General features: G+C 41.1%; 1 protein-coding gene across 3 annotated transcripts; it reads right to left on the bottom strand.

Moving 5' to 3' along the window:
- Positions 1-16,423: 16,423 nt before the first annotated feature.
- klf4 (Kruppel like factor 4) lies at positions 16,424-28,756 on the bottom strand. 3 transcript variants are annotated; one of them, XM_060936020.1, is made up of 6 exons: positions 28,453-28,756; positions 28,201-28,284; positions 22,222-22,743; positions 20,923-21,013; positions 18,201-18,356; positions 16,424-18,099 (listed from the first exon to the last, which is right to left on the bottom strand). In XM_060936020.1, the coding sequence occupies exons 1-6, from the start codon at positions 28,585-28,587 to the stop codon at positions 17,924-17,926; spliced, it is 1,164 nt and encodes a 387-aa protein (XP_060792003.1). In that variant the 5' UTR covers positions 28,588-28,756; the 3' UTR covers positions 16,424-17,923. The 3 variants fall into 3 exon arrangements, with proteins under 3 accessions (XP_060792003.1, XP_060792005.1, XP_060792006.1); XM_060936022.1 differs by having other exon boundaries at positions 28,201-28,288; positions 28,453-28,543; XM_060936023.1 differs by adding an exon at positions 28,016-28,041 and having other exon boundaries at positions 16,425-18,099; positions 28,201-28,545.
- Between the last annotated feature and the right edge of the window lie 43,333 nt (positions 28,757-72,089).

Genomic DNA, 72,089 nt, shown 5'->3' on the forward strand with positions numbered 1-72,089 from the left:
GGAGGTTGTGAAAGGGCTGGAGAGTGCTGCAAAGAGGGCCAGTTCCAGAGCAGGTGATCCAGTCTGATAGCTAGGCCAATAAGGGAATCAAGGTTTAGTTGTTCATTGCGGCATACTAGCTCAATGAGAACATCGGGGCTCAGACTCTGGCAGAAGGTTGCCTTTAAAGCTGGTTCATTCCACCCACTGCCTGCTGCTAGCATGCAGAACTCCAAGGTGTATTTGGCCAGTCTCCTTTCTCCCTGCCAAATCATGAGTAGTCTCTCCCTCACTTTGACTCCCTCTGGCTGATGATCAAATACTCGTTTGAACAATTCAATGAAACGATCATAAGAAGTAGTGTGCTCACCACTACAATTCCAAACAGCGTTAGCCCACTTCACAGCCTTGCCAGTGAGGAGATTGACGAACTGTGCTATTTTCTGTTCCTCTGTAGCACCCGTGAGAGTTGTGAAGTATAGTGAACACTGGAGGAGAAAACCCTTACACTCAGAAACCTCCCCAGGGAACTTCTCAGGTCAAGGTGGCTGCACTTGTAGAGGATGCAGGGTGTGTCAGGAGGGCCTGTGAGACAACAGCTGTTGTGACATTCTGGTGTTTAATTCACTTTACATCTGTTTTTGTTCTTCTAACTATCGTCCCTATGCATTGAGAGCAGTCTGCTTCGCCTCCTCTGCTGCATCCATATTGAAGTATCCTGTCAGGGTGCAGGCACTTACGGAGGCAGGTGCAGGGGAGAGCAGGTACATCACAAACTGGTAACCAAATCCAATACGTGAGCCAAAAGACGAAGTCAGGGTCGAGCAAGAGTATGTTGATGTGTGAACAGATTATCAAAGATAAGAGGAGAGTTAGAAGTTGGAAAACAAGCATAAACAGGGTCAAAATCATGGGCAATCAAGAACTAAATAAATGGCTTGGTATGATCAAGTATGGAGACACAGAACGATACTTCGTAATGTGTGTGTGTGTTTGCTGTGCTTAAGTAGCAAGGCTAATTACTGGGAGGATGGGAAACAGGTGTGCCTTTAGTATTCTGTAGAGGATGGGCGCTGTGGCATTTGGGAAATGTAGTCCATAGCGGCCATGTTTGGATGCTGCTCCGAACCCAGGTTTTCGGTGTTGTTACTGACCATACATACATAAAGTGCCTTGAAAAAGTATTCATACCCCTTGAACTTTTTCACATTTTTCCACCTTACAACCATGAACTTAAAAGTTTTTTATTGAGATTTTATGTGATAGACCAACACAGAGTAGCACATAATTGTGAAGTGAAACGAAAATGATAAATGGTCTTCCAAATTTTAAACAAATAATCTGAAAAATGTGATGTGCATTAGTATTCAGCCCCCCCTGTGTCAATACTTTGTAGAGACACCTTTTGCTGCAATTACAGCTGCAAGTCTTTTGTGATATGTCTCTACTAGCTTTGCACATCTAGACGCTGAAATTTTTGCCCATTCTTCTTTGCAAAATAGCTCAAGCTCAGCCAGATTGGATGGAGAGCGTCTGTGAACAGCAATTTTCAAGTCTTGCCACAGATGCTCAATGGGATTTAGGTCTGGACTTTGACTGGGCCATTCTGACACATGAATATTCTTTGATCTAAACCATTCCATTGTAGCTCTGGCTGTATGTTTAGGGTCACTGTCTTGCTGGAAGGTGACTCTCCTTCCCAGTCTCAAGTCTTTTGCAGCCTCCAACAGGTTTTGTTCCAGGATTGCCAGGTATTTAGCTCCATCCATCTTCCCATCAACTCTGACCAGCTTCCCTGTCCCTGCTGAAGAAAAGCATCCCCATAGCATGATGCTGCCACCACCATGTTTCACAGTGGGGATGGTGTGTGCAGGGTGATGAGCAGTGTTAGTTTTCCGCCACACATAGCGCTTTGCATTTAGGCCAAAAAGTTCAACCTTGGTCTCATCTGACCAAAGCACCTTCTTCCACATGTTTGCTGTGTCCCTGTAGCAAGTGTTCTAGGTGGGTGGAGCACAGAAGCACGGCAGGCCAGAACTGAGTTCTCAAAACTCGTTTATTGTAGCTTTTCAGCTTTTAACTATACACTTACATGCACACAAGTATCCAGGATGGGAGAAGCTCCCTTCCTCCACTCTCCCTCTCCTCTTATAGGGCATGGTCACTGGGGAAGACACACAAACACAGGTTAATTCCCGTCAGGTGCAGTAATTCCGCCACTTACCTTCCCTGACTCTGCCCTCCATTCACAGACTGCCGCTTGACCACGCCCCCGCTGCCACATACCCCCACCGCCCGACTCAAGCCGGGCAGCCGTCCGGCCTGCAGCCGACCCCCCCCCCCCCCCCCAACGGGAGAGGAAGTCTGCCACAACTATCTGCGCCCCGGCCTGTGGACCACCTCGAACTTAAACGGCTGGAGTGCCAGATACCAACGGGTGATCCGCGCATTGGCATCCTTCATGCAGTGGAGCCACTGCAGGGGCGCGTGGTCCGACCAGAGGGTGAAAGGGCGCCCCAGCAGATAGTAGCGGAGGGCGAGAACCACCCACTTGATGGCAAGGCATTCCTTCTCTATGGTGCTGTACCTGCCCTCGCGTACCGACAGCTTGCAGCTGATGTACAGCACTGGACGGTCCTCCCCCTCCACCTCCTGGGACAGAACAGCCCCCAGCCCTCTGTTCGATGCATCTGTCTGTAAACCAAAGGGGAGAGAAAAGTCAGGGGAGTGTAACAGTGGCCCCCTATACAGTGCAGCCTTTACCTTAGAGAAAGCCCACTGGCATTGCCCCGTCCACTGGACCGGATCTGGTGCCCCCTTTTTAGTGAGATCAGTCAGCGGGCTGGTGACATCTGAATAATTGGGTATAAACCTACGATAATAGCCAGCCAGCCCCAGGAACTGCCTCACCCCCTTTTTGGTCTTGGGCCTCGGGCAGGCCGCAATTGCTGCTGTCTTATTGATTTGGGAAGCGCCTGCCCATTGCCCAAGTGGAAGCCCAGATACCGTACTTCCACCCACCCAATCACACACTTCTTCGGGTTGGCTGTGAGCCCCACTCGCCTCAGCGACCCCAGGATGGCCCTCAGGTGTTTTAGGTGCCGCGGCCAGTCATTACTATAAATGATAATGTAATCCAAGTATGCGGCCGCATAGGTGGCGTGGGGGCGGAGGACCCTATCCATAAGCCGCTGGAACATAGCGGGCACCCCAAACAGCCCAAACGGAAGTGTGACGAACTGGTGTAAGCCAAACGGTGTGGAAAAGGCCGTTTTCTCTCGGGATAGTAGAGTCAAGGGGATCTGCCAATATCCCTTTGTCAAATCCAGCGTCGAATAAAAACGAGCCATGCCTAATCGATTGAGCAACTCGTCAATACGAGACATTGGGTATGCGTCAAATTTAGACACCGCGTTGACTTTTTTCTATAGTCCACACAGAACCGGACCGACCTGTCGGCCTTGGGAACCAAGACCACCGGACTGCTCCAGTCACTGTGGGACTCCTCGACAATGCCCATTTCGAGCGTGGCCTCGAGTTCGCCTCAGCGACCCCAGGATGGCCCTCAAGGGGATCTGCCAATATCCCTTTGTCAAATCCAGCGTCGAATAAAAACGAGCCATGCCTAATCGATTGAGCAACTCGTCAATACGAGACATTGGGTATGCGTCAAATTTAGACACCGCGTTGACTTTTTTCTATAGTCCACACAGAACCGGACCGACCTGTCGGCCTTGGGAACCAAGACCACCGGACTGCTCCAGTCACTGTGGGACTCCTCGACAATGCCCATTTCGAGCGTGGCCTCGAGTTCTTCCCGAACCACCTTTTTCTTGTGTTCGGGCAGTCTGTAAGGGCGGCTGCGCACTACCACCCCTGGGGGTATCTCAATATGGTGTTCTATGAGGTGGGTGTGGCCGGGCAGGGGCGAGAACACGTCAGAAAATTCTGTTTGCAACTGGGCAACCTCCGTGAGCTGGGTCGGGGAGAGGTGGGCTCCACAGGGGACCGGAGCGGTGGGTGATGCTGATTTTCCCTTTTGAACCTCTGGCCCCAGCTCCGCCTTCTCTGGAACCACCGACACCAGCGCCACGGGGACCTCCTCGCTCCAACGTTTTAACAGATTGAGGCGGTATACCTGTAACGCCGCACCCCTGTCTGTTTGCCTCACCTCATAGTCGATGTCCCTGACTCTCCGTGTGACCTCAAAGGGTCCTTGCCACCTGGCGATTAATTTCGAGCTCGATGTGGGCAATAACACGAGTACTTTGTCTCCCGGTGTGAATTCCCTAAGGCGCGTGCCCCTGTTGTACAGGCGGACTTGACGTTCTTGAGTCTGCCGCAAATTCTCCTGGGTTAGGTGTGTAAGTGTGTGGAGTTTTGCACGCAGGTGAATAATGTATTGAATTTCATTTTTGCATGGGGAAGGTCCCTCCTCCCAATTTTCCCGCAGCACATCTAGGATGCCACGCGGCTTATGCCCATATAATAATTCAAACGGGGAGAACCCTGTGGAGGCTTGTGGGACCTCTCACACTGCGAAAAGCAGGGGTTCGAGCCATTTATCCCAGTTACATGCGTCCTCGCTTACAAATTTTTTAATTATGTTTTTGAGGGTGCGATTAAACCGTTCGACTAAGCCATCTGTTTGTGGGTGATAAACGCTGGTGCGGATTGGCTTGATTCCCAGTAACCCATACAGTTCGCGGTGTGTGTGACATGAACGTAGTGCCTTGATCAGTCAGAATCTCTTTGGGGATTCAGACTCGGGAGATAATGTGGAAGAGCGCTTCCGCAATACTACGTGCGGAGATATTGCGAAGCAGCACTGCTTCCGGATATCGCATTGCATAGTCCACCAGAACTAAAATAAAGCAATACCCTCGTGTTGACCGATCTAATGGCCCAACGAGATCCATCCCAATTCTTTCGAACGGGGTCTCGATTAATGGTAGAGGGCGCAAAGGCGCTTTTGGGATGGCCGCTGGATTTACTAATTGGCATTCGCGGCATGTCGTACACCACTTACGGACATCGCCGCGAATCCCTGGCCAATAGAACTGGGCCATTATTCGGGCTTGTGTCTTATCCTGCCCTAAGTGTCCAGCCATGGGATTAAAGTGAGCCGCTGGGAATACCAATTCCCGGCAGCTCTTTGGGATCAAAAGTTGGGTTATTTGTTCCTTAGTTTGAGTGTCCTGCATCACTCGGTATAACCTATCCTTAATAATGGAAAAATAGGGGAAGGACGGGGTGGCGTTTGGCTGGAGCGTTTGACCATCGATTACTCTCACTTGGTCAAACACATGCCGCAGAGACTCGTCTCGCGATTGATCTAACGGAAAATCCACAAGGGATTCCCCGAGAGAGGGAGGAGGAGCCTGCTGCTCCTCACACTGACATGGTGATGACGTAGATGGCTCTGTGATAGCTGCTCCCACCAATGCCACTCCAGGACCTCCCCCCACTAAACTACAGCAGGACCCACTCTTCACTAAGTGCATCATTAAATCCCGAAATCCTGGCCAATCAGTCCCCAAAATTATAGAGTGGGTGAGGTGAGGATTAACCGCCGCCTGAACTCTAAATTTCTCCCCTCGAAACAGAATGTGGACCGACACGAAAGGGTAGTTGTGAACATCCCTGTGCACACACACCTTCACCAGTTGTGCTCTCCCCAATGCCTCGTTGGTGGATTGAGGTCTGATTACAGCCGGAGTCCACCAAAGCCTGATACGTATCCCCTTGGATACTCACGGGTATGCGATACGCTCCGGCCAGATCCGAGGGTGGTTCCTGGCGTGTCGGGGATCCGGACCATAGCGCCTGCCTCCATCGCCGAGCACTGATGCTGGAGGTACCCCGGCTCCCTGCAGTGCCAGCACACCAGCCCAGGCTCTCTCTCTGCACTGGTGTTCCGGATATCACTCACCTGAGGGGGGGAAGACACAGACATGGAAGTAGGAAATGGTAGGACACCGCGGGTGCGGCGGGCTGGCTGGGGTGGAGCTGGCCCCTGCCTCCGCAGTGGGGGAATGGGGCAAGGGAGAGGAACAGAAGGAGAGGGGAGGGGAGAAGGGGAGACATGCTGTCCTGCCATTGGAACGGCTGCCATATGGTCCTCTGCCAGCTCAATGGCCTGATCCAGCGATGCTGGCCGATGGCACTGGACCCACTCCGCGGTTCCTCCTGGAAGTCGAGCGATGAACTGCTCCAGCGCCACCAGATCGATGATCTCCTCGGCGTATCCAGGTTGGGAGAAGCTCCCTTCCTCCGCTCTCCCTCTCCTCTTATAGGGCACGTTCACTGGGGAAGACACACAAACACAGGTTAATTCCCATCAGGTTCAGTGATTCCGCCACTTACCTTCCCTGACTCCGCCCTCCATTCACAGACCGACGCTTGACCACGCCCCCGCTGCCACAGTCCCCTACATGGCTTCTGGCAAACTGCAAATGGGACTTCTTATGTCTGTCTTTCAACAATGGCTTTCTTCTTGCCATTCTTCCAAAAAGGCCAGATTTGTGGAGTGTACGACTTATAGTTGTCCTGTGCACAGATTCTCCCACCTGAGCTGCGGATTTCTGCAGCTCCTCCAGAGTGATCATGGGCCTCTTGGCTGCTTCTCTGACCAGTGCTCTCCTTGCTCGCTCTGTCAGTTTAGGTGGACAGCCATGTCTTGGTAGGTTTGCAGTTGTGCCGTACTTTTTCCATTTTTGAATGATGGATTGAACAGTGCTTCTTGAGATGGTCAGAGCTTGAGATATTTTTTTATAACCTAACCCTGCTTTAAACTTCTCCAGAACTTTATCCCTGACCTGTCTGGTGAGTTCTTTGGTCTTCATGATGCTGTTTGTTCATCAGTGTTCTCTAACAAACTGTTGAGGCCTTCAGAGAACAAGTGTATTTATGCTGAGAGTAAATTACACACAGTAGGACTCTATTAACTAATTAGATGACTTCTGAAGGTAATTGATTGCACTGGATTGTATTTGGAGGTATCAAAGTACAGGGGGCTGAATACTAATGCACACCACATTTTTCAGATTTTTATTTGTTTAAATTTTTGAAGACCATTCATCATTTTCGTTTCACTTCACAATTATGTGCTACTCTGTGTTGGTCTATCACATAAAATCTCAATAAAAAACGTTTAAGTTCGTGGTTGTAAGGTGGAAAAATGTGAAAAAGTTCAAGGGGTATGAATACTTTTGCAAGGCACTGTACATAGTGCATACATTTATTTCTAATCTACATGTTCACCCTTATGTTCTATGCATTTTTCAGCTGCTGTCATTTTTTTTGGATATTTTGCTCAACATATTCTCTCTGTTTTTGTTATACTGTATACAATCACTGGCAAAAATTATGGCATCACCACACTTAAAGGATGTTCAGTGATCTTATTTTTTTCCTTTGAAGCAATTAAACAAATCACAGATAAAATAAAACAATTTTTGTTTAATAGCTGAACATTCTGGCCATGTGAAACATAAACAAATTAAATTATATAATTTTAATTAATGGCATATTTTTTCATGTGGCAAGTAGAGGAAAAATTATGGAAACCATCAGTAGTAGCAGCAACAACAACAAAATCATAATTACTTTGTTACTCCTCCTCAGGCTTTTAATGAAGGCCTGAATTCTTTGAGGCCTGGATTAATGAAAAACAATATTCTCCATCAGGCTGGTCCCAACTTTCCCAAATAGCAGTTGACAGGTCAACTTCGCAGGATGGAGCCTTGTCATGGGCCAGTTGTTTTAATTTCCACCATAAATTTTTAATCGGACTGTTTGCTGGCCATGTCATTGAGCTGATGTGCCTTTCCTGAAGAAAAGCTTTAACACTCTTGGCTCTGTGGCGAGCTACCTTATCATCCTGAAAAATGACTGCATCATCATCAAATTTTGATGAAATGAGAAACGTTCCCAAAGTTACAATGTACACCTGCGCATTGACTATTGCGGTAATGATTGCCATCTCCCATGGGCCTTGACATGCAACTTCATATCATCAATGAGTGGGGAATTTTGAATGTTTTCTTCAGGATAGGATTGTTTTTATTTTTTTAAATTAAAAAATATTATAAACAGCAGTAAGCCTTACTAACGAAACAAAGTCAATATTTGGTGTGAGATGACCCTTTGCTTAAAAAAAAAATAGTCTCGGGTACAATTCATGCAATTTTCTAAGGAAATGAGCTGTCAGCTTTACTGAGCATCTTGCAGAACCAGCCACAGTTCTTCTGGATACTTTGACTGCCAGACTTGCTTCTTAATTTTGCAGTAAAACCCAGAAGCCTTCATTATGTTTTCTTTTTTTAATCTGAAAAGTAGTCTCTTATGTAATATGTAGATATAATTTTTTTTCTGTAACATTTAATTTTGTGCTAGAAAATGAACATTTGGAACTCTAAAATGTTTTTGTTCTGACTCTATAATGTAGAAGTCATAACACAAATTTATAACAAAGCTTGTATAAAAAATAGGGTGAAAAAAGACTTTTGCACAGTATTGTTTGTTTGTTTATTATATATACACACACACACCACGGGCGATTGCTCTAAGACAACGAGGGAGGCTCAGCCTCCTCTAAAAATGACAAACATCGTGTAGGATGAATTGCGCTAGGCTTATGTTATAGCCGACCTTATATCATTGCTATTTCAGATCCAGAATCATAGAAATATATGTGCTCAACCCAACTACAGTGCGAAATCATTCCATTATAACTTTTTCCCCAGTTCGCCTAATGCAGGGGCCACCAAACTTTTTTCTCTGGGGGCCACATTGTCGTTCCTGACTGTGATGGGGGCCGGGGTCGGGTCAGCTATATCACATAGAATTGTATGACCCAGACAAATATGACCACCAGCAGGCCTCATTGTGTAGTAGAGATTACTAGCCTGGCACGGCCATCCCCACTACTATATCCATACTACTATATCAACACTTGATTCCTGGCACATATTTGTTTATCTTTACTAGTGGTTTGCAAAAGTAGTAATCAAGTCTTCACACTTTGTTTTAATTTGAAATATCACTGATATTCCATTTATTTATTTTCTAATAAAAATAATATCAAAGCTGTCAAGGTAAGAAACATCTGCCTATTTGAGATGATTGACACTGGCAAAGGTGAGTGGAAAATTATAAATTGTAGGTAGGCCTGTTGATATTATTAATAATATAAATAATAATTGTATGCAGCACTTAATAAAGGTCAAATAAATAGGCCTATAAAATAAATACATTTTAAAAAACAGTGAAATTATAATAATATGAGCAATAGATCAATAGATCACAGCAGTTGTGCTGTGTCCTGCACGTCATTGCTCTCATCCATGGCCAAAGCAAAAAACTCGAATTCTGACGCTTTCTCATTCAGCTGGTCATACACGTTGTCCCCCAAATCTTCGGTTCGCCTGGTCATAGTAGGTGCGGAGAGACTCACCGCATTGAGTGCATCCTTCTTGTCGGGACACACCTCCTCAGCCACAGCAAGCATGCATACTTTAACAAAGTCCCCATCAGTAAACGGCTTTCCATGGGTAGCTAGTAGGTGAGCTACCTTATAGCTAGCTCAGACAGCAGCCTGGTTGATCTGGGTTTGGTGAAGGAATACATTTTGTTGTGCAGCCAGTCCGCATTTCATCCTCCGAATCCTGTCTTCTCTTGTTTGCCCTCGCAAACTAGCATACTCTCTGTGGCGGGTTTCATAGTGATGACACAGATTATATTCTTTGAAAACCGGCACACTTTCTTTACATACAAGATAAACTGCACGGTCCTTACACTGAACGAAAAAATAATCGGTGGTCCACTGGTCTTTAAAAACTCTGCACTCTCTGTCAGCTTTTCGCTTACCGCTAGCCATTTTGCTGTCCTGAACACTGACAGTTCTCTGCGCATGTGCTGCCTGTCACTGCTTGATCACGAGCATATGACGAAAATTCTGAAAATATGAATAGTTAATTTTATAACTAAATATCAATTTTAATTGATAAAATCAACAAAATACAAGATGCAGACATGTTATTATTTGCCAAAAAGCAATTTAAAAAAATAGGCCATGACCACTTTTGGGGATTGCCTCATAGGGCCGGTTCAAGTGATGGGGGGCAGAGGGGCTGGGGGGCCGGTCAAAGGGGGGTGGCGGGCCGGATCTGGCCCGCGGGCCGTAGTTTAGTGACCCCTGCAGGGGTGATAGCGTTCCGGTGCCGCACCGGATTTCCGGCGCACCGGATTTCCGGCGTACCGTGGCCGGGGAAAAAAAAAAATCTAGTTCGCCCATTGTCCTGTGTCATTCTGAGATGCGCAGATAGACAGTAAAGGGAATTTGCATGATCTGGAACTAGTGGGAAAAAAGTGCCGTGACGGCACGAATTAGACCCTCGGAGGGTCTAATTCGTGCCGTCATGGCACTTTTTTCCCACTAGTTCCGTATCATGCGAATTCCCTTTACTGTCTATCTGCGCATCTCAGAATGACACAGGACAATGGGCGAACTAGATTTTTTTTTTTCCCCGGCCACGGTACGCCGGAAATCCGGCGCGGCGCCGGAACGCTATCACCCCTGTCCCTGGCCTAATGTGTGCGTGAGTTTTTTCCCCCTCGTGACAGCACGATGCAGCCCAGCCTCAGTGGATTGGGAGCTATGTGCTTGTCAATCTCAAAATGCAAGACGATTATTGGACAAATACTGCAAAAATGCCCGCCCACGGAGTCTCATGGACTCCCAGCCTCAGTGGACTTCAACGGCATTTGAGAGCTCTGCGCTTTTCAATCTCAAAATGCAAGACGGTTATTGGACAAATACTGCGAAAATGCCCGCCCACGGACTCCGAGCCTCACATGGGAGGGACATGGCAGTTTCCGCGAGGAGATTGGTGAAAGCGGCCGGATATTTTCTTTGATTGACAGCTCGTTTCAACTATAGACAGGCAGCGGTACAGTGTTGCCAGATTGGGCAGTTTTAAGTGCATTTTGGCGGGTTTTGAACATATTTTGGGCTGGATAACGTCAGCAGTATCTGGCAACATAAGTTCAGTCCCATGCGGATTCGCAAGTGCTGTGGTGTATTGTAAGAGATCAGCTTACATTTCGATTTCATTCATTACATACGGTTTCTACCAGCTTTTTTAGTTTGTATATATTTTCATTGTAAATAAAGTGTAAATATAGTGTTGTCAAGTTTGCTATCTTAGTTCCAGAAATTTCGTTTATTTGAGTGACTGAACTTGAACTTGAGGGGGCTAGTCAGCTAGCAAGAAAGCTGTGCACGGATGCCAAGCATTGCTGATTTAATTTTGGTGAAGCTATTTGCCAGTCTTCCTTTTGAGGAAAAAATTAAAATTAAAGAGCAGGGTAGACCAACGCCTCAAATTGACTTGGTGAAAAAGGTAGGGAATAATACTCGTTCCTTTCAGCTCTCCTGGTACGAGAAAGTGAATTGGCTAACAGCAAGTGACCCACATCAACAGTAAATAGGCTACTTTAGTTATATGTCATGGATGGACCAAAAATATAGAATCTATTTAAAATGTTTATGCTGAGTATATTATATTGGAATATGTTTTTCTGGATATGAATTAAAACACAGCTACAATTTGGAAAACATTTTTAAACAAAAACACAGCCGAGGTCAATTTTTAAACAACATGCCACAATTTTAAAATATAAAATGTTAAAATATAACACACACCCCCCCCAACACCACCATCATGTATATTGGACAGTAGGCTAATGGGCCAAAAGAACCTGTTATTTCACAGTTTGTGACGCTGCCAACAATCAGCCAGATCAGAGGCAAGAGTATGGGCAAAACTGATGTTTTTTTTTTCTTTTAAAATCTGGAAATATCGTAACCGACCAGCCTCCCGTTTGAAAGACTACCAGCCGCCACTGATATACACACACCTTTTCAGTTTTGATCAGTTTTGTTTTGCAACTTCAGTAACTTTAGTAGCTTATGGACTGTAAATGTATTAGATATGTGTATATAATGTCTAAATTGTATATAAATAAAGTGTCCAATTTCCCCGGCCCTCACTGTATCTATTATTATGGAAAACACTGTGAACTATAGAACTGTGTTGTTCATTGTTTGGTGTATTATACACCATGTACATAAAATCAATTGTTTTATTGAACACGTTTATCCAAACACGTATTCTCGGAAAATGATGTTACATCTAATAATTAATAATAAATTCTACATGTAAAGATACAGTGGTACTTGAAAGTTTGTGAACCCTTTAGAATTTTCTATATTTCTGCATAAATATGACCTAAAACATCAGATTTTCACACAAGTCCTAAAAGTAGATAAAGAGAACCCAGTTAAACAAATGAGAAAAATATTATAATTGGTCATTTATTTATTGAGGAAAATGATCCAATATTACATATCTGTGAGTGGCAAAAGTATATGAACCTTTGCTTTCAGTATCTGGTGTGATCCCCTTGTGCAGCAATAACTGCAACTAAACATTTGCGGTAACTGTTGATCAGTCCTGCACACCGGCTTGGAGGAATTTTAGCCCATTCCTCCGTACAGAACAGCTTCAGCTCTGGGATGTTGGTGAGTTTCCTCACATTAACTGCTCACTTCAGGTCCTTCCACAACATTTCAATTGGATTAAGGTCAGGACTTTGACTTGGCCATTCCAAAACATTAACTTTATTCTTCTTTAACCATTCTTTGGTAGAACGACTTGTGTGCTTAGGGTCGTTGTCTTGCTGCATGACCCACCTTCTCTTGAGATTCAGTTCATGAACAGATGTCCTGACATTTTCCTTTAGAATTTGTTGGTATAATTCAGAATTCATTGTTCCATCAATGGTGGCAAGCCGTCCTGGCCCAGATGCAGCAAAACAGGCCCAAACCATGATACTACCACCACCATGTTTCACAGATGGGATAAGGTTCTTATGCTGGAATGCAGTAATTTCCTTTCTCCAAACATAACATTTACAGTATTTCTCAATTTCTAAGACACACTTAATGAAACTGGGATCCACTTGTTCATCATCATTTCCTTAACACAGCAGAAGTATTTTTATTGCAAATGTGTTCACACTTCCTTTGATTTCAAACATTTTTTATACCCTTTTTAAAAATACACAGTAAAAATCATAGTGTCAATTTTACTCTTTAAGAGTTGAATTTAACTCTCTGTCAGATAACATTTGGTCCCACTCAAAATCAGTGTAAAATTTACTCTATAGCCAGTGTAAGATTTTTAGAGTTAATTTTACTCTATTTTGTGTCAAAATTAACAATGAGGTGTGTAAAAATATTTAACACTATAGATAGTGTAAGATTTTCAGAGTTAATCTGACTCTATATTGTATTTTCGCGGGGAATCATCACCCTGCAGAGTAGATTTTGTCGTTGTGTGCAAGTGGGAATTAACTCTCACTTTTGACACTACTATTTAGACGATTTTACTCTGCATAGTGTTATAACTACTCTATCCAGAGGAAAATAGGTTTACACTGCAATATTGACACTCCATTTTTTACTGTGTAGTTAAAACATCTCTCATCCAAAGAACAAACACTCTCTTGGATTAAAGGAAAGCCTTTACTGAAAGGTACTAGCAATTACTTACATATTTATGATTCTCCAATGCACCTGTGTGAAATTATTCAATCAGCAAGCGGTTATTGTCCGTCTGTAAAAGATGCCAGCTTTGAATTGCTATTTGCAAGCATGGCTCAAAGAGGCCAAAGGCACATATTTGCCACAGCAGAGGGATGTCAATATCATCATGTGTGCAGCCATCTCCAAGGATGGTGCCCTTTGCCATATATCAACTGTTGGCCAATACAGTACAGAGTGCCGCATCATATTTCTGCATGCACTGAATGAAAGATTAGTTCCACCTGAAGAAAGAGAGAGCTGTTGAGGCCTGACATGACTCTATGTTTTCATTTGGGACAATGTTGCCTTCCACCACTCTTGCTTTGTGAATGAATGGTTTGCAACACATCCCCATATGATCATACAACTTCTCCCTGCATACTCTCCTTTTCTGAACCCAATTGAAGAGTTCTTCTCTGCTTGAAGATGTAAGAACAACCATATGACCAGATATCCCTTCTGGAGGCAATGGATGCTGGTTGCTGGTAATTGTTCACATATTTGCCAATGGACTACATGTGTTACTGGAGTACTTGCGGATTTGCATGATGTAAACTATAAGTTGACAAGCGTGTTTGACACTCTACTTACAGTGGCAATGACACATTGTACACATTGTACAGATAACTGCAGACTTGGTCACACAGCTGGTATTCAAAAATTTCTGCCATTTTTGACACGCCTACCAACCCTGTCATGTCACATCCCCATATTGCCCGTACATTGCCCTATCATACATGTGCATAATGCATCTTGCAGAGGTGTAGCGTTAATTTCTGAGGATGTGCACAATCAGTGCACCAATCAGTAGATGGCATGTTGAACCACTTTCAACCCATGAAATACCATCCATCCATCCATCCATCCATCCATCCATTATCTGTAGCTGCTTATCCTGTGCAGGGTCGCGGGCAAGCTGGAGCCTATCTCAGGTACACCCTGGACAAGTCTCCAGGTCATCGCAGGGCTAACACATAGAGACAAACAACCATTCACACTCACATTCACACCTACGGTCAACTTCGAGCCACCAATTAGTCTAACCTGCATGTCTTTGGACTGTAGGGGAAACCGGAGCACCCGGAGGAAACCCATGCAGACACGGGGAGAACATGCAAACTCCACACAGAAAGGCCCTCATTGGCCGCTAAGCTCGAATCCAGGACCTTCTTGTTGTGAGGTGACAGTGCTAACCACTCCATCACCCCCCATGAAATAGCAATTTTTATAAATTTGCTAAAAAATTCAATATTAACACTGTCATTGATGTGTTTCTTCACAGCACAGTCATATCATTTAGTTTACAGTTTGGAAAAAAAGGACACATTTAAGCGTGCAGTGTTTTAATAAATAAATAAATAAATAATTTCTGACCCCACACACATTCATGGATGGTACAGTCTTGCAGCAGATAGCACTGCCTCCTCATAGTTCCAGGGTCCTTGGCTTGATCCTGAGCTCAGGTTACTATCTGTGTGGCGTTTCCTGTATGAGTTTCCTCTGGGGGCTCTGGTTTCCTCCCACCTCAAAATACACAGGTAGGTGGATTGGCACAATATGGGGTGTATTTATGCCGCATGGCCTGTATTCCCAGGATAAACAGGTAACTGATGAAGGAATGTAATATTGATTTCTGTTAGTAATCAATGCATCCTGCAGATGGCGCTGTTCACTGCATTTATTTACAAAGTTATATTATTCATCTCATCTCATTATCTCTAGCTGCTTTATCCTTCTACAGGGTCGCAGGCAAGCTGGAGCCTATCCCAGCTGACTACGGGCGAAAGGCGGGGTACACCCTGGACAAGTCGCCAGGTCATCACAGGGCTAACACATAGACACAGACAACCATTCACACTCACATTCACACCTACGGTCAATTTAGAGTCACCCGTTAACCTAACCTGCATGTCTTTGGACTGTGGGGGAAACCGGAGCACCCGGAGGAAACCCACGTGGACACGGGGAGAACATGCAAACTCCACACAGAAAGGCCCTCGCCGGCCCCGGGGCTCGAACCCAGGACCTTCTTGCTGTGAGGCGACAGCGCTAACCACTACACCACCGTGCCGCCCATAGTTATATTATTATTAGGAAATAAGTAGTTACAATTAGGTTTTATTGTTAAATACATTTTTCTTTGGGTTTTGTATTGAAAAAGAGATTATTGTTTGATCACTTATTTTGAGTACACACTACTGTAATGCACTAAATAGTAGGTGATATGAGATTGTGCAAAAAGCTACTTAAGCTACTTATTTGACATTGACATAAGGCAGTTTTTATGAGTGTGTGTATATATATATATATATATATATATAATTATTTTAGGGAAACTGCAGGTTTAAATAAACGAGTGCCTTTATTATGTAGATGTGGCAGAGATTCATTAGAAAACAGGTCACTACAGTTGAGATGTCTAAATTTAATTCATGTTCGTCAGATTAATATCTTGTAATATTTGTACTCAGTTCTCAGTGAATAAAACTAATGACAGAATTAAAGAATGTAAAAGACATAATGATCTATTAGATGTATAAGAAACAAGCTTTAAGGTTTATTCAATATAATTATAATTTATTATTAAAATATAAACAATGTGGATAAATGATCTAAAATATTATGTTTTATATACTGTGTGTATATATATATATATATATATATATATATATATATATATAAAGCATAAAAGTTGAAATTAAAATTTCACAACAAAAGTTGTAGAATAAAGAAATAATTTACTGATATAAATGTTAATTTGAAATGTTTTATATTTTATTTATACAGTAATGTATTCATACATAAAATACAAAAAAAACATATTTACAAGTTTTACAAAATGCAGGATTATATTACAATTATTTAATATAAAGAGGAAAAAAAAACTTTGTTCAGAGTTACAAAAATATCCAGAGTGTTACCAAAGTTTTTTTTTTATCAAAATGTTTATTGCACCAGTGCAGAGACACAATGCACCAAAGTAACCTGTACCAGAAATGAACACTAATATCACTATACAGTGTGTGTGTGTGTGTGTGTGTGTCTAGGTTAAAGATGTAATTTTTGAAGATTATAATCCCATAACATCCCTGATATTTTATACACATATATTTTCCTTACTTGTTCATGAAGTTTGGCACCTCAAGCTCCAAATTATATAAATATGTTTTTAAAAATCCAGTTCAGTTTCACTTTCTGGTATTTATCTGGTAACTTAAAAAACACCACTAAATATTTATAAACGTATATATTTCCAGTTCTATAGAAGAAAAAAAAACATTTATAAGTTCTATATTTCCAGTTTGGTTTTCTTATGTTTGCTACGTTCGGAAACGTATTCACATAAATATGATTGTATACAAAAATATTTTTTTAATTACAGTGACATCGTGATATAATTACAGTTATATATTTATATATTTTTAGAGCAATTTGTTTTCTTGGTCTGTTTTCAGCACCCCATGATTTTATTGTTGGGTTTTTTTCTTTTTTTTTATTGATCTTTAGGATTTTACAGATCAGTGGCTTCTGAGTCACTGATGTGCTGGAAGACAATTAGACTACATAAATTGTTTTCCTTTATCCTGTGCACTTCAGGTTCCTGGGCTGAGTTCCACATACCACCGAACTATCTACACTCTGATCCCTACAGTGCAGACTCATGGACACAATACTGCACTAACCCAGAGCATTAATGTACAGCTATGGGAAAAAAATAAGAGAATAACTTGAATGGTCTCAGTTTGTTCCATAGCTGTATATTCTCTGTGCATATTAATGCAGAGGGAGGTTTGTTCCGATCAACACAGTTCTCGGATGTAGTTTAGATTGTAGACTCTGGGGTTCTCCACCTGTCTCCATCAGACCATCATTAAGTAGTGCACACTACAGGAGAGCTATATTAGTGTTATCCTAATTTGATCTTGCTGGATGTTGATCATGTTGTAGTATTATGGGATGTTTGCTGTGAGAAGTAAAGCTCTTCATTAAACAGCTGTTTGTAGTGAAGACGTGAAATGACAATAAAGATAATGTACAATTATAATAAAGTCTAATAAATAAAACCATCAGTACAGTTTGCTGAATTGTGGTCCACTTCATGAGCCATCAGCGTTTCTATATAAAGTAAAAGAGATAATAGTGAACTTTGTTTTGCCGTGAACATCACAGCGTGTCTCAGGTCGTTTTCTTTTGTTGTCTTTTCTTTAAAAGGCAACTCGTGGAGTTTTGATGAACATCCTGTGTGTCTGTGTGTCTTTACAGACACATGCAGTTTAGGATTAGGGTTAAAGGTTATAGATGGCGTTTCATATGCAGTGCCAGATGATCAGAGCGGGAAAAAGCACGGTCACACTTCTGACACTGAAACGGCCGGTGACCTGTGTGTTTACGGTAATGACGAGTCAGTTCATCAGAGCGAGCAAATTTCCATCCACAGCCTTCCCAATCACAGTGATATGGCTTCTCTCCTGCACACACAAACACACACAGAGCCGTTTTTTAAATAACAGAATTAGCCCTGTAAGAAAGTGATGCTGCCGCTGTTGCTGAGGATGATGATGTCTCTTACCTGTGTGTGTTCTGTGATGTGCTTTCAGGTGAGAGCTCTTCGTGTAGGTTTTCCCACAGCCGGCATAATCACACGTGTGTGTGGCCATCCTCTTCCTTGGCCATGAGCGTCGTCCACGTTTGGGTTTTGGCTCCTCTGCTGCAGGAGGAACTATTTCTGATAGATGAGGAAGAAGAGGAAGAGGAGCAATTGAGAAGAGAATAAACTATTAAACACTCAGACAAACTGATCATCTGAAGACTAAAATCGTGTGACCAAAGTTCATCTTATCAGAGTTAATCTTATCAACGACAAACCAAAAAACAATCAACAAAGCAACAATAGATGCAATGAAGGAAAATTTATGTGAATTACAACGAGTGTGTTATTAAAACTGAACAGTTCATTAATGTTTAATGTGTGTGTTACCGATATCATAGAAATGTGATTTATGTCTGAAAGACACAATGTCTCTCATTACAGCAAAAACTGACAGTACAGTATTATCTGGTTCTTTTCTCTGAAGCCATATGTCAATAATGAAATGTACATGCCTAGAAACAAAGGGCTCTTCAAAGGTTCTTCGAGTAATTATTAGTAATTAGTTTTTAGTTTCTAAAAATTGAAGAAAGAGCTCTTTCAACAGCGATTTTATAGAACAAGTGAACAAAATATTTTGACTCAGTGTATAATGATAATTGCTCTTCCTGCAGTGAGTATTTTTTTTTTCAACAAAAGAACCCTAAAGGAACCCATCCAGGTACCGGTGTGGATCTCAGTTCTATATGTGATGTTTCTCAACTGCAGTGATGTCTCTCAGAGTAATATCTCCTAATTTATTGCATAATTATACTACAACTAGAGACAATTCTGCTCATATTAATCTTTTTTTCAGACTTTTTGATAAACTGTGGTAATATATTTCAAAAATCAAAAGAAAATATTATTTCACTATTTTATTTTCTTATAAAATTTTATTAGAAAATATTATTTTACTATATTATTAAATATTATTTTAGATTAGGGAAGCCGAATGGTTAGAGAAGCAGCTTTGGGATCGAAAGGTCGCCGGTTTGATTCTCTGAACCAGCAGGAATGGCTGACGTGCCCTTGAGCAAAGCACCTAACCCTCAACTGATCCCCAGACTGCTCTGGGTACATTGTATGTCACTCTGGATAAGAGCATCTGCTAAATGCCATTAATATAATGTAATGTAATGAATGTACTGTTGTTTGTTCACTTGCAACCATGGCATTATTTGAAACTTAGAATTCAAGCTCCGCCCACTGCACAATCACATCATGTCATATATCCCTGAAAAGGTTGTTTCCTGATATATCATGACACCTCATGTCTTAAAGTAATGATGGATGTCGTTTCTCTTTACATAGTTGAGCGGTTCTTGATATAATCTGGATTACTACAGTTGTGGAATAGGGCTATTTACTGTATTTTTATTATTTACTATTTACTGTTTGATCTCAAACGCATTAAGAAGGCAAGAAATTGCACTAATTAACTTTTGACTTTTGTTAATTGAAAAGCGTTCCAGGTGACTACCTCATGAAGCTGGTTAAGATAATGCCAATAGTGGGCAAAGCGTCATCAAGGTAAACGCTGGCTACTTTGAAGAATATAAAATCAACTTATGTGTCATTATGATTTACATGTCAAATTCCTTGACAGACCACACTAACTCGAGTGAAAACGCATTAAACCACATTGCATATTTTTTTTTAAATTCCTCAAAATATTTTTTTTTTGTATTCGGTACCAAAAATTTCACTTAGGTAGCTATTAACAGTTTTAACAGTTTTAATTCTGACAACTTAGACATTTTCAAGTTCTGAAAATACTTATAAGAATATTAGACATCCATTGGAAAACACTGACTGTTGTTTCCCTCGCACCATTTTCTCCCCAATTTGTTCATCTGCCAATCCCCTCCCGCCAGTCAGTTCTCCCCATCATATGACAGCAACCCACCCATGAGGGTGAAGACTAACACGTGCTTCCACCAAGGCACCTGAAGTCCGAAATGCTCAAGCTGCATGCTGCACAAGGCAGCTTAACCCCTTCAATGCCCTTGGACGAGTCACGTACGTCATGAAATCTTTTACCGCTGTGCCTTATGGCGTACGCTACTCGTCATAAACACCTCCTTTTATGTACCTTACATTAGATTAGATTAGATTCAACTTTGTCATTGCACATGTCACAGGTACAAGGCAACGAAATGCAGATTTCTTTTACTTCACAGTGGCACATATGAATTACAGTCAATGCCTAAAACATTCTTCTGTCATAAGGCACAGTGGTAAAAGATTTCATGGCGTATGTGACTCGTCCAAGGGCACTGAAGGGGTTAACACTCTCGGAGGAAAGAGCTATCTGCTCTCTTCTGCATGTATGACCTCACAGATGATAATGGTTGGCCAGTTTCGCTGTGACTGACAAGAGACAGAGAGTGTATGCCATCCCTACCACACTGAGAGCACAGACAATTCTGCTCTCCTGGCTGCCAGCCTTGATTTTTTTTCCTTCTGTTTTTTTCTTATTTATCCCATTCATCTGTAGTGTCTTGGATTAAAACTATTTTATCGACATATTTTATCTTTCAATCACAGAGTAAAATTAATCTACAATAATCATGAAAAAAAAACTGAGCAAACTGAATTAGAGAACATTTTGATTAAAGCCTACTAGTGAGACAGCTGGTGTGAGGCAGGTGATGCGACTGACCTGAGTACTGCACTGATGCTGCAGCAAACTGGGGATAACTGTGTGATGGATGAAATCCCTGTGGCACAGAGACCGAGGGATGAGCCAGCACCTGAGGGAAAGAAAGAGAGAGCCAGAGACAGAGAGTGAGACAAGTATTAACGCACATCCTGAATTTCACTCCGAAATTATGAATATTAAGTTATGAAGATTGTAATTTTATAAATGGCTCTAAAATCAGCTGTGTGGCATTCTGGGTAATATGCATAGAATATTAACTGGCAGTTCACAGCTTTTAGATTTCCTCAAATATAGAAATGCACTTGATGACAAATAGTGGAAAAACAACATCTATTAAAAAAAACAAACAAAACAAAAACACAATGTGTTTATCACACTCCTGACCAATCAGTGAGAAGCAAGCAGTCTGGCTGTGATTTACATGCAGACATTTTGACCAGGCTGTATGAATTCATTCCAAATGAACTGTTTATATGGATCCTGAACTGGACACTTTGTATAAAATCTGTTTATCTGAATGTTATGTGTAATCCGAAGTTGAACAAGGTTTAGTGTCAACCGTAACTAGAAGTGTGTGAGTCCTGTCAGCACACTGAGCTTTTTAATCACATTGCTTGAGATTTAATGAGTTTTAAATGATTTCCATCTCAGCAAAATATCAGCTAAGTGTGGAGAGTTTGAAGAACAGTTTGTGAGTGCAGTTAAGTTGCTCAGCCAGAGATTCAGGGGCAAAAGGTTCACGAGCTCTGGTTGTTGAAACATAAAATGCACACATTATCCATATAATGCCTTTACTTATCTAATATTCCCAACATTAAACACCAGTGTTTGGGAATAACCTTTATTTTAACCTTCTGAAGTTTACTGAGCTCAAAATGTCAGTTTAGTGCCAATTCCTTTAACCTAAAAATATTCTAAATAGGTTAAAATCTGTAACATGAACTGCCTTTTCTTACACAACACGTGTGATTCAGACACGTGCAATTTTGAGTGAAAGTAATCATACATTAAGGTGTACACATATATTGTTTTCCTATTTAGTGGCTTACTAAAGGGACATTAACCCACCTCATTCAATCTGGTATAAATTTCTTTTTGTTCGGCTTCAAATGGTTTAAATCAAATAAATGTGAAAATAGCCTTAACTTAATATAGTATCATTTCCGTTTCTTACTTTGTGTTCATCACAATGTCTTTATTCTTTTAGTTTCTGCTTTCTTCCTGTGAATACGAGCAAAAATGCAACTGGGGTGAGGGAGTGATAAAGAAGGGAGTGTGAGGTGAGAGCTGGGTGTTTACCTGTGCAGGTGTGTGATGCTCTTCTGGTGAAAGGGATGAAGAGGACGTGCAGGCCTGGACTTCCTGTTTAATTCTGCGGCACATAAACAAAGCTGGCGACGGTTCTGAAGTAGCCATGTTCCCACTCTCGCTGTACGCCGACATGTTGGTTTGAACATTTGTTGTTTTCACCACAAATTTTCCGTGTAGATTAATGTTAGTGTTAGTGTTTGCAGTAATGTCTGCACTAAGTGGCTGAAGGTAGGCAGGGTCCAGATCAGGTCTCATGAGCTCGGCGACAAATCCACCGCTCGGAGAAACGTCACTGATGTCCGGCACATACGACATGTGATAGGATGAATAGGCTGATGATGTCATTTCCTGTGGAGGCAGCCGACTCTGCTGCTGCTGCTGCTGTTGCTGCTGCTGCATGATGCTGTTGGAGAGGATGAAATCGTAGTCAAGCAGCTCAAATTCCTCTGGCTCTTTTTTAGTCATGATGTTGTCAAAGTGTTTCAGATGAGACATTTCTTCCTTCCATCTCTTAGCCCGAACACACACGCACACACACACACACACACACAGAGAAATAGAGGGAAATAAATAAACAAGGACAATATCATAATGAAATGTACATAATGCAACACACGTGTGTGTGTGTGTGTGTGTGTGTGTGTGTGTGTGTGTGTGTGTGTGTGTGTATACTGCATGTATATCTACAGTCATGTTTTGTAAAACATTTCTTAACTCCAAAGCCTGTTGAATTTTCTTTTTTTTTTTAAAGTTGAATATATTTAAATATTAGAGGTTGATATCTCATGTTTATACTGAAGATAAGCATGTTGAAATGCTTTTCACATATTTAGACTTGTTTCTGAAAAATTAAAAGCTTAACCTCTAATTAACTGACAGTTTTGACTTGCAAATTCCTCCATATTTGTGTGTGTGTGTTTTCTGCTTAGTCACACAGAGTGAGAAATGCATTTTTATGCAGTAACTTTGTTTCAATTTCATTTCAGTGTGTTATACACAGATCCATGATGTAATTAATTTTATTTCCTTCAGTTAACTGCACTTTGTTCCTGTGTGTTATTACACTGTTATTACATGTCTGTAAAGTAAGGGGTACTTTAGTGATCTGTGTAAAAATGTGGTGAAGCTGTGAAATAAACAGGTATCTCACAGAGGGACAGAGAGAGAGAGAGAGAGAGAGAGAAACGGACAGACAGACAGACTAAAATATAGACCAATTGGTGAGAGAGTGAGACAGAAACAGACTTTATTATAATAACAAATCAGTCAAAGAACAAAGTGAGATAATAACTGATCATTTACTGAACGTGACTTAAATCAGTATTAAACTCAAACCTCACAGAGCTAACGCATTTCACTCAGTCATATCATTTTGAAAAAATATAGAGATAGATAGATAGATAGATAGATAGATAGATAGATAGATAGATAGATATTTTTATTTATTTAATTAAAAATATCAGAATGAGATATCAGAATAAACAGGCAAAAATAATTAGTGCAGACAACAGTTAAATTTTTTTTTAATTATAACTCTTTAAACATGTCAGTGTGACTGCTGGCTATTAAACCAGGCTGTCTGCCAACAGACAATCAGAAACTGAGCCTTTCTCTCAGCTTCAGCTTCAGTTCTCGTCTTATTTTACTTTCATCGTGTGATGTTATGAGCTATTTGGGCTCATATCATGAGCACTTTCATAATTAAATACAGTTTATTATTACATACTACAGCATGCTGTTGCTGACTTCTGGATTCTGATTGGTCAGAAGGTGTAGAGTAAAATTCTATAGCAGCAGCTCTGACAGTAGTGCAGCTGCAAATCACATCTCATAATACATTATTACAGTAATAACTCGTACACAGAGACTCGTATGGTGGGGTGGACATGCTACATACATTGAATAAAAAGGCGTAATCATTGGTGGAAAGTGTCTCCTGTGTCACTGCTTGTTAACAGTCAGAAGGAAAGCTGTAACTTTAAGTTTTCTGACATGGGTATATCTATAGGACAGATAACTTTTGACTTTTTCTTGGTAACATGAGAAGCTGCATTTCGTGCCTTATTAATTTCAAAAGAGAAAAAGAGAAGCTTATTAACCTTTATCATTCCACAACAGACGACTCCTGATGTGTGTGGAGCTACAGGAGGACTGGTCCAAAGAAAATAATTGATATATGGGAAACTTACAATTTAACACAAAACTTTTTGGTGATTAATCCATCTGTTACTAACAAATTTAACATGCATGCTATATAACATTAATATAATAATTGGTTATCAAACACTAATCTTTTTCAATAAGAAAAAAACAAACACAGTATTTCAGTATAAAATCTAGTTTTAACTGTTTATTTCCAAATAATAATAATAATAATAATAATAATAATAATAATAATAATAATAATAATAATAATAATAATAGCTTACAACAGTCTTCTTGGCTTAATAATAAATCAGGTGGAATTAAATATTGTCCAGAAATAATATTAATTATTCAATTATTCATCTGAATTTCACTCTCAGTAGTGGGTTTGAATGAGTTTATAACAGTGTAATAACTGAGCCAGTATCAGTAGTGAATAACAGACGAGGGTAATTAGCTGGAGACTGGGATAAATAAGGGTGTACTGTGTTAATGTACACACACACAATGTGTTCAGGGTCATGGCTGACACCACAAAATGCATGTAAAGTGAGAATATTTTGCATATTAAATTATCAGCACATTTTAGTGTACTGTATCCTGAGCAACGATAACCTGCTTGTGTTTTAGATTCAAATTCCTTTCCTTAATATTAAGTGCTGTTTTATTTACTTTAACAACAAATCCACGCTGAATGATATTCATACTAATCTTCATAATCAACACGTGGTCTTCAATGGAGAGCAAGATTTATTTTGCAGTGAAATTCTTAGTTTTTAGTTTTAACTTCTTTCATGGACATGTTGTTCGATTTTCACTGTGGTTCACGCTTTCTGACGTTAGCCACAATGCCATTCATCTGCCTGCTGATTGTGGTGCAGTGGGATTTAGCCCTTGCTTCATCTCTACCTAAAGAGAGTGAAGCAGCAGTTATTTAGTCCTTTAGTCTGTGCATTCTGTGTTCTGTGCATTCTGGGAAGTTAGGTCCAGTGTTTGATGTCTTCACTACCTATATATTGGACTTCTCTGATGATGTGGAACATCACTGGAAAAAGGTGAAGGAGAAAAGACGCTCTTGTGCTTTTGTTTTTAGGAGCGAACAGTGAAAACTGACAGTTATCCCTAATGTTTGAGAGTGGTGAACATTTTTCTCTTATTAAATGACATTATAACTGCACCATTATAACACCAAACCTCTAATGGTTGGTGAGGAAACTACCTCTCCAACCAACAAATTAAAACCAGAATCACTAAACACACCAGAAATACTTCAATATGAACAGATTTAATGTGTTTCAAGGTGGAGGTTTCCTTTAAACTTCAGCAGTAATACACCATTCACACGGTCAGAAATAGGGATACAGCAGGAGTCCATTTCTGTCCCCCAAGGTACAATCTACACTAATGTACTCCCTAGGACTCATTATTGAACTTTAAGGTAACTATGTGTACCTTTTTGGGGTTGAAAAAGGGTACTGTCCCAGTGACAAATCGCTGTACCCTTAAAGGTACAATGATGTTTGTTTTCTGAGAGTGCATCAAGTTAAAATCAACCTGATATGCCAAGTCATGTTCATTTCCTCTATGAATCCCAAGACGTCCACAACAACCAATATGAATGCTGTCATTAAAATGTTTATGGGTGGTATTTGATGCTCAGCTGGTCTCAGGACAAACTCGTATGAATTTGAATGAAAGCGATCAAGTCATAATCATTCAGTTCTGAACAAATGAAGTTGAAGGAAAAGGCACATCCCTGAACCCTGTCCTAAACCTACCCTAACCCCACCCTGACTCCACCCTGCCCCTGCTATAACCCCACCTTGATTCCTGCCCTGAACTCTGCCTCTAAACCTTTTCAAACAATTCCAATCGTCCAAAGTGTTCGATTGTAAACGATTTGACTGTGAGAACGTACTGGTGCAACTAAATAGTGGGTGCCAATATTTACTCACACCGTCTTGAGTTCAGTTTATCATCAAGATTCAGTAACACACTGTTTTTAGTCATAAACAGAATGAAGATTGCACTCTTATAGGAAAAGTTTTAATCTAGAACTCTGAAGGGTTCCTCTGTTTGTCTCTCTGGGGAGCCCTGAGAACGTTACGTCAGAGGATTTCCCAAGCGAAAAAAGGGTTCAAAGTAGAAACCCTTTTGGAAACTGAAAACCTTGAATTGTCCAAAGACAGACAGACAGACAGACACACACACACACACACCGCTGCTCATTAGTGTTGCTTTATAATAAATAATAAATGATTAATAATGATCACACTCAGCAAAAAGGTACTAAACTGTACCTTTCCTAGTCACTATACTCTCAGAAAATAAAAGTACATAATTTTTTTCGTGGTCCGGTTTCCATCAAATTGTGCGCTCTGATTGGCTCGCGAGAGGTCCGGTATCCTACGATACAGACCCTGGTTATGGACCTTTGGCGACTCGCTCGCTCACAACAACAACAAACATAGTAGCAATTTTTTTGCCAACGTTTATTTTCGCATTTCTCAGTATAACAGCATTCATTTTACAGCATGGATAGCGATAACGACAGTGTTCACAACGAAAGTGAGTTTTACTACCCTGATGAAGACGAAATAAAAGAAAACATTTCAGGAGAAAGCCGAAAATGAGCTTGTAGCAGGTTTGTTCTAAATATGGTTTCCCGTTCGGGCGCTCTCATTTTCTGTTAGAATTTGGTAAGGAAAAATATATATATATTATTTACCAGCTTAAGGTCGGTCTGTATCGTAAAATACCATGACCTCGGCCTTGAAAATACTGACCTCGGCCCAGAGGCCTCGGTCACGGTATTTCTCAATATGGGCCTTCCAGCTGGTAAATAATATATATTTATTGTACCTTTAAGAGTACAATGGCTTGTCACTGGGGCATGACCCTCTAAGGTACCTATTATATACTGCTTGGGAACATATATATATATATATATATATATATATATATATATATACATATATATATATATATCCATCCATCCATTATCTGTAGCCACTTATCCTGTTCTACAGGGTCGCAGGCAAGCTGGAGCCTATCCCAGCTGACTATGGGTGAGAGGCGGGGTACACCCTGGACAAGTCACCAGGTTATCGCAGGACTGACACATAGACACAGATAACCATTCACACCTACAGTCAATTTAGAGCCACCAATTAACCTAACCTGCATGTCTTTGGACTGTCGGGGAAACCAGAGCACCCGGATGAAACCCATGCGGACACGAGGAGAGCATGCAAACTCCGCACAGAAAGGCCCTCGTCGGCCGCTGGGCTCGAACCCAGGACCTTCTTGCTGTGAGGCGACAGTGCTAACCACTACACCACCATTACCCTGAGGTCCAATAATAAACCCAAGGGGGTACCTTGTTAGTGTAAATTGTACCTTAGAGGACAGGAATGGACTCCTACTGTACCCCTATTTTTGACAGCACAGGGTGGTTTTAACGTCAGAATATTTTGCTTTTGCACCTGTTATCAAGAAAGCTGTACTCAAAAAACAAACAAACAAAAACTATTCATGTAAATCTCTTGAAAAGCTGACTATATACACATTTCCAGGTGAAATATATATATAAGGTACAAACATAAGTGACAAGGAAAGGTTCAGGTTAGTAGCCTACCTTTTTTTCTGAGAGTGTCATGATTACTGTGTGTAATAAATAAACAGAATTATTACTACATATGAGCAGGCAGCTAATATTATTACAGTATGTAATAAATAAAGACGTTAAGGAAAAACATGTAATGAAGCTGTAATAATGATTTCAGTGTATAATAAATGTTGAGTTGTTTCAAGTTTACTGACCGGTTCAGCGGCTCCGGTGGTGAAAGTGGAGATGGAGGGCAGAAGCGCGCGCCTCAGCGCCATACCGTCCACATCTGCCGGGGGCTGCCTGAAACACACAGGAGATACAAAAAAAAAACAAAAAAACGGGGAAAGAAACAAAAACCTGAGTGTAAATCCTCAGAAAAGTCTCTCTCTCTCTCTCGCTCTCTCTCTGTGTCCAAGTGAGGAAAAAGTGAAAGTGCTCAGTCCGTGAATAATTAGTATACGAACCTCATTAATGGAAAAGTCCAGGTGTTCACACACTAAACAAATCCCCAAAAAGATAATTCCTGGTTTATAAAATCCACACACAGAGTTGGGTTCAGTCCCAAACGCGTTTAAACTCCGGTACGCTTCATCCCGCATGCGCGCGAGCGTGTGTGTGTGTGTGTAAACTGTGTGTGCACTGTGTGTGCGTGTATACAGGGGGATTAACGGATCCCTGTCTGTACCGGTGGAGTGTTATTAAACTCTTCGGCTCGCTCACACACTCTCCTGACTCTCTTTATTCGGCTCTGAGGCTCTCCGGCTTCTCTTCCGCCTCTTAAAGCCCTGACACGCCCCTTGTCGCGCAGCAACGGCACCGAAAAAAAATAGAAAACAACACAGCATGAGAGCGCGTGCGAGCGTGAGCGTGTGTGTGACGTCAAGAGGGAGAAGCCCGGGCATCAGGCCAATGAGGAGGCAGAGTGTTCGTGTTGTGTGTGTGCGCGCGATCGCAACGATACAGTGTTGTGATATTATTATTATTATTATTATTATTATTATTATTATTATTAATTGTTTTACATTTTATATAAACATATAACCTGTTTAATAAGCTTTTTTTTTTTACAATCCGTAATTTTTTTGTCTTGGCAGACTTTGGAGAAAGCCAGTAAAATGAGCACGGTGTTATCTTCAGTGACACACTGTACAGTTACAGCTGTATTTTTTTCTTTATAGTGCTTTTTTTCAACAAAACTGCAAAATTTACATTACGCTGAAGCTTATTGCTGTGATGTCTAAAGGCCAATTTATGCTGACAACCCAGTCCTCGCAGACGGTGTCGCAGACAGTGTTTGCGTAGCCCCCCCACCTTCGCAGACGCTCTGCGCGCACCTCCCAAAAATTGTGACCACCGCAGAAGCCTCGCAGACAGCGCCGCAGACAAGAGGGCTCTGATTGGTCCGCTGTACACGCACTTCCGCTTCTCTACTTTCCCGGTTTGGTTTGTTTTCACGACCGGCATTTTTAAAAACACGAGCGAAGATGGAGCAGCATGAAGAGCGGTTGATTGAGGAAGTACGTACATCTATACGACTCCAGTTCTAGTCATTATAAAAAAAAAAAAGTTCTAGTCATTATAAGTAACCGGAGGATAAACACTCCACTAACCACACCCACCAACTACTCCTAGCGACTTCGCGCCCCCTTGCGTTGTGCCGGTGAATAACATCGCGCACGCCTATTATCCCCGCTCAACAATAAATTACAACTGTCTGCGAAAAGCTATCTGCGAAAGCCTTGTCGCACGAGCATGCAGAGGCCTTAAAGGCCAATTTATGCTGACAACCCAGTCCTTGCAGATAGCGTCGCAGACAGTGTCTGCGTAGCCCCCCCACCTTCGCAGACGCTCTGCGCGCACCTCCCAAAAATTGTGACCACCGCAGAAGCGTTGCAGACAGCGTCGCAGACAAGAGGGCTCTGATTGGTCCACTCTACATCCGCTGTACACGCGCTTCCGCTTCCCTACTTTCCCGGTTTGGTTTGTTTTCACGACCGCCATTTTTAAAAACACGAGCGAAGATGGAGCAGCACAAAGAGCGGTTGATCGAGGAAGTGAGGAAGTACGTACATCTATACGACTCCAGTTCTAGTCATTATAAGTAACCGGAGGATAAACACTCCACTAACCACACCCACCAACTACTCCTAGCGATTTCGCGACTTTGCGCCCCCTTGCATTGCGGCAGTGAATAACATCGCGCACGCCTATTACTCCCTGCTCAACGATAAATTACAACTGTCTGCGAAAAGCTATCTGCGAAAGCCTTGTCGCAAGAGCATGCAGAGGCCTTAAGAAGCTTGGAGGCATGTGTAGAAGGTCTGTCCACACTATATACACATTACCAGGTGAAAGGTTAATATTAAAGGTACAAAAGATGAGAAGGTTCTGGGTTCGAGCCCAGCGGACAGCGAGGGCCTTTCTGTGTGGAGTTTGTATGCTCTCCACGTGTCCGCGTGGGTTTCCTCCGGGTGCTCCGGTTTCCCCCACAGTCCAAAGACATGCAGGTTAGGTTAACTGGTGACTCTAAATTGACCGTAGGTGTGAATGTGAATGGTTGTTTGTCTTTGTGTGTCAGCTCTGCGATGACCTGGCGACTTGTCCAGGGTGTACCCCGCCTCTCGCCCATAGTCAGCTGGGATAGGCTCCAGCTTCCCTGCGACCCTGTAGAACAGGATAAGCGGCTACAGATAATGGATGGATGGAAGATAAGGGTACTGGCAGCACTGTGGTGTAGTGGTTAGCACTGTCGCCTCACAGCAAGAAGGGCCTGGGTTCAAGCCCAGCGGACGGCGAGGGCCTTTCTGTGTGGAGTTTGCGTGTTCTCCCCGTGTCCACGTGGGTTTCCTCCAGGTACTCCGGTTTCCCCCACAGTCCAAAGGCATGCAGTTTAGGCTAATTGGTGGCTCTAAATTGACTGTGAGTGTGAATGGTTGTCTGTGTCTATGTGTCAGCACTGCAATGACCTGGTGACTTGTCCAGGGTGTACCCTCCCTCTTGCCCATAGTCAGCTGGGATAGGCTCCAGCTTGCCTGTGACCCTGTAGGACAGGATAAGTGACTACAGATAATGGATGGATGGATGGATGGATGGAAGATGAGGGTGCCACCCCAGTCACAAGGAAGCATACAGTAAGGAACCATTTTATGAGAGTACAGTATATAACAAGCAAACAAACTTCATACATTCAGATCCTGAATCCTACCTTGTGCACTAAATTCAGGTCCTTACACCACATGTAGGTAGGGAAATCATGGCTCCTATATCCTACATATGGCGCTACTTGTTCAGGGTTTCCAACCATAAAGACAGACAGCTGATGTTAGACAATATTTCAGTCATCTGAAATACACCTTTATGGTAACTTTCATATTCCTATTGCTAAGCTAGTAAATAATGTGCACTCCATAGGCTATTAATGATGCCTCCAATATAGTGTATTATGTAATACTCTGTACATATGTCAAACAGGAAGCTGAAACACATGGACACTTGTGTTACATTCTCAGGTTTGTGCATATGGACGTCTTCTTCAGTTCACAGGTTTAACAGGGTTCATCATGAAACACTGTGTTCTGTTAACTTATTTCTGTGATTTAAATATATGTTTGGCAGCATGGTGGTGTAGTGGTTCGCACCATTGCCTCACAGCAAGAAGGTTCTGGGTTCGAGCCCAGTGGCCGATGGGGGCCTTTCTGTGTGGAGTTTGTACACTCTCTCCATGTCTGCGTGGGTTTCCTCTGGATGCTCTGTTTTCCCCCACAGTCCAAAGACATGCAGGTTAGGCTAATTGGTGGCTCTAAATTGACCATAGGTGTGAATGTGAGTGTGAATGGTTGGTTGTCTCTATGTGTCAGCCCTGCGATGACCTGGTGACTTGTCCAGGGTGTACCCCGCCTCTCGTCCATAGTCAGCTGGGATAGGCTCCAGCTTGCCCGCGACCCTGCACAGGATAAGCGGTTACGGATAATGGATGGATGGAAATATATGTTTGGGGTCATGATCTTGTCTTTGTCTAGAGCCAAGTTTTAACCTCCTGGAAAAGGCAACTAGGTTTTGAACTAGAATATCTTCACAGATCCACCGCCATACTGTACACCAGGTTTGTAGAATTTAAGTTGTTTTTACACCAACCATATTGAGGGTGTTCAAGTGGTATCAACTTTGATTCTCTTTGTTCCTTCTAACCACAACACCACAACTCCTCTTGTCACTCTAGTGAGGCTTAGTGAAGATCTCAAGCTGTGTTTGTGTCTAAGGAAGAAATTCTTTCATTCCAATCTGTCTATTATTCTAGACACGCAATCTTGCAAAATATAGAATCCTTACTGAAGAGTGTAAAGGTGCCCCATAAAGCTGCTATGTGGAATCTTACTACATAGTGTTTTTCTACCAGAAAGGGCTCCAAGTGATATGATCCTTTGGAAGCTAAGAACACTTAATTATTCAATGCACCCTTAAAGAACCCTATTTTTTTTCTCTAAGAGTGTATGTATTAACTGGGTAAGTGTGCAGTATAAATTCCAAATTATTGCTTATTATTTTGAACCTCTAGAATCTGTCAGAAGTTTAACATTTATCTAACAGTAAATTTAAGGGTTCATTACATAATTAATGGTTCTAAAATGGTTCAACTTGGAACCTCCTCCTCATGATTCGTGTGCCCAATTCCTGGCAGATTTCTAAATGTCCTGTTTCAGACTTAAAAATATATATATATTTTAACTCTACGTATATTTTTTTCATATCCATTTTGTTTATTTAGTGTTGATGCTTTGTAGTTTCCCTCATGGTGATGGATGATGAAGAAATTCTATGTGTTTATTTATCTGATTATTTGGTCAAAGTGGCAGCAAAGATCATGGAGACAGAGAGTGGTTTTTAAAATATGTTTTCAAGGATGACTATTTGTATGCATATTTGTATGTTTTTATTGTATGCATATGTATTGTATGCATTTTTAGGACAGCCATACTCTTGTTCTAAACAAGAAGCTTGTGTAAGTTTTTTCATGTGTTTGAGTGGAAAATGTGAATCATTGTGGGTAATGCTTATTTCACATGGTCTTTTTTGCCTGCTCTTTTTTAGGGTGCCAACATTTCTGAGCTGACTGTATATCTATGCATGTGGCTCTCAGGTGTGGGAACAAAGGTGTACAAAGACCTCACCTTTACACGCGACTGTTTAGTCACTTGTGCGTTTGTTCCGTTGCTTTATTCATTCAAATCGTGAGCAGGTCATTGACTTGCTCTCAGACTGAACTGAAACCGGTTGGTCTGGCTCGTTACTGTGACAATAAGTCATCAAATACCGAGGTGGGTCGGGTGTTAGATGTGACGACAGTTAATGCTGCATTAGGAGTGGAAGACTTGAACGAGAGACATGACGTCACAAGGCTTGGAAAAATGAAATTAATTGTGTGAACAGGAAATTCAGCTCCAACATCCTACCTAGTGTACTAAAATCAGCTTCTGACTCTGCATGTAAATAGGGAAGTACTGACTCCTACACCCTACCTAGTGCACTATATGTTCAGGGTTTCCATCAGATGGCTTGGGTTCTCCAAGAACACTAGAAATTAGTACAGTATATACCTGGAACCCAGAGTTTATAGAACTGTGAACAATACAACTAGGGAACCTGGGTACATCTGAGAAGGGAAACTGGGTACACCTGAGAACTAGTAAGACTAGAAGTTTGGGAAAAATTGGACACTTTTTCTTCTAATAAAATTACTTCAATTAAATTTTATATATTCAGTGTGAGATGACATTAATTACATACAACTTTTTTTTTTAACTATCTTTACCAAAGGTGCCAGTACTTCTGGATCTGAACTGCAGAAGATGTGAGTACAAGACAAGATGGAAACTAGGGAACTAGGAACTTTTATAAAGTTCTAGGAACACTAGAATGAACACTAAAACAGGGTTATGTCTCAGATCACACGCTTCTAACCCTACGATCACACCAAACATGGCAAGAGGATCAACAGGACCAGAAGTCATTCATTTTCTATGTGAGTCAGCTTTTCTTGGTGGTGAGATCTTTGATGGTGCGTCTTGAGAAATGGGTGCATCAGAATCAAGTTGAAGTCCAGGCAACTTTATGGTATATCTATGATGCAGTTCGGCTGCAGCCAATTGGAATTTAGAAGTGCTCCACTCTAAAGGATCCTCAAGAACACAGTCATGTAAATTTTATTTCCATTCAAACCACTCCCAAATAACCTGCCATGGAGGAGAAATTGATAATTGCGGTGGCAGAGTTTCCTATTATTTATAATGTACCCCTGTTTGCATACAGAAACATAAATTAAAAAACAAACAAAAACAAAGCATGGACCAAGGTGTCAGAACCTGTAGGTATTTCAAGTGATGGTGAAGTGTATAATATATTTTGTGAAAATAGGAAGGAATTGCATACTAACTAACACCATAGCATGCAAAAAAGTGTTGGCGATTTACTTACATGCGACTTAAATGATGCTGTCAAATGGGAGGTATTATGAGACAAGAGGGTAAGGTGTACATTAAAGATATTAAAATGAAAGCAGTCACTTTTGCCAATTTTTTTTTAGTTTTTAAATAATTTTATTATTTAAATTATATTTTTAAAATAATTTTATTAAGCTATAATATACCGGTTAACATGTGTTTGCTTTGCGGCCATTTTAAATAAAGTTTGCAAGACAAAGCATTCCGAATGACCTTATAGCCGCCTATTTCATCTACGTCACAGAGCGTCTACAAACTTACCAGCGTTATTGATAGAGCAGCCAGAGCTCTCTAACCATGCTCTTGAATGCTTTCACCACATTTGGTTTGAACATAGGGTAACAGTAACAGACGTGTGTTGTTTGTGGACACACACACACACACACACACACACACACACACACACACAGGGGAGTACAAAGAGCTGGATGATGGACTTAATTTATTAAATAGATGAAGGAGTGATGGACACGTTCTGCACTTTTTTCATAAAGGACTACAGAATAAAAGGGGTGGGGCTTGTAACTGTTACTAGGCTGTTCATTAAAATAATAAAACCCACAGCCAGTTCACAACACACTGCTATTTACATCACACACATATTTTAAACATCAAAGTAGAAAATGGTTAAAGAATGAGCTTAATGGATATTTACTCTAGATCACGGCATACTGAACACTTTTTTTTTTTTTGGTGTGCAATTTGAGACACAGTTGAAGGTTTGGTCCTGATATGTCTGAATCTTTCTAAAAGTGATTCATAAAGGTTTTAGGTTAGCAGGACATTTCCTGAACATTATGCTTTAAGGAACTTTTGGTTCTTTTGGCTCTGTCCAGTATGTGAAGTCCTCTGGATGTTTTAATTATGCAATATCACATGAGCAAGAGTGTGGTTATATTGAATATCGGCACAGCTGTGATCCACCGCAGGCACGGGCCATAGCTAATCACAGCTGTGCCTATATTCAGCATAATCACATGATTGTGTGCATTATATTGCTTCTATAGTTCCATAAACAAGAGATTAATATCAAGTAACTGACATTTCAGACACAATTCTAGCAGAAATAGATCCTGAAGAAGCCATACTCACTTTATAGCATGTTTGCTAGCTAGCTCACATTGATTTGTACATTCCTATTAAAGTTGTTTCCAGTAAAATTGGTGTTCCTCCTTTCTTTTCATCTTCATCTGATGAGCTTTCATATTTTAAGCCAAAAGTTAAATTCCTGAAAATTATTGTCATGTCCATTATTGTGTAACATGTTGCTAATACTATCAAAGTAACAGTTTTGATTTAGGAAGTGGAATTTTACATGGCAAGCACAGACTCGTGAAGTGATACACACAGAGAAACATCCCAGTGTAATCATGTGAAATATCAGCATTCTTGGAATGCTGCTCGACCAATCAAATTAGTGGACCAGAAACCACTGTTGTATAACAATGTTTTTATGCAATTTTTAAATAAATATTCCACCAATTATTATTAGTAGAAGCAACAAAGGTATTTCCTATATGTTAGTTTGTGTGTTACTGGGAATACGGTGTGAGTGCACTTTAGAACATTGCAGGAATGCTATGCTGGAAAATGTACAGCATAAATGCTTACCAAAGCCTACCTGATCTGAGGACTGAACGTTGCAGTAAACGGATCTATGACACACTAAACACGCTCCTTTAACCTCGGCAAACATACTTTTTTAAATATTAACACACACACACACACACACACACACACACACACACACACACACACACACACACACACAGCATCTGCTGAGTTGTAAAATGTTTTGTAGAGACTTGCATCACGTTTGTGAACAAATTAAACACCAACATACATTTGTGTGTGTGTGTGTGTGTGTGAGAGAGAGAGAGAGAGAGAGAGAGAGAGAAGAGAAAAGCAAACATGGCTCTATGATGATCCTGTTGCTTCAGGATCTTGTCTGTTTGACTCAATCAGCATACATAACTTTCACTTACACACACACACAGATAATCATTAGGATTATCTCATCTCATTATCTCTAGCCACTTTATCCTGTTCTACAGGGTCGCAGGCAAGCTGGAGCGTATCCCAACTGACTACAGGCGAAAGGCAGGGTACACCCTGGGGGAAACCGGAGCACCCGGAGGAAACCCACGCAGACACGGGGAGAACATGCAAACTCCGCACAAAAAGGTCCTCGCCGGCCATGGGGCTCGAACCCGGACCTTCTTGCTGTGAGGCGACAGCGCTAACCACTACACCACCATGCCGCCCCATTAGGATTATTTGTTTATTAAAATAATAGACTTTCTCGTAATTCTTCTTAAACACACAATTTGTTCATGCACTTAGGGGAAGTAAGGAGCTACATGCCAACTGGGTCCATATTTAACATATAGTGCTGAAAGAGTTTATTTAAAAGCACGTTGGCAAACAGATCCAAAACAGTGGGCAAAAGCAGAGTGGGAAAACAGGAAATGGTCATGCAAGGCACAGACAGTATATCCAATGCAATCAGGAAAACTGAAAACAGAGTCAAAACCAGAGAAACAATACCAAAGACTTGGTAACATCAGACACAAGGAACAGATCATATACTTTGCAAAGACTGTGTGAACTGAGAGTCCTTATACACATGAGACTTGATTGCACTGTGATCAGGAATTGGTGTTCAGCATCAATAAATCTTAATGAACATGAGCGCGGCAATGTGCGTGAGTTGCAGTCTGAGGCGCACGCTACATACTCCAAGCGCCAACACACACGGACGTGACAGAACCCCCCCTCCCAAAGAGCTGTCTCCTGGGGCTAATATCCTCCTTGTCGGCCATGGGGATGAGGATCCAGAGCTGAAAGAGGTCCACTCAGAGCTTCATTCTGATTCTGGCAATGGCATGGCACTGGAACATGGGCTCAGGTGGAGGTCTGGGTTCCGGTTGTGCTTAGTATGGGAGCATGGAAGCAAGTGGAGGCTTGGGTTCAAGGTTGGCTTAGTACAGGAGTGTCGACGCAGGTGGATGCTTTGGTTCAGGCTTGGCTTGGTATGGGGCCATAGATGCAGATGGAGGCTTGGATTCATACAAGGGCATTGATTTCATCAAGAATGTGGACTCTGGCATGGACTTGGACAAGTATTTGGACTCAGGCTTGGACTCGGACATGGATACATGTTTGAGCATGGTCATGGGTTTGAGCATGGGCATGGACCCTGGCATCAGTATGAGCATGGACTTGAACATGAGCATGGATCCTGACAGGCGGCATGGTAGTGTAGTGGTTAGCACTGTTGCCTCACAGCAAGAAGGTCCTGGGTTCGAGCCCAGTGGCTGATGAGGGTCTTTCTGTGTGGAGTTTGCATGTCCTCCCCGTGTCTGCATAGGTTTCCTCCAGGTGCTCCGTTTTCCCCCACAGTCCAAAGACATGCAAGTTAGGTTAATTGGTGGCTCTAAACTGACTGTAGTGTCCATTTAGAATGTGACTGTGAATGGTTGTTTGTCTCTATGTGTCAGCCCTGCAATGTCCTGGTGACTTGTCCAGGGTGTACCCCACCTCTCTTCCATAGTCAGCTGGGATAGGCTCCAGCTTGCCTGCGACCCTATACAGGATAAGTGGCTACAGATAATGGATGGATGGATGGATGGATCCTGACATCAGCATGAATATGTACTCAGGTGTGGACATGGGCTTGAGCATGGACCCTGGCATCAACGTGGGCATGGACTTGAACATGGGCTTGGACTCAAGTGTCAGCATGGTTATGGACTCAGGCATGGACATGGACTTGAACATGGGCATGGACTCAGGCATGGATATGAGCTTGAGCATGGGCATGGACTTGAACATAAGCATAGGTAAAGCTTTATGGTCAGACATAAAGTGGTAAGTGTGAGTGTCAGCGTCCTTTCTGGAGCCTGGCAATTGCGCAACGGCACCCTCCCTGGAGCCTGGCAGAAGAGTGACGGCATCCTCCCTGGAGCCTGGCAGTGGAGCAATGGCATCCTCCCTGAATCCTGGCAACAGAGTGAAGATCTCATCCTCCCCAAAGCCTGGAGATGGAATGACATCTTTGAATCCAGGCAGAGTGATTACAGGAATGCAGGTTGCCCTGCTGGCCTCTCAAAGGGGCTCTGGAGCAGGGGCTGCCCTGTCAGCCTCTTGTGTGAGCTATGGAGAGAAGGCCTCCGCATCTGCCACCATGTTGGCCTCTGGAGTACCAGCCCCCCACGCCCCTCAAAAAATTCTGGGGGTCTTTTCCTCTCTAGAGCCTGGAACCATACCAATCCATGTTTGGGCACAGTAACTTTGGTGTAGTGTTGATCAGCATGCCTTCTCTCTTTCACTACATCCATGTGGTTGGTGAAGTATTCTGTCATGTAAATGGATGATAGGCACAAAGCACACTGACAAACAGATCCAAAATGGTGGTCAAAAGCAGTGTGGAAAAACAGGCAATGGTCATGCGAGGCATTGACAGTATATCCAAGGCAGAGACAAAATTTGGTCAGGAAAACAGAAAACAGAGTCGAACCCAGAGGAGCAATACAAAATGCAATGGCTTGGCAACATCAGACACAGGGTACAGAGTATATAATTCACAAAGTCTGTGTGAATTGAGAGTCCTTATATGCGCAAGCCTTGTTTGCACTGTGATAAGGAACAAGTGCTCGGCGTCAATAAGTCTTAATGAGCATGAGCGTGGTGATGCGCACGAGTTGCAGTCTGAGGTGTGTGCATGGACATGACACAGGTCAACTAGTGATGAAACCTTTGTTGACCCCTTCATTAGGCTCCATATTGGACCATAAATACAACCCCGATTCCAAAAAAGTTGGGACAAAGTACAAATTGTAAATAAAAAGGGAATGCAATGATGTGGAAGTTTCAAAATTCCACATTTTATTCAGAATAGAACATAGATGGCATATCAAATGTTTAAACTGAGAAAATGTATCATTTAAAGAGGAAAAATTAGGTGATTTTAAATTTCATGACAACAACACATCTCAAAAAAGTTGGGACGAGGCCATGTTTACCACTGTGAGACATCCCCTTTTCTCTTTACAACAGTCTGTAAACATCTGGGGACTAAGGAGACAAGTTGCTCAAGTTTAGGGATAGGAATGTTAACCCATTCTTGTCTAATGTAGGATTCTAGTTGCTCAACCGTCTTAGTTCTTTTTTGTCGTATCTTCCGTTTTATGATGCACCAAATGTTTTCTATGTGTGAAAGATCTGGACTGCAGGCTGGCCAGTTCAGTACCCAGACCCTTCTTCTACGCAGCCATGATGCTGTAATTGATGCAGTATGTGGTTTGGCATTGTCATGTTGGAAAATGCAAGGTCTTCCCTGAAAGAGACGTTGTCTGGATGGGAGCATATGTTGCTCTAGAACCTGGATATACCTTTCAGCATTGATGGTGTCTTTCCAGATGTGTAAGCTGCCCATGCCACATGCACTAATGCAACCCCATACCATCAGAGATGCAGGCTTCTGAACTGAGCGCTGATAACAACTTGGCTCGTCCTTCTCCTCTTTAGTCCGAATGACACGGCGTCCCTGATTTCCATAAAGAACTTCAAATTTTGATTCGTCTGACCACAAAACAGTTTTCCACTTTGCCACAGTCCATTTTAAATGAGCCTTGGCCCAGAGAAGACGTCTGCACTTCTGGATCGTGTTTAGATACGGCTTCTTCTTTGAACTATAGAGTTTTAGCTGGCAACGGCGGATGGCACGGTGAATTGTGTTCACAGATAATGTTCTCTGGAAATATTCCTGAGCCCATTTTGTGATTTCCAGTACAGAAGCATGCCTGTATGTGATACAGGGCCGTCTAAGGGCCCGAAGATCACGGGCACCCCGCATGGTTTTCCGGCCTTGACCCTTATGCACAGAGATTCTTCCAGATTCTCTGAATCTTTTGATGATATTATGCACTGTAGATGATGATATGTTCAAACTATTTGCAATTTTACACTGTCGAACTCCTTTCTGATATTGCTCCACTATTTGTCGGCGCAGAATTAGGGGGATTGGTGATCCTCTTCCCATCTTTACTTCTGAGAGCCGCTGCCACTCCAAGATGCTCTTTTTATACCCAGTCATGTTAATGACCTATTGCCAATTGACCTAATCAGTTGCAATTTGGTCCTCCAGCTGTTCCTTTTTTGTACCTTTAACTTTTCCAGCCTCTTATTGCCCCTGTCCCAACTTTTTTGAGATGTGTTGCTGTCATGAAATTTCAAATGAGCCAATATTTGGCATGAAATTTCAAAATGTCTCACTTTCAACATTTGATATGTTGTCTATGTTCTATTGTGAATACAATATCAGTTTTTGAGATTTGTAAATTATTGCATTCTGTTTTTATTTACAATTTGTACTTTGTCCCAACTTTTTTGGAATCGGGGTTGTAAAAGACTTAATAAAAACAATAAAATATAAGTAACCAAATAACACAATAGATAGATAGATAGATATAACTTCTCATCTCATCTCATTATCTCTAGCCGCTTTATCCTGTTCTACAGGGTCGCAGGCAAGCTGGAGCCTATCCCAGCTGACTACGGGCGAAAGGCGGGGTACACCCTGGACAAGTCGCCAGGTCATCACAGGGCTGACACATAGACACAGACAACCATTCACACTCACATTCACACCTACGGTCAATTTAGAGTCACCAGTTAACCTAACCTGCATGTCTTTGGACTGTGGGGGAAACCGGAGCACCCGGAGGAAACCCACGCGGACACGGGGAGAACATGCAAACTCCACACAGAAAGGCCCTCGCCGGACCCGGGGTTCGAACCCAGGACCTTCTTGCTGTGAGGCGACAGCGCTAACCACTACACCACCGTGCCGCCCATTAGATATAACTTAAACAATTAAATATAGATTATTTAAATGCATTAATTCAGACATTCTAAGAAGTTCCTTATGGAAGTGTACTTTACTGTAATATTCATAATATTGTATTTTTGTAATTATTCATAGGTGTAATTCAGAAAAATATCTGAAGGTTCTTTGTTCCCAGTGGAGTTAAATCCTGGGTTAATGTTATGTTTTCTGAGGGTTCTGACTCATTTCCACTCTCTCTGCGTCATTACACTATCTCTATTCAAAGTTTTATTATATTCTACATTTTATTTCGAAATTCCTTCTCAGTCTCAGTCAATTTAGAGTTTCACTGAATAACACATTTCTTTCAGCTTCAGGTGAAGTTTAACAAAATAAAAGCTGAACACCAAGCAAGAACTGACCAAGCAGTTAGGGAATATTATTACAACAACAACAACAACAACAAATAAAATTATCACATGTGCACTAAAGCAACAATCAGAGTTTCCACTGAACACCAATACAAACACCATGCGAGTCGGAGTGCACTACCTAGGGTTCTTTCATTCCATCAGTTCTTAAACACTCACTCACCTGCTCAACAAAGTACCATTTTAATACTAATAAAATTAAATGGTTATAATGACTAATATTAATAAAACTTGAAAGGTCTAAAGATGTGTGTGTGTGTGTGTGTGTGTGTGAGAGAGAGAGAGAGAGAGAGAGAGAGAGAGAATGAGGAGTCCCAGCACCAGGAAAAAATATGCAAAACATATGCAAATGAGCAGGTGATTCCTCCTCTGATTTGCTCTCCATTCATTTGCATGGAGCTCTGTGTGTGTGTGCGCACCTGTATGCCTCAGAGACCTCCCAAAATAATCAAACATTAGACAAAAGTGGTGTTTATGTGGCCTGTATAGTGAATAGGGTGTGCAGTTTATAGGACAGACCCACAGTGTAGTGTTAATGGTGGGTGTTTGTGATGGTGTGCTTTGGACTTGTCCTAATTTAAAACAAAGTGGGAATGAAAGAAGAATGGCATCACTGTAATGCTTCCGAATATCGTGTGTGTGTGTGTGTGAATGTCAGGACCGCGCCTCTTGTTTTTGGCTTATTTACAAAGAGCAAGCTGAGTGTGGCTCCGTCGTTTACATCATTCCATCCGATCCGGAGAGAAAGTGTGTGTGTGAGTCGTGAGGCAGCCTGTGCCTCCTCTGCACGCCCGGGATTCCTCCGCAGCCTTAAATATGGCAGTTATTTTTAACCCGCAGTGTAAGAGCCGCCCACCGTGTTCCCTCAGCCAGGAGGGGAAATGGAACAGAGCCACACTTCCTGGTCACATGACTCATGTGACCAATTAGAGAAAGAGAGTCACAGGGAATGAGGGAGGAAGAGAGGGGGGATCCAGGCATACTGCCCAGGCCTCAGTGCCTCAATCCGGCCCCTCTGTGTGCGCGTGTGTGTGTCCTGTCAGAGACAGTAGAGCAACTACACTATGTCCCAAACCACACCCTGTTCATTACAGGTTAATAATGTATATAGTCTAGGTCTACCCATAAAGACAGTATGTGGACTATATAGTGAATAGGGCATGTGGTTTGGGACACACTTACAGTGGAGTGATGATGGCATTTATGTGGCTTATATAGTGAATAGGGTGTGTGCTTTGGGACTCATCCACGTTGAAGTGATGGTGGTCTTTATGTGACCTATAAAGCAAATAGGGCATATGGTTTCAAACACAACCACAGTGGCCCAACGGTGGTGTTTGGTGTTCCAAAAGGTTCTGTCTTAGGTCCACTGCTTTTTTCTTTATATATACTACCACTGGGTAATATTATTCATAAGCATGGTATTAGCTTCCACTGCTATGCTGATGACACATAGTTGGATGTTTCAGTAAAGCCAGATGAGAAACACCGGCTTAATAAAATTGAGGAATGTGTAAAGCACATTAGACACTGGATGCTTATGAACTTCCTTCTACTTAATTCTGACAAGACAGAGGTACTTTTACCATGGCCACATGCAGCTAGATGTTTTCTGATCACATAGTAACTCTGGATGGCGTTTCTGTTTCATTATGAGCAGCAGGAAAATACCTTGGGGTGATCATTGACTGCTGTCTTTCATTTGAAACTCAAGTTGATAAAATTATGAGGTTAGCCTTCTTTCACCTCAGAAATATTGCTAAGATAAGAAATATGAGGTCACGAAACGATGCAGAGCAACTAGTTCATTGTCACAGTCCGGTCCAGTCCATTTATGCCTTAGATTGTGGGACTTCCATGCCGGATCCAGGACAGGAATTCAGTCCTGCCTTGCTGAAGGCCATTTCCTGAAGTGGCACTCCCACACCTGCTACCATTCCTCTCCCATCAGCCAGGGCTTTTTAAGAATTGTCTGGAGCTACTCCATTTGCCAGACTGTCTCTTGTAGACTTTCCTTGCCTCGCTACAGCTTATTGGTATTATGTCTTCTTGATTTCCCCTGCCTGAATTTCTCCTTGTTATGCCTCTGCCACCGTAAGGTGCAGGAGGCATTATGTTTTCGGGTTGTCTGTCTGTCCGTGTGTCCATCCATGCGTCCGTCCCGAAACCTTGTGAACGCGATATCTCAAAGACTAATGAAAGGAATTTCACCGAACTTGCACCATTTGTGCATTTTGGGACAAACATGAACTGATTAGATTTTGAGATCAAAAGGTCTAAGGTCAAGGTCACTGTGAGGTCAAATGTCTGTTCGCAAACATTGTGAACACAATATCTCCGAGGCAAATGAAAGGAATTTCACCAAACTTTCACCATTTGTGCATTTGGGGACACAGATAAACTGATTAGATTTTGAGATCAAAAGGTCTAAGGTCAAGGTCACTGTGAGGTCAAATGTCTGTCCGCATGCGTCCGTCCTGAAACCTTGTGAACGCGATATCTCAAAGACTAATGAAAGGAATTTCACCAAACTTGCACCATTTGTGTGCTTTGGGACAAACATTAACTGATTAGATTTTGAGATCAAAAGGTCTAAGGTCAAGGTCACTGTGAGGTCAAATGTCTGTCCGAAAACCTTGTGAACACAATGTCTCCAAGGCTGATACAAGTAATTTCACCAGGTCACGATTACTGTGAGGTCAAATGTCCATCCCCAAGTCACAACTTAATAAGGTGTGTAGTCTACCGGGCGGAGGCATCCCCATTTATGCTGTTGGCATCGGGTTTTATCTAGTTTTTTGTCAAGTTTTTCTGCCAAGTTTTTTTTTGTCCCTGTTTTTTGCCTGCCTATTCTTTTGAATTGTGTCTTTTGCTACCTCTGCCTGGATTTCCCTTGTCCCTGTGTTCATCAGTTTTTGTGAAGATTTTTCTGTCCTGTTTTTTGTCCCTGATCATGTCTACCTGCTCCTCCATGTTTTTATGCCTCCACCACCATAAGGTGCAGGAAGAATTATGTTTTTGGGTTGTCCGTCTGTCCGTGCGTCCGTCTGTCTGTGCGTGCGTGCGTGCGTGCGTCCCGAAACCTTGTGAACGCGATATCTCAAAGGCTAATGAAAGGAATTTCACCAAACTTTCACCATTTGTGCACTTTGGGACAAACATGAACTGATTAGATTTTGAGATCAAAAGGTCTAAGGTCAAGGTCACTGTGAGGTCAAATGTCTGTCTGAAAACCTTGTGAACACAATATCTCCAAGGTAGATGAAAGGAATTTCACCAAACTTTCACCATTTGTGCGCTTTGGGACAAACATGAACTGATTAGATTTTGAGATCAAAAGGTCTAAGGTCAAGGTCACTGTGAGGTCAAATGTCTGTCCAAAAACCTTGTGAACACAATATCTCCAAGACAGATGAAAGGAATTTCACCAAACTTTCACCATTTGTGCAATTTGGGACAAACATGAACTGATTAGATTTTGAGATCAAAAGGTCTAAGGGCAAGGTCACTGTGAGGTCAAATGTCTGTCTGAAAACTTTGTGAACACAATATCTCCAAGGCGAATGAAAGGAATTTCACCAAACTTTCACCATTTGTGCATTGGGGGACAAAGATAAACTGATTAAATTTTGAGATCAAAAGGTCTAAGGTCAAGGTCACTGTGAGGTCAAATGTCTGTCCAAAAACCTTGTGAACACTATCTCCAAGGCTGATACAAGTAATTTCACCAGGTCAAGATTACTGTGAGGTCAAATGTCCATCCCCAAATCACAACTTAATAAGGCGTGTAGTCTACCGGGCTGAGGCATCCCCATTGATGCTGTTGGCGTCGAGTTCTATCTAGTTGACTACTGATTTTTGCCTGAGCCCTCTTGTACCTTTTGCCTTTCTGCCATCTATTTCATTAAAGAAGTTTTCTCTTTACACTGCCTGTTTTCTGAGTCTGCTCTTGGGTCCTCACTTCACCTCAGCTCGCCACTCCTGACAGTTCATGCCTTTGTTACCTCTAGGTTACATTATTGTAATGCTTAACTGTCTGGACATTCCATTTTCGCATTGATTACAAAATACTACTATTGACCTATAAAGCACTGAACAGTCTCATGCCACAGTCCTGAGCGAACTTCTGGTCTTTTATGACATGCCACGTCTACATAGTTCAAAAGGTGCAGGGTATTTGTTGGTACCTCAAATAGTGAAGGCTACATCAGGGGGCAGATATTTTTCTTACAAAGCCCCGCAGTTATAGAACAGCCTGAGTTTGGAACTCAGACACAGTACTGGTGTTTAAGTCTAGGCTGAAAACATTGGTTTAGTCAAGCCTTTTTGTTAATAACTTTTTATTTGGTAAAGGAGCAGATCTGGAGGATTCTCTCCATTGAGTGTTTTGGTAAACTGGGATGTATGGAAGCTGCCCCACTCACTCTCACGCATCCATTCAGATTTGTTGACAGTGTAGTGGCTGGCTGCTTTCTGTCCCAGGGCTCCCTCAAGTCTGTGTTACCTTCTGGCTCTTCCTTTTAGTTATGCTCTTGTAGTTAGTTTTGCTGGAGTCCCTGTTTGCACTCAGCACACAATATACGCTGTTCTTAACCATTAAGTGACAACAGGCATACCTAACAATCTGTACTCTCTCTCTCTCTACTGAGTTACACATCAATCCTGAGATACCATTGATGCTGGGCTCTCCTGCTCTTTGGACTTGCCTGATCCACCTGATGCCCTACTTCTGGCTGGAGTACTCATCACATTGCTCCTGTGGAGGACTGCCCCATATGGACAGTTAAAAGATAAGCTGAGAAGATGGCTCTGGACACTTACAGTTTTGCTATGATGGCTTCAGGCTACAATAACTTTTGGACTGCAGTTGTCATGAACAGTCTTGCACTCAAGTCACCATCAGTGAACAGCTGATAACTTCAACAAAATCAACTTCATGTTAAAACCATAATGAATTTCCTGGTTACACAATTGCACTTTTTGACCATATAGGACACACTTATAGAAGCATGTTATTTATAATCATGCTGTCTGTTATCACCCAAATGTGGATGGGTTCCCTTTTGAGTCTGGCTCCTCTCAAGGTTTCTTATGTCATCTCAGATAGTTTTTCCTTGCCACCATCACCACAGGCTTGCTCATTCAGGATAAATACATTTATTAGAGATAAATTTATTAGTTCATATGTTTAAAGTCTTTATTTTTCTGCAAAGCTGCTTTGAAACAATGTCTATTGTTAAAAAAGCTATACAAATTGACTTGACTTGTTTCAGTAATACTTTACCCTGGTCATGGTTGCAATGGATCCAAAGCCTATCCTAAAAACACAACACAATGGAGGGAGAATTCACCCTAAATGGGACTCCAGTTCTTTGCAACATACCATCACACACTCACTCACACCTAGAAGCAATCTCCCATAGTCAGTCTACCAATCTGCATGTTGTTGGACAGCGGAAGGAAACTGTGGAACTTGGACGAAACCTACACGCACAAACATGAAGGCACAAGCCATGAAGTCAGGGGTGGGGGATTGAGGAGGTGACTTGCTGTGATGTCACCCAGTCCCTTCAGGATTAGAGTCCTCTAAAAAGAAAGCGAAATTGTGTAAACAATGTCAGTCTTTCATTTACACACACACACACACACACACACACACACACACACACACACACACACACAGCCAGTTAAAGCACTGACTGTGTTTGTATACACATTAATGTGATATCTGATTATTATCTGATTTCAGCAGGTTATTTATGTACTTGTGTAAACACCACACTCACATATCGTTTTAAAAATCAGACTCCTGCAGCCAGTTGCACCAGTAGAATGGAACTTTTACTGTATCATATTGAAAATATGAATGGTCACTATGTTTGACTATCATATTTAAAATATAAACAGCCACTATATACTGGTTGTGAGAAGGAAGAGTTTTATCATAGCTTTAACTGATAACTTATGGTGCTTAGTAGTCCAATACCTTAACCACTTTCCTTCCATTCTTCATGTAATAGTATGTAATATTGGACATTATTTTGTCATATAGTGTTCTGTTGCTTCAGTTTGTTCCTAAGTTTGCTTACAAATCAAATGCATAAAGTACAAACACAAAAGCAGCATCATTTGTATTTTGCAGTATTGTATTTGCAGTATTTATTGATAGAGGCTAATGTCAGGCTACCTATATATTAGGCTGTATATCTAGGCCTAATCAGTTCAGTACAAATGAGCCTAATCATGCTGAAAATAGCCCATCCATTCTCAGAGATTTTGAACTGAAAGTTAAGATGATTAGATACACTTATTTCAAAATTCATAATTCATAAAATTCATTCAGTAGCAGCATGGATTCACAGGTAATTACAGTAATTCTGATATTCAGTACAACAGCACAATTGTGAGTATATTTCTTTTATATGACAGTTCTATAAACGGGGGGCACGGTGGTGTAGTGGTTAGCACTGTCGCCTCACAGCAAGAAGGTCCTGGGTTCAAGCCTTTCTGTGTGGAGTTTGCATATTCTCCCCGTGTCTGCATGGGTTTCCTCCAGTTGCTCTGGTTTCCCCTACAGTTCAAAGACATGCAGGTTAGGTTAATTGGTGGCTCTAAATTGACCGTAGATGTGAGTGTGAATGGTTGTTTGTCTCTGTATCAGCCCTGTGATGACCTGGCGACTTGTCCAGGGTGTACCCCGCCTCTCGCCCATAGTCAGCTGGGATAGGCTCCAGCTTGCCTGCGACCCTGTAGAACAGGATAAGCAGCTACAGATAATGGATGGATGGATCTATAAACAAGAAATTAATATTGATTTACTGACATTTTAGACACAATATAGCCAACTATTTGCTTTATTTTTGCTCTGTCAACAAAAATAACTTCCAAAGAAGCCACAGGTAGATAGCGTGTTGCATTCAGCCTAGGTAATATGATGATATAATATCAATATTGTAAGAAATTATGCCATAATATATATTTTTGTGATATCGCAGGTCTCCTGATATCTTTATCAAACAGTTTTTTCAAAGCACTTACAAACTATGATTGGAAACAATTGCTTTTATGTTACATTTTTGTACCGAAATATAATTTTTAAAAATTTGTTGCTACAATTTATTTTAAAAATGATGTTTAAAAATCCTTTTCATAAAAATTTAAGTAATTTATTTTTGTAGACACTTTGTAGACAAAGTTTTTTTTTTTTAAAAATGTAATTTAAATACTTTTTTTAACACTACTGTTTTGGTGCTAGTAGTTGTGTAAATATTGTAATATGATATTTTTGTCATAATGACCAGGCCTACACTATGCTGCATACTGCCGTGCAAAACACAGACTAACTATCAGCCAATAGTATGCATAGTGGCAACAAACTATACTATAGCCCCAAAACAGCAAAAGTTGGGACAGCAGGGGAAAATGCAAATAAAAAAAAAAAAGAAAGCAGTGATTTCTAAATTTACTTTGACTTGTATTTCACTGTAGACAGTATGATAACTGCATGACTATAATTGTTTTGTCTGGTGAACTTCATTGCATTTGTGAATATACATCCATTCCTGCATTTCAGACTTGCAACGCATTACAAAAAAGTAGGAATGGGGGAAATTTATGGCTAGTAATGAGGTAAAACAATTAAATAATGATGTGATTTGAAACAAGTGATGTCAACAGGTGATTGTAATTAGGATTTAGTACAAAACCAGTGTCCAGGAAAGGCCTAGTCTTTGAGGAGCAAATATGGACTGAGGATCTCCAGTTTGTCAACAAACGTGTGAGAAAATTATTGAAATGTTTAAAAACAATATTCCTCAAAGAAATAAAGAAAGGGATTTGGATATTCCAACCTTTATGGTGCATAATATCATTAAATGATTAAAGGAATCTGGAGGAATTTCAGTGCATAAAGGGTAAGGGCACAAGCCTAAGCTGAACACCCATGATCTCCGATCCCTCAGACGGCTTTGCATCAAGAACTGTCATTCATCTAAAGCTGATATAACCACATGGGCTCAGGATTACTTTGGCAAACCTTTGTGAAGCACTACAATACAGAGTTACATCCACAAATGCCAGTTAAAACTTTACTGTGCAAAAAGGAAGCCTTATGTTAACTGTATCCAGAAGCGCCATCGACTTCTCTGGGCTCAGAGGCATCTGGGATGGACACACACTGGAAATGTGTATTGTGCTCAGACAAATCAGTATTCCAGATCGTTTGTGTAAGAAATAGATGCCATGTGCTCCAGACCAAAGACAAAGAAAAAAAAAAAAGACCATCCGGACTGTTACCAGGAACAAGTCCAAAATCCAGGGTCTGTCATGGTATGGGGTTGGGTCAATGCCCTTGGCAAAGGTAACACACTTCTGTGATGTCAGCATTAATGCAGAAAAGTACATGGAGATTTTGGATCAACATATGCTGCCTTCAAGATATCTTTTCCAGGGATATTTCAAGAAGACAATGCAAAACCACATTCTGCACACATTACAAAGGCATGGCTGTGGAAGAAGAGGGTGCCTGCCCTTCTGTCCCCAATAAAGAATGTGTGGTGAACAAAAAAAAAATTACAATGATGACCCTGTACTGTTGCCCATCTTAAGACCTGTTTGCAGGAAGAATGGGACAAAATAACACCTGAAATGTTTCATTACTTGGTGCCTTCAGTCCCTAAACATCTTTTAAGTGTTGTGAGAAGGAATGGCAACATTATAAAATGGTAAATGTAAATGCTTTACTATCCCAACTTAAAAAAAAAAAATAATAAAAAAAAATAATAATAAAAAATTAAATATATATATATATATATATATATATATATATATATATATATATATATATATATATATATATTGCAAGAATCAAAATTGAAATAAATGTTTATTTTATTGTTTTGAATGCAATACAGGTGTCAAAGGTTATTTACAAATCATTGTTTTCAGTTTTAATGTCCATTTCAACAAACCATCCCAACTTTTTCTGATTTGGTGTTGTAGAGTTGGAATTTTATGTAGTGAACACAGACAAGCGGAGTGATACAAACAATCAAACAGTGAATTGTACCGTTACTGTTATACTAAATATCAGCACGCTTATCCAATCAAATTAATGGACCAGAAGTAAGTGTGGCATACAGTAATGTACAATCAAAATAAACAACCCTAAATTATCCACACAATATCAAATCATTATTCTACTATTATTGTAGGCAGTGTTGAAAAAAAAAACAAAAACAAAAAAACAACCATTGCAAATCCATAGAAACAGGAAAATGGTTTAACTCTTTACCCCTTAATGGTGACATATGACGACCCCGTGTATATCCCTTAATGACGACATATGATGCTTTGTCTAAAACCTTGTCAAAACCTTGTCTTTAGACTTTTTTTCTTGTAAATATGTTCTCAGGGTGAACAGTATATACATATACAAGGGTGGCCGTAGAAACTGCTTTAAGGGGTAGAGAGTTAAAAGCATCAACATTTAGTTACATTCGACTGATGTAACCGTCGGCTGGATTTCCAACATGTGATATCATGTATTTTCTACATCTGTGCAAACAAAATTGGAAAGAAAAAAGTCTCTGATTTTGGATCAGAAGAAAAAATATTTCACATGTAAAGAAAAATAGCAAGTTTTATATCACATCTTTCTTTTTCTTCTTCTGGTTTAGTGTCGGATTACAGAGCCAGTGTAGATGTGTACGGTAGATATGACATCACAGGTTTAACTGAATGTGATAACTGAGTGAATAATAGTGCAGGTAAACATGCTGGACTGATCACACCTGCCAGGAATAATATCCTACACATTCACTTTAAGTATATATCCATCTGTCCATGTCTGTCTGTGCAACTGTTATCTGTCTGTCTGTCTGTCCACTAAGGTTTTACTGAAGCTTGAGCTCAGACACAGAGTGATGAAACAGTATGAGAACCATAGCAACATCACAGAGGGAGAAGTGCAAAGGAATGAGGGATGCAAAACTTCTCTCTCTCTCTGTATTTTTCTCCATTATGTCTCTCTGTCTCTTTTTCTCTCTCTCTATTGCTTTCTGTCTCTGTCTCTCTCACTCTGTCTCTCTTTCTCTGAGATGGATATTGGGATTCCCCCAAATCCCCCGGTACACCACTACTACGTCTACAATTTGAAATTAAATAAGGAGGTACCATGTTTTCTTTGGATGGTGTGTGTGTGTGTGTGTGTGTGTGTGTGTGTGTGTGTGTGTGTGTGTGTGTGTGTCCTTATTGTGACACATTTTCCAGTTTTGCTGATGACTAAGTGACGTCTGAAATTCTTCAGCAGAAATCTTTTCCTTGCTTTCTGTCTTTAATTTGATCATGTCATTGAATTTTACTTTTATAACAACTTTTAGATAAACTGCTGGTTTTCACTTCAGTTACAGTGTGTAAACCCCACCGTGGCCTCATTCTCATTGCTTTAATAAAATGTTTTATTCTTCCATGATTACAAACACAGACATTGCAGGCAATATTGCACACATTACAGCAGCAGGTTCTAGGATTTTTATAAACCTAAAACCACTTTTTTTTTTACTGTTTCAGCCTTATTTCTCTATAGAGATGAAAAGTGGAGGCATGCTCTTTAAACTGTATGCTGAAATTACATTTCAGGAGTTGTGTTCACAAAGAAGGCTAAGACTAAAAGCAGCTCTTAACTAAAAAAAAGAAAAAAAAATAGGTGTGCTATTAGCAGAGTATCGCTAGTAAAAACACATCTGATTCTGTCAGGCCAGTACTTTTTCCAGATTGCAGATGCAAGCATCTGAAAACATTACACCACATTACACCTTCTGTAAAATTGAGCAGTAAAAATAACCCCAGTTAATATACGTATATCCTGTCTGCATTGACATGTTGGTAAAGATTCTATTATATCCTGTGGGAAAAGAGGTTTTGTGTGTTTTCTTCTGTATAAAGACCCTCCAGGAATTGCTCGCTCTTTTCAAATTGAAACCAAATCCAAGGTTAAAAAGAATATATACTGTAGATAAGGATGAGTTGGAGAAGCGACACATCCAGGGATTTTAGGTAAGTTATTGAGTTCCTGCCACAGGTACAGCCTACAGACATGTTATGGTCATGTGACCTACTGTTGATCAAGCACAACTTGCGTAGCCATGCCCCCTACAACAGGCATTTATTATAAAGGTCAAAACACTATGTTTGTATCAAGATGAAGTTAAATTTTGTTAAATTAAAATTATAAATTAAATACTAATCTTGTTATTAATACACAATTATATGCTAAGTTTATGATTTGCAAAATATTAATTTGACATGTGAGCTTTTATACAGTCACTGGCCACTTTATTAGGGACACCCATCCACCTGCTGTTTTATGCAGTTCTCTAATCAGCCAATCCCTTGACAGCAGCATAATGTATAAAATCATGCAGATACAAATCAAGAACTTCAGTTAATGTTTACTTCAGACATCAGAATGGGAAAAATTGTGATCTCTGTGACTTTCACTGTGGCATGGGTGTTGGTTTGAGCCAGATGGACTGGTTTGAGTATTTCAGAAACTGCTGATCTCCTGGGGTTTTCACACACAACAGTTTCTAGAGTTTACACAGAATGGTCCAAAAAAAACCCCCAAAAAACCATCCTGTAAGTAATGAGAAGTAAGTAATCACTCTTTACAACCGTGGTGAGCAGAAAAGCATTTCAGCATGCAAGAGCAGAAGATCGCATTGGGTTCCACTCCTGCCAGCCAAGAACAGAAATCATAGCATCAGGAACAAGTTTCTGTTAAAGTGGCCAGTGAGTATATTTGTGTTGTCAAGCAAAAATCTTAGTTTCATGAATAGTAGAGCAAGGATGTTTGATTCAATTCAAACAGTTGATTTTTTTTTTCAAAGTGTCCATTTCAGTGAGTTAAATTTCCATTTTAACTGATTCCCTTAGAGGAAAATAAAATCTCCAAATTGCACCACATAAAATCCTAGCTTCAAACTCTGACATAAACAACAACTTTTACAACACATCTTGGATTTCATATGTTTTCTCCGGTTTTCAATTTCTTTACTCAAACAGGTCCAAGAATAATGATGCTCAGTTCACAGAGTGAGTTTAAAGGGATCCTCCAGCAGATTTACTTTTATGTTAAGTAAAAGTATTCATAGAGTTCAACAGTCAAACATTCATTTTTGGAAACCAAATAGTATTTTAGAAAAATTAATTTTTATTAGAATACCAGATGGGCCTCCTGCAGAAGTGACGTATGCGATGACGTGGTTTAGTGGAAGCTTGGAGCAACTCGGCTGTTTATATCCTCTGCTTACATTGTGGTTTTGCTAGTAGAGTTTGAACAAATCATCTAATGAGACGCTTTCTTCTTCCAACAAAGAACACTGGATAATCTAGTCTTCGAAAACAACTGTCTCTGTCTGGATTTCAACACTGACTGGTTCATCTGTTTGCACAGCAATATCCCTCTTTCCAGTCAGTTCACGTTTCTAGTACATAAATGAAAACAAATCTGAAACTACCATGAAATAAAACTTCAGAAATTTCAAATGAGTGAGTTTCATGCAAAATGTTCTGAGTAATTTTCTTATCTGGAGTATAGTAGGCCGTACCTGAAGCTCAATCGAATGTTTCGTCTCTTGATCTGTCGGTGATTGTTCTTTAACTTTGGTTTTTTCTTTGTTAACCGTATTTTCTTCCAGTATACACTGAAGAGCCTACAACGCAATGGAATTGTGCAATGGAATTGCGTACCAATTACAATTCACCAGGTAAGACACCGATAATATACCAGGGACAGATCCAGACCGATGCACGTGTATCGGTCAGAAATATATGTGCACCACTTGGCATCAGTCATGAGGCATTTGTTTACTTTACCACTAGCTGGATACATGGGCTATAGCCACGCTCAACCAACAGACCAATTGTTCAGGATCCGACCACCTGTGGTAACTGGTGATGTTAACCTGATCTAATTACCTGTATTCTCACGATGCTTTGTCTAGCATGACCTGAGACAAAGAATCTAGGTCAAACCAATAAAATACTCTCGAAAGAAGTTGAAATTTGAAATTCACCGTGAATAACGGGCCAAGCCATGGTCGTAGCGGGCCGTGCCTGGCTGTTTCAAAAGGTCTTGGGGAGAGGGAGGTGCCTGTAGAGTTTGGCGGGGCTAGGACTTTTGGTGGCCGAGCTATGAATTTTTAAATCCCTGCACACATGCAGCTGGAGCCAGGGCTCATATTAAAGTTTTTGGTGAGTCGTGCTCGTGTGGGGCTACGGGGGCGAATAGCGGGTGGAACTGCAGTTGTAACAGGCCATGGCTGCGCTCTTCAGAAACAGCTCAGTGTGCTTTATGCCCCTGTGAAAATCTATAGCGATCTGGTAAAATTAGTTTCTGTCAGTGCATCTATCAGATTCTTGGGCTGGATCTGTCCCTCTATGCTACAGAGAATCATGGTAGAAGAAAGTCAAAACTTACCTCCCGGTGTTGTTGTCTCTGTTGCCACTCAACACTGCATCTGCAGACTTTTGGAGTTGAATGATGGGCAAATATTGTTGGCACGGCATCGTCTTTTATCTTTCTTTTTATTCTGGAAGCCTCCAATAATCTTGCTTTTAATTCTGTCAATTCATTGAAACAGGATGATTCAAAATGTTCGGCGCATAAGTAGAGCACCATAGACAGATTGTTTTGAGGTCTTCCGACGGCATGAATCCATTTCTTGCAAATACTCGGATGATTCTGGGCAGGTAAATGGTGAAAATATATCTTCTCGTGCTTCTTTTTAGCATCATTTTGGCATTTATATGCTGTGCAATGAGGCATACATTACTTATTTAAAAACCTATAAATTCGGTAAAAATACTTGTAAAACTAGCAAAACCACGATGTAAGTAGAGGATATAAACATCTGAATTGCTCCAAGCTTCCACTAAGCTATGTCATCGCATATGTCATTTCTGCAGGAGGCCCATAAATAAAATAAAATTAATTTTTCTAGAGCACTATTTTGGGCTCCGAAAATGAATGTTTGACTGTTGAAATCTATGAATACTTTTACATAACGTAAGTTTCAGAGTAAATCAGCTGGAGCATCCCTTTAAACTGACTCTGTGATCTGAACATCATTATTCTATTCAATTGGTGTACCTTATTGGCTCAGTTCTGCTCATTTCCATTTACTAGCCAGGTACAAAAAGTAATTGAACCAGTAAACCAGGATGTTCATCCATAAGTTGTTCATATGTGTTATAATTTAAAAAGTTAAATTAGAATTCTTCAATAACCTGAACACTGTAGACGCCACACAAAATTCGATTCAAATGGACTTGGGAAGAAGTTTAAGTAATTTATTCAAAAGAATCCATTCAAAAGGATTATTCAGCTACGTTCACACTAAGCCGGGTAAATCTCATCTCATCTCATTATCTCATCTCATCTCTTTATCTCTAGCCGCTTTATCCTGTTTTACAGGGTTGCAGGCAAGCTGTAGCCTATCCCAGCTGACTATGGGCGAAAGGCGGGGTACACCCTGGACAAGTCACCAGGTCATCACAGGGCTGACACATAGACATAGACATTCACACTCACATTCACACCTACGGTCAATTTAGAGTCACCAGTTAACCTAACTTGCATGTCTTTGGACTGTGGGGGAAACCGGAGCACCCGGAGGAAACCCACGTGGACACGGGGAGAACATGCAAACTCCGCACAGAAAGGCCCTTGGCGGCCACAGGGTTCGAACCCGGACCTTCTTGCTGTGAGGCAACAGCGCTAACCACTACACCACCGTGCCGCCCCTGGGTAAATCTGAAAATGTATAATTATTCCTCCATTTAACCCTTCCATCCACACAAAAATACTGCTTTCTGCCACCGGAAACAATATTTTTTGAAAATGCTCTCTCAAGTGCATGAATGTGAAAATGCTAGTTTTGCATTTTAATGTGGACACTGAAAACGGAGCATTTCAGAAATGATGATGGCTTGCTGCCTTAACACTGGCAAAGTTTGTGCTCAAGACACCAAAACAAACATGACAGGTGAAATGTACCATAATGATAACTGACTTGTCTGGTAATGGCGTTAACAAACACTAAGGCATTTCTGTGTTTTCAGATATACCCGATGTAGCCTTAGCAAGAACCTTTTCACTTTAATATTTAATTGTTTGTAAATAGGGGTGGCACAGTGGTGTAGTGGTTAGCACTGTTGCCTCACAGCAAGAAGGTTCTGGGTTTGAGCGCAGTGGCCAACAGGGGCCTTTCTGTGTAGAGTTTGCATGTTCTCCCTGTATCTATGTGGATTTCCTCCGGGTGCTCCGGTTTCCCCCACAGTCCAAAGACATGCAGGTTAGGCTAATTGGTGGCTCTAAATTGACCGTAGGTGTGAATGTGAGTGTGAACAATTGTTTGTCTCTATGTGTCAGCCCTGCGATGACCTGGCAACTTGTCCAGGGTGTACCCCGCCTCTCACCCATACATACATGTCAACCTTTGGTCAATCAAACCTGTATAACCAACCTCCAAAATCCGTATTTCCCTTATAAAATCCGTATAAGATGCAAATTAAAATAATTTACCTAAAATTTGAATGATAATTAACAATGATGTATCCCAGTTACTTTTTATTCAATATTAATAACAATAAACCTTCAGAATGAATACAAAGCTCCAATGTTTGACAAAAACACAAAGTGTTAGCGTAGTTATGAAGGAAATACTTCGTTGTTTGGAGACAGGTTTCACCGAGCGGCTATTATGCGCGAGACTTCATATTAGCCACAAAGTCAGAAAAATCTGTTCATAAAATTACGTTATAATGACCAAATACAATGAAAAGTATTTTTCCAGTCTCACCTGTGAAAGGTAATCCCATGTGATCTCGTTTGGATGGTAAATCTGTTGGTACAGTAAAACGCAGCACATGAATGAGGCATCTTTATTCTCGGCTACTGTCTAGACGCTATACCAGAGACGGTTGAAGAATCTCCACTTTGCCACATCCAATATGGCGGCGAGGATGACGTATGATTCTACGCAGAAGGCGGCGTCTATGCTTATATGTCTATGACTTCAAGATTGGCAGGATTCTCGCAATGCGGTGTACGCATGATCAAAAGTGGAACAAAGTCTCGCTACCACAAGATAACGCGTCATTTCATAAGACTCTTTACTGGTTGTCTGTGGTGTACAGTACGTCTGTAAATGTTATGCACTCTTTTATCATCGTGGGAATTGATTATAGCTCTAAATAAATATTGAAGTTTTTTTAAAGAATCCGTATAACTTTATTTATACGCCCGTATACTACGTTTATTGAATCAAATCCGTATAAAATACGGACATTCTGTATAGGTTGACATGTATGCCCATAGTCAGCTGGGACAGGCTTCAGCTTGCCCGCAACCCTGCATAGGATAAGTGGTTACAGATAATGGATGGATGTTTGTAAACACTGCCGCTGATCTTATGACTCTTCTTGTCACACTTCTTTAAGAACATTTTTACCAATATATACGACAGCAAATATCAACTGCATTCTTCAACAATATTCTTAAAGCTATACTAAATTTAAGCAGGATAGATTGCATACATGTATAAACTCTCATTTAAAATGAACAGTAATAGTATTTCAGCTACAACAATCCAAGGGAGCATTTCGGCTAACAATACAGTACCAAGAAAGGTAATAGTATTCTATTAGCACAAGTAATTAGCAATGTTAGTATAAGCAATGTTAGTCAGCACTTTTTGAACTCTCACAGAGAATTATGACTCTGTGTATTACTCATTTTATCTCATTACTAATCTTATTAGCATTATGCTAACTAGTCCCCATTCCCATTCACTAATTAGCGCAACTGAAATCAATTGAGCACTTTTTCTTTGATGTTTCTATTGATACTCATAATAAGTTGAACATTGTGGTAATATTTAAGTCTATGCAACAAATGAGGAGTATAAGAAACATTTTCGTTCTTGAATCTCTCAATTGAGCTCTAGTTCTGGAACAAAATCAGCCTTTTACACCATAATTGCAGCAATCAGGGATATTTTGGAGTGCCTCGGCTTCTTGGCATAGAGCTAAGAGAAGATCGTCGGTTCTTTAGAGAACACTGAGTTTGGCTGTTTAACATGCAACAATTTTAGAGTGTAATTGCTGTCAGGGGACTAGAGATTGTGTTCCTGCAAATGTGTTCATTTTTTTCTCAGTTTTTTCCCCTCTTTCCCTTTTCAGAAACACAGAAATGTGTGTGTGTGTGTGTGTGTGTGTGTGTGTGTGTGTGTGTGTGTGTGTGTGTGTGTGTGTATAAAACAATTTAATGAGTGGAACCTTCACATTTTTTTAAATAAACGCTCTGAAAATAACATTATTTGTATATAAGGACATAAATCTGCTGTGGATGTCAATGTTTGACCATAATTGAGATTGATGCTCGCATTAGTTAATGTTTTCTAAGTATGCTTCATCATGTGTTTTGACTGGAGGTACACTATGTGGCCAAAAGTACTTGCACATCTGACTATCACACCTATATATGGGTCTTCCCCAAACTGTTGCTACAAAGTTGGAAGCACACAATTGTATATGATGTCTTTTATTCCTGGAGTATGACAATTTCCCTTCACTGAAACTGCAGATCCCAAATATTTTTCAGCATGATAATGCCCCCAGCACAAAGCAAGGGCCATAAAGACATGTTTTGCCAAATTTGGTGTGAAAAAAAGTGAGTGGCTTGCATAGATCCCTAACCTTAACCCCAGTGAGCGCCTTTTTGGGGTGAACTGGAATGCTGACTGCACCCCAGGCCTGCTCACCTAACATCAGTGCCTGACCTCACTAATGCTCTTGTGGCTGAATGAACACAAATCCCCACAGCCACACTCTAAGATCTAGGAGAAAGCCTTCCCAGAAGAGTGAAAGTTATTATAACAGCAAAGGGGGACTAAATACTGAATGTCAAATCAAGTCAAGTTTATTTTTATAGCGCGTTTAACAATAGGCATTATTGCAAAGCAGCTTTACAGAATTTTAGTGACTTTAAGCATGAGCTAATTTTATCCCTAGTCTATCCCCAATGAGCAAGTCTGTGGTGACGGTGGCAAGGAAAAACTCCCTCAGACAACATGAGGAAGAAACCTCGAGAGGAATCAGACTCAAAAGGGAACCCATCCTCATTTGGGTGATAACAGATAACTTGATTATAACATTTTTAATAGTTTTAACATTAAGTCTGTTTTGTTGAAGTTATAAACTGTTCATTGATGGAAACTTAAATGCAAAACTGTTCATGACAACTGCAGTCCTAAAGTTAGCAAGTCAACTGTAGTCTTCAGCCATAAAAGCATTACTGTAAGTGTCCAGAGCGTCTTCCAAGTGCGAGTTTCGACTGTCCATATGGGGCCTTCCTCCACAGGAGCGATGTAATGAGACTCCAGCCAGATGTAGGGTATCAGGATGGATCAGGCAGGTCTGAGGAGCAGAAAAGTTCAGCATCTTGATCTCAGGATTGACATGTAACTCAGAGGGACAGACAGAGTTTGGGGGGGAGGAGATGAAGAGAGAGAGAGAGAAAACACAGGTTGTTAGGTATGCCCAATGTCACCTGATGAGTAAGAACAGTATACATGGGATGAATGGGATGTACAAAAAGCACATGTGGGTGTGATGGTCAGGTGTCCGTAAACTTTTGCCCATATAGTGTAGCTACAGCGATACTTAGTAAAATATTCAACATTTTAACAAATTTAGAAGATTTATGAAGTGGAATTGCTAGTATTACACTATATAGACAGACCTGGCAGGCCCAAACGCATGGTGAGGGTCTGTTGGGAACGTCTGGCCGAGCACTCTGTCGGGGAGGTCTTTAACTCCCACCTCTGGGAGAGCTTCTCCCAGCTTCCGAGGGAGGCAGGGTACATTGAGTCTGAGTGGACCATGTTCTCTGCCTCCATTGTTGACTCGGCTGTTCGGAGCTGTGGACGCAAGGTCTCCGGTGCCTGTCGTGGCGGCAATCCCCGAACCCGGTGGTGGACACCAGAAGTAAGGGATGCCGTCAAGCTGAAGAAGGAATCCTGTTGGGCCATGTTGGCCTCTGGGACTCCTGAGGCAGCTGACGGGTATCGGCAGGCCAGGCGTGCTGCAGCTTGGGCAGTTGCGGAGGCAAAAACTCAGAACTGGGAGGAGTTCGGTGAGGCCATGGAGGACTATCGGTCGGCCTTAAAGAAATTCTGGCAAACTGTCTGGCACCTCAGGAGGGGGAAGCAGTACTCTGCCAACACTGTTTACAGTGCAGGTGGGGAGCTGTTGACCTCGACTGGGGATATTGTCGGGCGGTAGAAGGAATACTTAGAGGATCTCCTCAATCCCACCGTCACGTCTTCCATTGAGGAAGCGGAGGCTGATGACTCAGAGGTGGACTCGTCCATTACACAAGCCAAAGTCACTGAGGTGGTTTGCAAGCTCCTCGGTGGCAAGGCACCAGGGGTGGATGAGATCTGCCCTGAGTATCTCAAGTCTCTGGATGTTGTGGGGCTGACTTGGCTGACACGCCTCTGCAACATCATGTGGCAGTTGGGGACAGTGCCTCTGGAGTGGCAGACTGGGGTGGTGGTCCCTCTTTTTAAGAAAGGGGACCGGAGAGTGTGCTCCAATTATAGGGGAATCACACTTCTCAGCCTCCCTGGGAAGGTTTACTCCAGGGTACTGGAGAGGAGAATTCAGCCAATAGTCGAACCTCAGATCCAGGAGGAACAACACGGTTTTTGTCCTGGTTGTGGAACACTGGACCAGCTCTATACCCTTCATAGGGTGCTCGAGGGTTCATGGGAGTTTGCCCAACCAGTCTACATGTTTACCTTGATGATGCTTTACACACTATTAGCATTATCTTAACCAGCTTCATGAGATAGTCACCTGGAATGCTTTTCAATTAGCAGGCATGCCTCGTCAAAAGTTAATTAGTGCAATTTTTTGCCTTTTTAATGGGTTTGAGATCAAATAGTAAATAGTAAATAATAAAAATACAGTAAATAGCGCTATTCCACAACTGTAGTAATCCATATTACTGTATGTCAAGAACCGCTCAACTAAGTAAAGAGAAACAACATCCATCATTACTTTAAAGGAGATACGCAGAACCATAGCCTCACTTTTTGTTTATAAATGCCTTGAGACATCAAGAATGGCACAGGAATAGTTTTAAGTGTTAACAATAAATCTAATATAGTAAGTTTATGATTAAAATGATTCATATAGGTTGCGGTCTGAGTGAATGACCTTGACATCTGTGACGTCACAGCAGGAAGGCTATCAGTCTCATCGCCATTTCCGCTATACTAAAACACAGAGCTAACTGCAACTTTGATCCTCTATTTTGAGCTAATTTATCACTATGCTACGTAGATGTGTTGCTGGCGGGTGTAGCAACACGACAGAAGGTAGATTTATGTTGCATTCATGGCCCAAGAATGTTCAAACTGCAAAGATTTAGATGCGTTTTGTGAGAAATTCATGGGCACATTTTACTGATGACTCATATGAAACCTCTGGTCTGTGGGGGAGCATTGGTTATAAGCCCGTATTGAAAGAGGGTGCAGTACCAACAATTAAAGGAAAAGTAAACTAGAGGAAAAGGAAAGTAAGTTCAGTTGCACCAGTTCTCCCGGAGCGTGAGCCGAGCAGTAATGGTGGACTACTCAGTATGAAGAAAATGGAGAATGAGTGGACCAGTCATCAGATATCTCCATTGGATATGTTTGCCTCAGCAGCAATATCTCACCCTTACGTGGAAGAAGCAAATGAACGAAGAACTGAAAGTCAGATTGTTTCAAATTGTCTCTCATTTGGTTACATAACAAAAACAACAACACTCGTTGTTCACCTGCATTTAGATTAATACATGTAACTTGTATTGTGTGTTTAAGTTACCGGTATAAGATTATTTAATTTGCTTCAGAATGTGATTGTCTCAGTTCATCTGATTATTTAATTAGCCTTTTACGTTTTATCAGTGAAAATGCATGCATGGACATTACATAAGTTAGAACACCTATCCTGTTTTAATGAGAGTCACATGAGACTGTCAGTTCAATTCCATCCAATTCTCTAGATGGCTTTGTTCCCTGGCTTTATTTCATAAGGTGGGGGCCTCCGTGGCCGATGTGTTACTATCGGATTCACTTTCCGATGTTTTGAACTGATACGGTTCTACGTGTATAGCAGTAGCATGTGCATACACTCCAATTTCAGGACTATCACAGTCAGATGTATTACTATCTGAGGGAGCCGAAGAATCTCTAATAAATCCGAACAAAGAGGCCATTGCAACCACTCTCACCTGCTGAGTCTAGCTTTGGTCTATAGCACTGGTTCCCGCTGTGATGTCACGCACTCAGGGCTGGCTGGCTCAGTGGGGCAGCTCCAATGCCAACTTTGCGGTCGATTCTAACTCTCAAAAATATATATTTTTTAAAATTCCCATTTATGCAGCATACAAGAGTCAAGGATGGCGATACTATCCGCTCAGAAATGTATTTAAAAATAAAGGTTTTGCGTATCTCCTTTAAGACATGAAATGATTTTTAATTAATAAAAATAAAGAAAAAACATGAACAAACTTGTCAGTTCTCTGGTACAATACTGAGTCTCACCTCCCCATGGTCACCTGACCTGTCCTTTGCAGTGTAAGATAAACACAGCATCCCTGCCCTCTTTGGAAACGGGTTGCACACACACTCATGGGAGGAACATGTGGATGGAAATGGCACCTCTGTAGCATTTTAGATTTTATATGCAATTAAACACAAATAATCATGGTGATAAATATTGCCATGTCTGTTGAGTTTTTCTTTAATACTCTTTCATATTTTTCTTTAATTTCTTTCATAGTTTTTCTTTAACTTTTTCTGTATGCTACATTTTTGACTTCCACAACTATCTGTCTCTGTATGATTCTCTGTCAGTTTCTTTCTCTGTGTCACAGTATTTTTGTCTGGCGCTCTGTAGTTCTCTCTCTGTCATTCTGTCTTCCTTTCTTTGTCTTGGTTTCTTTCTGTCTTACATTCACATCTTTTAAGACACAAACAAACACATGTGTGCGCACACAGCTTGATGTTGATTCACTTTACATAATTTATAGATTTTATTTCTTTCGACAAACAAGTTTATTATTGTTCTGTGAGTCATGGTGCCGTGTGTAAAAAATAAACCGCTCTGTTTTCTTCTCTTTTATCCTTCTGTGCTTTAAAGTGTGTTTGAGGAAAAAGGGCACTGAAATAAATGCGTGTGTGTTTTGCTGATGTCAGCAAACACAGTGTGGCATTGTGGGTAAAATATCCCTCATGCCTTTAATAAATAGACTCATGTGAAGCTATTCATTTAGAGGTTTTGGGCTCTTTTATGCTCCTATACATCTGTGTGTGTGTGTGTGTGTGTGTGTGTGTGTGTGTGTGTGTGTGTGTGTGTGAGAGAGAGAGAGAGAGAGAAGTTCAGTATGTTTGAGGTAGCACAAATGAAGTAGCTCTTTAACCCTATTTCCATCGTTACAGAAACGTCTGTAGGTTGGCATGACTTTGGCAGGGTGGATGGAGCAGGATGTTTTAGTTACGAAACACTTGAGTAATATATGATTGTTAATAAGTCGTTCATCGTTCAGTAGTGTAGTATGTGGTTTAGGACACAACCTGTGAGTGTGTGAGGTGTAAAACACAATTTAACTGGGGCGTTTTGATGATGTCATTAGGCCTGGGTGATAAAACGACAGCGAATTAAACCGTCAATAGACATTTCATCATTAGTCCATCCATCCATTATCTGTAGCTGCTTATCCTGTTCTACAGGGTTGCAGGCAAGCTGGAGCCTATCCCAGCTGACTTTGGGTGAGAGGCGGGGTACACCCTGGACAAGTCACCAGGTCATCACAGGGCTGACACAGAGACAGACAACCATTCACACTCACATTCACACCTACGGTCAATTTAGAGCCATCAATTAGCCTAACCTGCATGTCTTTGGACTGTGGGGGAAACCGGAGCACCCAGAGGAAACCCACACAGACACAGGGAGAACATGCAAACTCCACACAGAAAGGCCCTTGCTGGCCGCTGGGCTCGAACCCAGGACCTTCTTGCTGTGAGGCGACAGTGCTAACCACTACACCACCGTGCCGCCCATTTCATCATTAGGAATAAGAAAATTGTTCAATAGAATATTCAATAGTTTCACTTACATGCATCAAATACAAACAGCCAGAAAGCACAAAATGAATATGCAAAGTTTAGTTGCATGAACAAACCCCAAGTGTGCTCCCTCCCTGTCTCATAAATAGCTTATCATATCCCTTGATCATGAAACATGCTACAAGTGATATACAAACAGCCACGCTTTTAACGGGTGTATTGTTCAGTTGCCTCATCGACATATGACAACAATGGAAACAATGTGGAGTGACACAACAGTGGAGTTAGAAAATGAGCAGTGTTTCCCACAGGTCTGAAATATAGCCGGTGGAAAGGGCCCATGTTGCCTGCCAGCACAAACGTGTGATTTTTGATCACATTGGAATTTGCTCAGCTCACGCTGATTGAAATCTGCTTCATGGAGGTCGCTCGAGCTGCTCACTAAATCGCGCATGCTATCAACGATGACTACAGGCTTCAGAAAAACAGAGTCTTTTCTTTTTATTTTGGTTATGATTTCTTTTGAGTTACAAAGAAGGAAAAAACAAAAATGGCCTATTCATTTCTGTTACTGACACAAAGAGAGAACGATCAAATGTACGCAGACTGTTCATGTCTTTTTAATAATCAGTTAAATAAGCTCGGGGGAAAAAGTGCTATTAAAAAGCTGAATGCATTGACTGGACTCAAACGCTCTGTGTTGTCATGGTAATATTGACAATATCATGTAACTTGTACACTGATTATGATTGTGTACAGCATGGAAGTGCTCCGTTCATGTGGTCGGCTATTTGGCCAATCATTCCCGCACAACATAGTTCCATTTAGTGATGCAGTGCATTATGTTCTTTATTATTTATCTATTACTCACAGAACATTCTTGTTCTTCATACTTATTTGTAAATCAGATCACCAAATATACTTTGGCAACTGTTGATATTCCTGGGCGGTCCACCAAAGTAAACTCAACGTGTGGGAAACTGTACAGAAGACGAGGAAATTTTTGATAAAAGTAAAGTGTTTAAATTCAAAAGAAAGGGGTTACATTCAACTTTTTTGTTTGGCAATTATTAAAAATAGGTCATAAAAATGATCAATAATTATCATTATCGACTGAAATTAAACATTTTATCGTAATAAATTTTTCAGGTATATCGCCCAGCCCTAGATGTCATCATTAATCCAGTTCAAATGAAAGTACAACTGATCTTATTTTATTTTAAAGATTTATTTTACTTATTTACTCAGACATACTAAGAGATATGTGTATGGAAATAGCGCGAGAGCCTCATCACACACTCACACACACACACACACACACACACACACACACACACACACACACACACACTGCAATAATCTGAGTGTCATCGGTTGACATAATTTGTTAATAATGTAACAATAAATGTTAGTGCTGGACCCCTCCGGAACCTCATTCACTGACTTTTCTGTACTGTGGTGGAAGTTTCATTTAGGTTTTCTCACACACACACACACACACACACACACACACACACACACACACACACACACACACACACACACACACTGTTCTTTGGAGTTCTGCTGAGAATACAGCTCATCCAGTATATCCCACAATTCATTCAGTTTAGTTAGTGTCCAAATGATGCACTCTATCAGCTACTAATTACCCATAATGCACTGTGAGGAAGTGTGTGTATTACCCATAATCTACTGTATCCAATGTTTGTGACTTCATCTGATTACACATACAACCCCGATTCCAAAAAAGTTGGGACAAAGTACAAATTATAAATAAAAACGGAATGCAATGATGTGGAAGTTTCAAAATTCCATATTTTATTCAGAATAGAACATAGATGACATATCAAATGTTTAAACTGAGAAAATGTATCATTTAAAGAGAAAAATTAGGTGATTTTAAATTTCATGACAACAACACATCTCAAAAAAGTTGGGACAAGGCCATGTTTACCACTGTGAGACATCCCCTTTTCTCTTTACAACAGTCTGTAAACGTCTGGGGACTGAGGAGACAAGTTGCTCAAGTTTAGGGATAGGAATGTTAACCCATTCTTGTCTAATGTAGGATTCTAGTTGCTCAACTGTCTTAGGTCTTTTTTGTCGTATCTTCTGTTTTATGAGGCACCAAATGTTTTCTATGGGTGAAAGATCTGGACTGCAGGCTGACCAGTTCAGTACCCGGACCCTTCTTCTACGCAGCCATGATGCTGTAATTGATGCAGTATGTGGTTTAGCATTGTCATGTTGGAAAATGCAAGGTCTTCCCTGAAAGAGACGTCGTCTGGATGGGAGCATATGTTGCTCTAGAACCTGGATATACCTTTCAGCATTGATGGTGTCTTTCCAGATGTGTAAGCTGCCCATACCACACGCACTAATGCAACCCCATACCATCAGAGATGCAGGCTTCTGAACTGAGCGCTGATAACAACTTGGGCCGTCCTTCTCCTCTTTAGTCCGAATGACACGGCGTCCCTGATTTCCATAAAGAACTTCAAATTTTGATTCGTCTGACCACAGAACAGTTTTCCACTTTGCCACAGTCCATTTTAAATGAGCCTTGGCCCAGAGAAGACGTCTGCGCTTCTGGATCATATTTAGAAATGGCTTCTTCTTTGAACTATAGAGTTTTAGCTGGCAATGGCAGATGGCACGGTGAATTGTGTTCACAGATAATGTTCTCTGGAAATATTCCTGAGCCCATTTTGTGATTTCCAATACAGAAGCATGCCTGTATGTGATGCAGTGCCGTCTAAGGGCCTGAAGATCACAGGCACCCAGTATGGTTTTCCAGCCTTGACCCTTACGCACAGAGATTCTTCCAGATTCTCTGAATCTTTTGATGATATTTTGCACTGTAGATGATGATATGTTCAAACTCTTTGCAATTTTGCACTGTCGAACTCCTTTCTGATATTGCTCCACTATTTGTCGGCGCAGAATTAGGGGGATTGGTGATCCTCTTCCCATCTTTACTTCTGAGAGCCGCTGCCACTCCAAGATGTTCTTTTTATACCCAGTTATGTTAATGACCTATTGCCAATTGACCTAATGAGTTGCAATTTGGTCCTCTAGCTGTTCCTTTTTTGTACCTTTAACTTTTCCAGCCTCTTATTGCCCCTGTCCCAACTTTTTTGAGATGTGTTGCTGTCATGAAATTTCAAATGAGCCAATATTTGGCATGAAATTTCAAAATGTCTCACTTTCGACATTTGATATGTTGTCTATGTTCTATTGTGAATACAATATCAGTTTTTGAGATTTGTAAATTATTGCATTCCATTTTTATTTACAATTTGTACTTTGTCCCAACTTTTTTGGAATCGGGGTTGTACTTCCATACTATTAGCACACAGAATGTAGGGTGTCTGGATACTCAATAGGCATTTAATAGCATTTGAGCAGTGCAGTAGATGATCTACTACATCCATAGTATGCAAACGTACCACGTTATGCTACACTACGATATCCCATAATTCAGCTGGAGCCTCCAAATAACCGAAGAAGAAGAATCCTCCCAGGAAAAATAAAAAGAAAATGGCAGTCTGAAGTGAAGCTAGTTGTTGCAGCAGTGTACAAATGTATAAGGATTTGTATGTTTCTGCCATTGCAGAAATATATATTTGTTTTTAATTTCATGGCATACGTGGGTTTATGTCATCTGGGAACATCTGGGTGAGAGGTAAGACAGGTAAAATGGCAGCAAAGTATATCCGAATTGTGTCCTTAGTACTCGCTCGCATACTCATAGAACGAGTTGGTTGGGTAGTATGTACTTAACTGTCATTAGTACATACTGAGAATTCAGATGCAGGCCTAATGTAGTGTCTAGTCTGCCTCATCCAAAAAGAAGGAGAAAAAGAGACGATGTAGTTCCTCACTATTGTTGTTGTGCTTGGCGCTAACAGCGCTAGTGTGGCAGGCTAGTGGCGCTAGTGGCGGAGACGTATACAGTGACGCAATGATGTGGCTCTATGGTGGCTCTCTAGCCTGTGGAAAGGCAAACCGGTTCTTAGAAGATTCACAAGTTGAACCACTTCTGAACCAACAATAACTCCAACCCGGAACTAGCACCTCATTTGCATTGGTGGAAAAGGGATATTAGTGTCTCTGTGCCCGTGTCTCTCTTTGTCTGTACATGTCTATGTGTTTGTGTGTGTCTCTGTGTGAATAATACAGAAAGCAGGAGAGACAGAATGTAAAGCTTATGAAAACTCTCTTAGTCTGTCCCAAAGTGTCCCGCTCTGCCCTTTCCTTCCTCCACAAATTAGATCGGCGTCTCCACACCCACTTCCTCCTCTGTGTGTGTGTGTGTGTGTGTGTGTGAGAGAGAGAGAGAGAGACGTCGTCCCTGTTTGCTGTGTCTAAACGTCTGCAGCGACATCATAAGACTCCGCCCCTACATATTGATGTCAGTCAGGGTTCATGATGACATCATCAGGCCCTTCCTCTAAACTCACTGTTTAATTCAGTTCCAGTACAAAAAAAAAAATAATAAAACTAAACAAAACTCCTTCTGCACTGATTTATACATTTATTCAAAGCTTCATAAACTCAACCTTAATCTCTACAAATCATTTATAATCATTTATTTCTTGTCCAGAGCTGATGTGCTGCTCTTTTCTTGTCTGATATTAATACAGGGCAAAAGAAGGAGCTGCATTTTAACCGTTATCATTTTTTTTAATGTTCTCTTCAATCCTCTTTTAGATTGGAATTTTTACATCAGGTTATTATCGATATTATATTTATGTTCATGATTCAGATTTATTCACTTTTTTTATCAGAGTAAAGTTTGTCAGTGCTTACGCAGAAACATTTAGCGTTCGTTAATGATGCAGACAAGTGTTTAGTGCACACTGAAGTTTTTGGGAAGAAATCTGTTTCCTCCAGAGAGAGAGAGAGAGAGAGAGAGAGAGAGAGAGAGAGATATTGTTTCCTGTTCTCTCTCTCTCTCTCTCTCTCTCTCTCTGTAGTCACTCCATCTCACACATACGCACATACACACCTTTCCTCCTCCACCCAACAGAGGAAGCCATGTGTGATTTTGTGTGTATCTTCTAATCCTGACACACACACACACACACACACACACACACACACACACACACACACACAAAATTATGTAATGCCTTTGAGAATGAAGTTAATTCAATAGCCTTGAAAGAGAGTAGTTCAACATTGACATCCTACACACACACACACACACACACACACTGTACTGATGGATCTGATAAACTTTAGGAAAAAAACAACTAAGCAACTAAACAACTTTGGATTCATTCATTCATTCATTCATTCATCTTCTTGGTGAGTGGAATGCCAGTCCATGGCAGGGCACCATTCATACACTAATTCACACACTCATTCACACCTAGGGGTAATTTAGTGTAGCCTATCTGCATGATTTTGACTAGTGAGAGGAAACTGGAGAACCTGTAAAAAAGCTATATGAACATAGGAAGAGCATGCGATACTTTCCACACAGTAATAAGCTCAGGATCAAACTGGGAACCCTTAAGTTGTGAAATTTTATATAACCCCAAATCAGAAAAAGTTGGGACGGTATGGAAAATGCAAATAAAAAAAGAAAACAGTGATTTCTAAATTTACTTTGACTTGTATTTCATTGCAGACAGTATGAACCCAAGATATTTCATGTTTTTTTCTGGTCAACTTCATTTCATTTGTTAATATATGTCTATTCCTGCATTTTAGACCTTCAACGCATTCCAAAAAAAATTGGGATGGGGCAATTTAGAGCTAGTAATGAGGTGAAACGATTAAATACTGATGTAATCATGATTTGATACAAAACCAGAAAGGCCTAGCCTTTGAGAAACAAAGATGGGCCAAGGATCTCCAATTTGTGTCTCACAAATGTATGAGAAAATTATAGAAATGTTTCAAAGTAATGTTTCTAAAAGAAAAATATGAAGGGATTTGGATATTTGACCCTCTATGGTGCATGATATCATGAAAATATTCAAAGAATCTGGAGGAATTTTGGCGTATAAAGGGCAATGGCACAAGCCTAAGCTGAACACCTATGATCTCCGATCCCTCAGACGACATTTCATCAAGAACTGTCATTCATCTATCGCTGATATAATCACATGGGCAGCATGGTGGTGTAAGTGATTAGCATGGTCGCCTCACAGCAAGAAGGTTCTGGGTTCGAGCCCAGTGGCCGGCAGGGGCCTTTCTGTGTGGAGTTTGCATGTTCTCCCCGTATCTGCGTGGGTTTCCTCTGGGTGCTCCGGTTTCCCCCACAGTCCAAAGGCATGTGGTTAGGTTAATATGGGACAGCCTTGGGCTGAGGTGCCCTTGAGTGAGGCACCTAACTCCCAACTGCTCTCCAGGTGCTGTTAGTATGGCCGCTCATTGCTCACGTGTGTGTGCATGTGTGTGTTCTCCACCCCAGATGGGTTAAATGCAGAGAGGAATTTTACAAGTGTGTGATGAATAAAGTTGTGCTTTCTTTCTTTAGTAAACCTTTGTCAAGCACTAAAATATGGAGTTACATCTACAAATGCCAGATAAAACTTTAGTGTGCAAAAAGGAAGCCTTATGTTCACTGTGTCCAGAAACACCATTGACGTCTCTGGGCTCAGTGGCATCTGGGATGGACCTTCACACAATGGAAACATGTATTGTGGTTAGATGAATTAGTATTCCAGGACTTTTTTGTAAGAAATTGACACCATGTGCTGCAGACCAAAGATGAAAAGGACTATCCAGACTGCCACCAGCAAGAAATCCAAAAGCCAGGGTCTGTCATGGTATGGGGTTGTCAGTGGCCTTGGCAAAGGTAACTTACACTTCTGTGATGGCAGCTTTAATGTAAAAAAGTAAACTGAAATTTTGGAGCAACATATGCTGCCTTCAAGACAACATCTTTTCCAGGGATAGTTTAATAAGTCCATGCAAAACCACATTCTGCACACATTACAAAGGCATGAATGCAGAAGAAGAGGGTGCCTGCCCCTCTGAACCCAATAGAGTGTTGAAATGAAAAACATGGCAATGATGACCCTATACTGTTGCACACCTTAAGATCTCTGTGCAGGAAGAATGGGAGAAAATAACACCTGAAACTCTTCATCACTTGGTGTCTTCAGTCCCTAAACATCTTTTAAGTGTTGTGAGAAG

Source organism: Neoarius graeffei, chromosome 12 (genome assembly GCF_027579695.1).
Source record: "Neoarius graeffei isolate fNeoGra1 chromosome 12, fNeoGra1.pri, whole genome shotgun sequence".
NCBI classification, from domain to species: Eukaryota; Metazoa; Chordata; class Actinopteri; order Siluriformes; family Ariidae; genus Neoarius; species Neoarius graeffei.

What these genes read in the sequence shown, in the direction of transcription:
- klf4 (XM_060936020.1), bottom strand. Translation starts at nt 28,587, where the DNA reads ATGCGGGATGAAGCGTACCGGAGTTTAAACGCGTTTGGGACTGAACCC. An exon ending in TGGACTTTTCCATTAATGAG is followed by an intron (nt 28,285 to 28,452) that starts GTTCGTATACTA and finishes TGTTTCAGGCAG; the next exon opens with CCCCCGGCAGATGTGGACGG. An exon ending in AGCATCACACACCTGCACAG is followed by an intron (nt 21,014 to 22,221) that starts GTAAACACCCAG and finishes TCTTTCCCTCAG; the next exon opens with GTGCTGGCTCATCCCTCGGT.